General features: G+C 39.3%; 5 protein-coding genes across 7 annotated transcripts; 1 reads left to right on the top strand and 4 right to left on the bottom strand.

Moving 5' to 3' along the window:
* Positions 1-666: 666 nt before the first annotated feature.
* On the bottom strand, positions 667-12,891 carry gmppaa (GDP-mannose pyrophosphorylase Aa). 2 transcript variants are annotated; one of them, XM_063499850.1, is made up of 13 exons: positions 12,757-12,891; positions 9,102-9,199; positions 8,779-8,882; positions 8,302-8,494; positions 8,070-8,129; positions 7,853-7,983; positions 7,692-7,706; positions 4,397-4,531; positions 3,975-4,072; positions 3,837-3,883; positions 3,533-3,625; positions 1,600-1,768; positions 667-1,242 (listed from the first exon to the last, which is right to left on the bottom strand). In XM_063499850.1, exons 1-13 carry the CDS (start codon positions 12,794-12,796, stop codon positions 1,142-1,144), a joined length of 1,284 nt encoding a protein of 427 aa, XP_063355920.1. In that variant the 5' UTR covers positions 12,797-12,891; the 3' UTR covers positions 667-1,141. The 2 variants fall into 2 exon arrangements, with proteins under 2 accessions (XP_063355920.1, XP_063355921.1); XM_063499851.1 differs by lacking the exon at positions 7,692-7,706.
* A 2,097-nt stretch (positions 12,892-14,988) lies between these two features.
* On the bottom strand, positions 14,989-24,540 carry pnkd (PNKD metallo-beta-lactamase domain containing). Its single transcript, XM_063499960.1, has 9 exons — positions 24,383-24,540; positions 23,883-23,998; positions 23,565-23,677; positions 22,715-22,773; positions 21,656-21,748; positions 21,091-21,254; positions 19,718-19,804; positions 19,372-19,487; positions 14,989-17,923 (listed from the first exon to the last, which is right to left on the bottom strand). Exons 1-9 carry the CDS (start codon positions 24,535-24,537, stop codon positions 17,750-17,752), a joined length of 1,077 nt encoding a protein of 358 aa, XP_063356030.1. The 5' UTR covers positions 24,538-24,540; the 3' UTR covers positions 14,989-17,749.
* A 2,602-nt stretch (positions 24,541-27,142) lies between these two features.
* LOC134645155 (protein lifeguard 3-like) lies at positions 27,143-31,321 on the top strand. 2 transcript variants are annotated; one of them, XM_063498486.1, is made up of 11 exons: positions 27,143-27,395; positions 27,499-27,566; positions 27,659-27,723; positions 27,830-27,883; positions 28,010-28,060; positions 28,171-28,210; positions 28,406-28,443; positions 28,558-28,645; positions 29,005-29,100; positions 29,235-29,288; positions 30,985-31,321. In XM_063498486.1, the coding sequence occupies exons 1-11, from the start codon at positions 27,143-27,145 to the stop codon at positions 31,132-31,134; spliced, it is 957 nt and encodes a 318-aa protein (XP_063354556.1). In that variant the 3' UTR covers positions 31,135-31,321. The 2 variants fall into 2 exon arrangements, with proteins under 2 accessions (XP_063354556.1, XP_063354555.1); XM_063498485.1 differs by having other exon boundaries at positions 27,184-27,566.
* Positions 31,322-31,446: 125 nt separating this feature from the next.
* On the bottom strand, positions 31,447-62,823 carry dars1 (aspartyl-tRNA synthetase 1). Its single transcript, XM_063498484.1, has 18 exons — positions 62,680-62,823; positions 56,436-56,538; positions 53,204-53,233; positions 52,789-52,846; positions 50,940-51,032; positions 49,622-49,724; positions 45,012-45,114; positions 44,243-44,323; positions 42,517-42,576; positions 39,733-39,844; positions 37,759-37,893; positions 36,029-36,176; positions 33,703-33,849; positions 33,345-33,387; positions 32,862-32,942; positions 32,322-32,433; positions 32,118-32,189; positions 31,447-32,018 (listed from the first exon to the last, which is right to left on the bottom strand). The coding sequence occupies exons 1-18, from the start codon at positions 62,700-62,702 to the stop codon at positions 31,927-31,929; spliced, it is 1,596 nt and encodes a 531-aa protein (XP_063354554.1). The 5' UTR covers positions 62,703-62,823; the 3' UTR covers positions 31,447-31,926.
* A 2,835-nt stretch (positions 62,824-65,658) lies between these two features.
* On the bottom strand, positions 65,659-67,766 carry LOC134644869 (C-X-C chemokine receptor type 4-like). The gene is made up of 2 exons (XM_063497995.1): positions 67,692-67,766; positions 65,659-67,317 (listed from the first exon to the last, which is right to left on the bottom strand). The coding sequence occupies exons 1-2, from the start codon at positions 67,707-67,709 to the stop codon at positions 66,187-66,189; spliced, it is 1,149 nt and encodes a 382-aa protein (XP_063354065.1). The 5' UTR covers positions 67,710-67,766; the 3' UTR covers positions 65,659-66,186.
* Between the last annotated feature and the right edge of the window lie 3,509 nt (positions 67,767-71,275).

Genomic DNA, 71,275 nt, shown 5'->3' with positions numbered 1-71,275 from the left:
TATAACTGCGAGTACTTCTCTGCATAAATAAATTGTAAATTTTTACTGTTATGGGAGTGGAAAACCTATTTGATCTAATGAATTTTAGGACTGCCTTTCATCTGTGGAACGTGGAGATTTGCCTCATCCCAGGCTACAGGGCCTCATTATAGTGTTTTTATCATCAACTGGGCTCAGTCTTTTGAAGCTCTAAGGCACCTGAATTAACAGTGAAAAGCATGTAAAACCTGACACCAACCCACCATGAATAAAAAATGTATGCTCAAATGTGCAAAACAGATTTGATTAAAATATATTATAAAGAACTTCCAGTAGCAGAGTTTACACTTTCTCAATAGACACTCTCATTGTAATAATTAAAGCAAAAGTACCGAAGTGATCATGGGTGCCTAATAAGTAAACATTAATGTGCTGTATACATAAACTGGAAGAGTTTCTTCAGTGATTGCACAATTTAAGTATCTCGTGTTGCTGGGAGAAGCACCCCACTCCCACAAAATTCACATTTCCAAAGGCAACATTGCTTGATTGCAATGTAAATCTCAAGTCTGCTGATTTATTTTGATGGCAGTCAATTCTTTAGACTAACAATGAAGCTGCTAAAAGGTTTTAATCAGCGCTCCAGAAAAATAATCACTTCTTAAAATTAACCACAGTTGGTAGCCAGTGATTTTTATTTTCCAATAATTTCCCATCTCATGTTGAAGTAACAGTTCACGTTTGTCAAGGATGCCCTTGAGAAACAGAATATGTGATATCTATAAACTCTTTTTTTTATTATTTAATTTTTTACATCATATTAAATCCAACTACATACATTACATTAGTGTCTGTGGTAATTTTACAGTTCGGTAAATTTGATAAGTAAAAACAATATAAAACCTCTGGCATGACGGAACCTTTCAAGGTGAATCAACATGCATGATTAGCCTCTCTCTAATGTTGCTGACACTCAATGTTGCATAAAGACTTGAGGACAAATATGTTAAAAAAACAATCTATCTTTCAAAACTATGAAATGAATGTTCCATATATTCATTTCTGACATCTTATATACAGTAACTCAGAGACAGAGCCAGCAGTTGGGCAGCAGCATCCTTCATCAGTGACAGTAAGTGGACAGAAGCGTGAGGAAGATTAACTAGAGAATAATTTGGTTTTTGAAGCCGCGGTTGAGGTCTTTATGTGGGAGGACAATTGAGTTCAGTATAATCACCTCAGAGGGGATCGTCACGTTACAACCTGAGGAGACAAAGCAAGGCAGTATTAAGTCTCTGCAAAGGACAAAGACAGTTTATTGCTGTTCTGACTCTCACATCACTCCCCAACATTATTTGTGCAGCTCTTTTTAGCCACAGTTTACTGAAATGTAAAAACAACTGTGACAATTAGAGAATTTTAATTTGCATACCACCTCATTCAAAGTGCCTTACCTGTGATTTACAAGCTGATTCACAAATATCTTAAATAATTATTCAAATACATGCAGGAACTGGGCCTTAGGTATTGGTTTCTTTCCAATAACCTTTCATTTCTCAGAACAATATACCGAACACAATACTTGAACAGATATATAATTTCAAGTCAGAGCAGGCTTACCTAGAATTGTAATTGAGGGGGTGAGTTTTCCTTCTCTGAAGAGTGTCTCGCTGTCAATCTTTGCATAGGGATCATTTGGATTTGGGTCACTTGGGGTTCCCTCTACTCTTGCCCACTTGCCAATGGTACTATCCCATCCCACAATGCTGTTCAAAACACAGCAGTGATCCTTGTGGAAGGGGGAAAAAGGAAGTTAGTGAAAAATCGGGAAGCCTTCAGCAGATAATTGTTGTGTTTCAAGTCTCCACATCTGCTTTAATACAGGTGTTCCAAATTCTGGGGGAGACGGGGGATACGATGTCACGTATTCCAAGGATACGTGACATAGTGTGTAACAATCAATTCAGTGATTCTATTGGCTCTCAGAGATAATGTAGATAAGAATAGAGGGTGGAATATGCTCATTTTCTTGTCCTATGTGGTCCCCATCTTTAGACTTGATTATTTTGCAGAACCCTTGGCTATAGGTCATTAGTTCCTGGAGGCCCTGAAACTCCACTTTAAGCATCACTCCTCCATTAGAGATTGTTCAAACATGAAGAGGGGGAAAAAGCAGTGAGTATTACAACAGGTAGTGATGATTTGTAAGTATTGCTCAAATTGCAAGTTGTTCTTCTAGGCAATGCGCAATGAAAACCAATAAGTCACCAGCAGTATAAATTCATTTTAAAAGGCTGCCAGTCATCGCTGGAGGTGTGGGATTCAATTATTCCGGCCTCAAAATCGTTAAAAATGACATCTTTGTGTGAGGTGCATGCGACGATATTTCTAGTGTGACAGATGAGTAAAGATAAATTTCAGAGAGGTCACAGCTGAAGTGTGGATAAAATTTACTAATAAAATGTAAAGATGATCACTTCAGATAAATTCACTTCCATGTCAATTAGTTTGATGTTTAGTATAATGCCAAGCAAGACATGATGTCTGATGAAGTGAAGCAAGTTGAGCAGGGAATTGGAAATTACACTGCTCAACTTTAAAGGAACGCTTTTAAATCAGAGTATCAAGTCAGTTAAACTTCCGGAATATTGATCTGGTCAGTTAAGTAGCAGAGAGGGTTGTTAATCAGTTTCAGCTGCTTTCGTCTTAATTAAATTAACAACAGGTGCACTAGAAGAGAAGCAGCAATGAAACAACATCCTTACTTCCTATTTTTTCACTGTAGTTTTGTATTCAGGTAGGGTCAGTGCCACTACTGGTAGCATGAAGCGATACCTGGACCCTACAGGGGTTGCATAGGTAGTCCAACTCCCCCAGGAATCAAGACATGCTATTACTAAAAGGTTTGCTTTGTCTATGAGCAGTGCCTCAAAAGCGTGGAGGAGATAGACAGTTATTCTAGGAGAGCTGAACAGGGTCGTAGAAGCTTCCTAATCCATCAGCAGCACCGGCATCTGCTCCTCTGTGCAAAGAGGAGAAGGTGCACAACAATGCATGGCCTCATGTGGCAGTTTGTATGCAGGCAGTTCCTAAAGAATGAAGGAGGTCATACCACCGACTGGCCCCCATGATCGCCCAACCTAAATCCAATCATGTTTCGGTCCATTCGATGCCGCATTGCACCTCAGACTGTCCAGGAGCTCAGTAACGCTGAGGTCCAGATGTGGGAGGATATCCCCCTGGACACCATCTGCCTCATCATCAGGAACATGCGCCCATATTGCCAGACATGCATACAAGCACGCGGGGGCCACATAAACTACTGAGTACCATTTTGAGTTGCTGCAATGAAATTTCAGCAAAATAGACTGTCACGTCATTTTTTCCACTTCTGACTTTCAGGTGTCTTTGAATACAACCCTCTGTAAGTTGATCACTTTCATTTCCAACCTGTCATCCTTTCATTCCTAACACATTACCCAGTCCATATCAGTATCGATATCAAGCATGTTTTTTTTTTCTAACAGTGTACTTTATATTCAGAGGCAGTCACCTGTAAATTTGCACCATGGAGGATGATAGATTCTCGAACTCTGACACCAGCGCCAATAGTCACTCCAGTGCCGATGGAAACGTTGGGACCCAGCTGCAAAGAGAAAATAAATTACTGTGTGAGATAATATCAGTACCATTTCAACTAGTAACCCCAAATTAACTTATCAAACCATCTAAAAACACATCCTGATCTTTTTTAGAGTTGAATACAGTATGAAATTTTTAATATGAGGCTCTGCTGTTAACAGGACATGACATTTCTATTTAAAGCATATTGCAATACAACAAAGGAAAACCCTTACCACAGCTGTGGGATCAATATTAGCTGTAGGATGAATATAGACATTACCTGGAGAAAGGAAAAGGAAGCAAGTCTAAATAGATTTGTTTGTTTTATTATGAGGAAGAAAAAAAAGATACAGGAAGTTAATAAATTGTACCAGTTATTTTGGGGCCTCCCTCCTTATTTGACGCCAGTCTTTCAGGATGAGTTGTGTGATACTGGTTGAGGTACAATCGACTGGCATAAATTGCAGACCTGAGGGGGAAAAAAAGTCAAAGAAATAAAATAAAGAAACAAGTATAAATCAAGAGTCTCTTCATTTAAGGTGGTAATTTACATTTTTGTACAGCTTATAGCATAATCACACTGCACAAAGACTTCCTTGGTGAGTCTACATGGACTGTATAAACAACTATAAAAACTTACTCTCTGTGTCAAAAGAAATAAGTTGTACTTCAACAAGGTTTGGAGCCTATATGTATGCAAGTCCAGTGTCTCCCATATTCTTTGACATTCAGGGTTGCAGTATCAAATTTATGCCCTCTTGAATGCGACACCATTTATGACACATTCACTCACCCTGCAGATTTAATCTGGCTCCAGAAGCTGAGGGTTTTATATATGTAGAGTTTTCCCTGTCCTGCCAGGGCAGTGAAAATGTCCTGCTCCAGCCTGATGGCCTCAGCTCGGTGCCAGCCGTTGGTTGGCTCCTCTCTGCCAGAAATAGATCATCAGTCGCACAGAGTTACAAATCCCATTTTTTAAAATATTGTGCACAAAGCTTGAGGCTGAAATTAAATTCAAGACAGAATCGGCATAAACTACCCTAAACTGAACGAAACGTTATTTTTCGAGTGTCAGCTGAAACCGTATATTTTCTGAATTTTGAAAAAAATGAGGTGACAAGTTTTCCAGAATTCATAACCTAAAGCTGTGGCCAAGCCTTGTCTGCTCACCAAGAAAACTGAAGACTTGCATGCCAATGTTGCAGCGTAGACCAAGCATACCTATTTATAACCAGGGTTGGTCGTTAATGATCAGGTTCAGCTTTCTCTCCAAACATCAAATAAACAATTCACATATACAAAATGTGAAGTTTTATCACGTTCCTTTTTCTTGCCAAAGGTGAATAAAGAAATGAGAATTACATCCTGTTTTCCCCTTTCACTCCTCCCGTTCTTGAGTAGCTATTGAGATTCTTCAAATATTTAGTTGTGTACAAAAAAAAAAAGAAAAAACCAAAAAACAACCCAGCGGTTCCCATTACCTCTAAAGTCTCTTAAGAAAACATGAATTTATTGCCCTACTATCCAGCCTGCAGAGTCAAATGAGAACACCGAGTTAAAATGCATCACTGTTATCTTTGATGGTGTCAGTGCTGGGCTGAAACCAAAGCTGATTACCTAGTTGTGATCCAAAACTTAAGTAGAAGAGACTATGTGTTCCATACTAATCAGGGTCTCTGGCATAGTGTATTGTGAGAGCCCTGAGATGAAACAGAGTGTTAAATATTGATGAAAAGAATATTTTAAAGGATTGCACCCATAATCGAAGTTTTACCAAAAAGGAGGGGGTGTGGTTAGAGGCAAAGCGGTCCCCGAGAGACTGCAGTAAAAGCCTTCTTATTTCTATCAAGTATCTCTGATGTGTTCAACAATTTTGCTGATTCAGTGCCCAGCTTGATTTAAGTGCTATTGATGTTAGCAGGTGAATTATGCAAAGCGTGGTTTGACCTGTTGTAATATATGTAAAAGTGTCCTTGGTGTGGTATTTGTTAGGTCAGCTACTGTACAGTGAAAACAAACTGAAAAAGTATCAAAGATTAAATGTATGCATTTTAAAAATACATATTGATCCCGTGTTTTATTATAGCTTCTGTGAAATAGCAGGGTACACTCAGTCCACATGCATATTATTATATTTTTTTAAAAAAAAGCAAGTCCTCTAGTGAAGCGATGAGCAAAGAGAGACATCTGTATCAGTTTGACATGAAGCTTCACTATCTCGATTATAGTTTTTTTCTAGCTTATTCAGCAGAAACTATAGAGACAACTAAATGTGTTGAGCCTCTTTTAAAAAAAAAAATAGACCATTTCAAAATGCAGTTCCTCAGAAGAGCAGGTTACAAAAGCGTAGATGTTTCTTTAAACCTACGCATATGGATGTGAATTGCATTTTGTCTATACTCTATAAATTTGCAACTACTCCTGGAAAAGGTTAGAGGACTGAATAACCATTCTTATTAAATATGAACATTATTCTCCATTACAGATGCTTTATGTAGTGCTCTACACTAGAGGGGTTAGCAATGTTTCATAAAAGCAGGCAATGGTACCTCCTGATCTGAAGCTAGTTGAACTTCTTTCATCTCTAGGACATACTGAAGTCAGCAGCAGCAAAATCTTGGCTCCTGTTAATCTTGCTCTTGCCAAGAGCTTCAGTTTACTGTGTTTACTGGTTCATTCACTGCCTGCTAGTCCTTCAACACGACTGACTAGAGGTCAAAGACTGTAGGGAAAAATATGGGCAGAACAGAAGCTAGATGAATTTACTATCCTATCTAGAGGCGAAATGTGGTATTACACAGGCCAGACTAAAAGCCTATTTATACCTGCCCTTGTCACCATCCTGAAAAGCGACATCACAACTGCCAGCCTGAGCCAGCCTCTGTTGTCATTTCAGTTTGTTGTGCCCCTTTTGACTTTTTGTAACTCGGCATGGGTGGCACAGTTGGATTGAAGACACGAGTGTTCGATCAGTGATATATCAGTATATATCAGGTGCTCAGGGATTCCCAGATTATACAAGGGGAGATGCTGCAAAAGGCTGAAGAGATAAGACTTTATGAAGAAAACTTTGTGTTGCTTTTTTTTCTGGTTTCAATTTCTTCTACTCTTATAGCAGTGCTGATGCAGAGGTTTTATCTGAGTGGTGACACGCATATTTCAGCAGAAGAATGCAGCAAGTCTGGCATGCGCTCAGTGTCAGTATAAAGCCTCGTTTATACTCCGCTGCAGACACCGACATGGACAGCAGGAGATCTGACAGCTGAGTAGTCATTCCTGTTATACCTCTTTGAAGCCTGCAGCGCATGAGTAGTTGGCGTACTATAATGTAAAATCTCCATGGATGACTTGGCATGGTCGTGAACAACAGGCAGACACACAGAAGGCCACACAGACCCATCGCGCTCACTGTCTAATGACAAAATCTGCACTACTTTGACCTGAGCATGCCCTAGCAGACTTGCAGAAGTGGAAAGTATAATCAAGTATACTCAAGGTGGGGATGGCGCTGTGGTGATGTTACAGTTGTCATGTGACAAAACGACTGCAACAACGATAAGCAAACAATAAGCTGGTTGGCATTCTAACATTACTAGATATCTTTTAAATACAATGCAGAGACATCTTTGACATAACATCACAGCTGTTGATACTTTTAGTTAATTTTCAACATCTTGAGCTGTTTCACAAAGCATAATCTTATTTATTTCTTAAAATAGTCCAGCTAGGACGTCATTAGTAAAACCTGGGTACACCAACTGAACAATGGTAAACTGAGTTTAAATTAAGGCTTGTGTACAGACTGAAAAGTCCTACTGGGGAAACGTTTCCTACTAGGTGACATTTTTTCACCTAGAAATCCAAAGAGCTGTTTTACCAGTTTCCAGTCTTTGTGTTAAGCTAAACAAAACTGAACTGAATGTAAACAGTGCTCAAAATGTCAGACCATGAAATCTAAGAAACAAAAAAATATTGTTTCCATGTCACTGTGCACAGAAAAGTGATACAAGTAGCATTCACAAGGAATTCTCACCCCATACACTAAGTGCTCTAAAACCACACCATGCAACCTAATCATACCCACTTACCCATCATAGGGATATCTGATGATTGTATGAAGAGACAGAAAACATGGCAGGGAGGAGAAAGGAAGGAAAAAAGACAAATGAAGAGAAACAAAGAAATGGAGTAAATGGTATTCACACACATTCCCACGCACATACCAACAAGTGGGAGAGCTACAACTCACAGTAACATGTCCTGCTGGTTCTTCTGGAAGACTGCGCCAATATGTTGGAAGATGTCTGGGTTAAAGAGGTATATACCACAGTTGATGATGTCACTCACAAATGTGCTTGGCTTTTCCACATAATGCAAGACCTGCATATCAAAAAAGAAAGATTAATCATAATTTTAAGTTTCAGCAGTACAGAGTAACTGTCTAGAAAGACCAAATGGTTAACTACCTCATTCGTTTCTTCGTTTTCCACAATACAGCCATAATTCATGGATTGCTTTCTGTTTGCCTGATTAGAGAAAATGTCAATATAATTTAGCATAATCTCAAATTCTATAAAGAGAAAAGATCTAATATAACCATTTTAATTGTAGTCAAAAAGTCAAAGAAAAACCAACCAAGTAAATCTAGTTTTACTTTCACTACAGTTCACGTTCCAGAAACTAATTATAACGTTTTACCGTTGTCCCAAGGATAACAAAGCTGTTTGGTTCTCCGTGTTCTTTCTGAAAGCTGAGCATCTCTGTAAGAGGAAATGCTGAACAAACATCAGCATTCAGTACAAAGAAAGCCTCTGGACTGCCAGAGACAATCTGATCTCTGAAGTGATAGATGCCCCCTCCAGTGCCCAGGGCTGCATACTCCTGCAAGTACCTGTGGTGAAGAGTTAGGAAGAGTGAAATATCTACAGGTATTCAGCAATGGGCGTGGACAGTAGCAAGTAAAGCATTACATTTGCCACAAAAAAGAATAACTAAAGACAAACAGAATCAAAATGGTGTTCTGGTTTGTGTCGTATACAAAATGTATTTATAAATCTTGACACTGAACTATCACATCCTCCTAATTCTCACAAGCTCATGTCGCTGCTATCGATATACCTAGGAAATGAAAACATTTTTCTATAAAAAAGCAAAGCCAACAGCTCCACTGTTTACCTGATTGAAATTTTGAACTCCTGCTGTGCATTTAACAGAAATCTATTCAGTTCTTCATTTGGTTGATAAAAACCAATGAGCAAAATCTCCTTCATGTTTGGAACCTATATAAAAAAAAGAAAACAAAAAGGATCAACATTAGAGTAATTGTGGGTGCTGTCTGTCACAAAACACAGGCCAAGAAATTCCCAACACCAACTACTAATGAGGCGACAGTTGCTTTAGTATTTTAAGAATTACTAAGCTCTTACAAAAAAGAAAAAACAAACAAGAGCCAACATTTCAAAACTAGTGACAATCCAATACTTCAAAATGAAACTTACCTTGGCACATGCTTCAATGTGGTGCTGAAGCATGGGAACACCAGCTACTGGAAAAAGAGGTTTGGGCACTTCAAATGACAGTGGCCTGAATCTTGTGCCTGAAAAACAGTGTTTGAATATTTTAAGAAAAATAATAATAACAACTTTATTTGTATAGCACTTTTCAAAACAAAGGATTACATGTGCTTAACAGTTCAAATTAAACTCACACATAGCAGATAGGTATACAAGTTAACATTAAGACAAACAGACACAATCAACCACATGATCAGACATTCATTCAAACATACACACAACTTTACTATAGTTGAAAATAAAGAGGAAAAGATTAAGGGAAAGGTAACCTTTAAAAATTAGTTTTTAGCTAATTTTAGAGTCACAGAGTCAGCAAACCTGATTGACTGAGGAAGGCAGTTCTACAGTTTAGGCAAAACAACCTCAAAAGCACAGTCACCTCTAGTTTTAAAGTCAGAGTGGCGGACAGGTTTTCTAACTCCTAAGGTGTAACTAGACGTTCTAGATGACTGAATATCAAGTTTCTTTTTTGTACCAGTTCTGAGGTGAATGAAAAAGACAAACAAGTGTCTTTTGAGATGTAAGCATTCACTGAGGTAGGAGAGGCTCTTGAGGTTGTTGGGCTTGACAGAAAAGTACAATTATGTGTCATCTGCATAAAAAATGATAGGAGAATCCATTTAAACTATTAAGCAGATGGCCCACATGTAACATATATAAAGAAAACAGAAATTGTCCAAGAACTGAGCCCTGAGGGGTTCAGAGGTGGACATGCATTGACTAATATGAATTCTGAGGTATCTGTTCAATAAGTATGAAGAAAACCATTTGAAAGCAGTACCAGTGATGCCAGCCTGTTTTGTAGTCTATTAATAAGAGTAGCATGAACAAACGCTGCAGATAAGTCAAGCAAGACTAAAATAGAATGTTCACCCTTCTCTTAGTGCAAAAGAATATCATTGGTAATCTCCAATAAAGCTGTTTCAGTGCTGTGGTTTTGTTGGTAACCCGACTGGAATTTATTTTACTTATTTTAAGATGTTCTTCCTTCAACAATCTGAAGACACTAACGAGCAAGAACTTCCTCAAGGCTTTTAGAAATAAACAGGAGTTTGGAAATTGGCTTGTAATTATCTAAAACAGTGGGATCTAAGGATATTTTTTCAGCAGAGGAAAGATACTCGCTGTTTTAATGCCACTGTTATAATATAGGTCTCTGTTCTCTCAGGGTCTCACTTCTGTCATCACTATATAACAAGGAGGTTATGCATAAGAAGATCTTCATTTACTAATCTGCCTGCAGTTCTGAGTGCTTGGGTTGCTAGTCTATTCTTTACATCACTTCCACCTTCCCCATGTTCTCATCACTCTGTTCTTGCCTGCCTTCTGTGAGCTTCTGTTCTGTGTGCTTTACATGTCAGTCCTCTTCTATAATTTTGTCTTTCAATCTTTCTTGATTTATTTTTTTTATGTATCGTATGTATTATTTTATTTATTTATTGTATTATTTGTTTTGGGCTGTTCCTCCATAGCATGCCATCAATGTTCCCTCTAAGCTGCGCACGTGCGCAATTGCGCACTGCTGGCACGGGCTCTGCGCACAGAAAATCTGTGTTGCGCACAAAAAAAATCTAACCTGAATTGAAATTAAAATTAAAACTTTAACAATTCTGTTTTGCAGTGTTAGTCAGTAAGTGACTGGCTGCTCCCGTATGGGATTAGAACGATTCCACCTTATCCCATAGTCCAGCCAATGATGCGATTCACATTCGTATATACGCAGCCAATCAACGTCGTTGACAGGCTATGACGGCGTTCTTATGTGCCGACACTGGTGTTTTAGCTGGCAAAGCGACGTGGCTGATGTGGAGTGAAGCCACGTTAATGACAACGTGTACAACCATTGGAGAGGTGAGCAGGACAGATGGAACAATTGAAAAAGGGAAAAGTGTGGACTTTATTCCAGTTTTTAAATTGTGTTGATAGGCCACGTAAAACCAGAGTTATGATAAAATATCTGCAATGTTTGGTTTTCTTCCTGAATACTGTCGTTGTTTATATTTACTGCGGGAAGAAACGGTAAAAACGGTGTTTTATAAGGAAAACCAACACCGCCTGTGAGCAAAAACAAAACCAACCCCCACCCTTTCCGATTGGTCGAAAAAAGTACCATGTCGACCAATCAAAAAATGATATGGCAACATGGCATTTAGGTGTTTAGGAAAGGGGGAAGTTTTAGGAGTGACGGCGGTGTTTTGAGATGTGAGAGATTTGCGACGTTTAGCGCAAATCTTGTGTAGTTAGTGTGAAGTGTAGTCAATAGTTTTGTTGTGTGTGTCAGAACAATGAGGCGACTGCTGAATGTTACAGGTGTTACAGGCGTGATACATCTCCTGTTGTCAGGCCTGCAGGTATCAGGCTGTTGTTCTCCTTTATCTCATAGTGGACAGAAATTATTTTTTGGAGTGGCACAAATAATTTGTGTGGCATCAAATTTGATGCAGAACAGCTGATTGTTCTGTAAATAGTTTGAAATGTTTATTTAAAAACGCCTTGGCTGCATTTAAAAAAATAGCTGCAAAAAACTTTGTTTGCCAAACTAAGTTACTTTTTTGAAGAAGTAACTATATAATTAATTGCCCAACATTGGTCATTATATACTGTATTTGGCAGACAGAGAGTTACAGGACTCTCTCCCAGACCACAGACTCATACTCATAATACAAGTCAGAGCTTTATGAAAAAAAGAAAAAAAGTGTGTTTTCAAAATTGGAGTTCAAGTTATTTTTACTTCCAATAGTGTTAACATACTACACAGGTCATGAACAAGATTTTTTAAATTTTCATTGTAAGTGGGCTAAAGCAGTTAATTAAAAGTAGTCTAACATAAATGTAAATGCTGTAATTTGATTATTTTAATAAACCATGTAACTTGGATGGATTCGATGCTGGCGTGACCACAGTGCACACGTCTAATGTCGCTCACAGTGGTCCAAGGGACCGCTCAGAGAGTTTGTGTGTTCGCTCAGACACATGAAAAATTAGAGGGAACATTGCATGCCATCTTCTGTTTCGAAAATGGAAAAATCTGAGCAAATCATATCATGAGGGCTCAAGTCGTTAAAAAGATAAGAGTACAAAGCAGATACAGTAAAGGGTACTGTATGTAAGTATGTAGCTGGTTTCTGCAGTTTTCTCCTAAGAATAAAATAAAAGACAGCCGATCTTGCCGAGCTATAAAGCCTTTCATTACACATCCGTTAACTTTATTATTTTATCTTTACTTATTCTATTTTTTTTTAATAATTAGTAATCTAAAATACTCTTCTATAAATAACTGTCACGCTTGCTGAGAAGGAATGACATTTCTGCATCAGTAGTGAAGGCAAGCTAAAGTTTTTTTGGGGGGGGGGGTTTCCAAAAAAAATCTGTGCTCAGGTTGGACTATAGTTTACAAGACGTGGTCATAAAATATTAGACTATAAAAGCTATATGGGTAATATTTTACCTCTTGTTCGTGGGACACGTTGTGACACGTCAGTGATAAAAACAAGTTCAGCCAGCCTGTTAGCATTAGCAGCCTAGCCTTGCTTTAAACACACGTTAATGACTTTGAAAACACGCCAAGGAAAAGAGTTACCTTTCTGGGGGCCTCCGATTAAAATGACCGCTTTCAACATCTTGACAGAAATGCTGTTTGGTGACACGCAAGACCTGGCTGGAAACTATCTGCAGCAGTAAGCAACAGCTGTGAGAGCATTTCCGCACTCACTTCCTGATTGTGACGTTAACGAGATTATCGTGAAATCACGGACCAGAGTGTTCGGAGTGAAACGGAGTCAAGCGTCTGAAAGCTTTGGACTACAAATGATCTTTTTGAAATCACCAGCAAATGCCTTTGTGTACGTGCGACAATATTTCAAGATTATTTTTAACTGCATCAATTATTATGTTATTAATTTATAATATGCTAAATATTATAAATACTAAAAATATATAATTTATAATACCACTGCAAACTCTTATATAAATTATATCCAGGCTCAGTAAACCTTGCGTACCTTATGTGTCTCCTATACATCAAACTAAACATCTGAACTTTTTTTTCTTAAAACTCCTTCTTTGTGCTTTAATATTGTAGCATTGTTTATTTATTTTTTTGTTTGTATATTTATTTTATGTAGCATACTTCTTCTAGGTGCTTCCTTTAGAGGTCGTCACAGTGGATCTTCCTCCATCTCACTTTAACTCGAGCATCCAGTTTTATCACACCAAATCTCTGCATGTCCTTCAGTACATCCATGAACCTTTTCTATGGTCTTCCTTTTTTCCTCCTGCCTGGCAGCACAATTTAAAACACTCTTTGTCCAATATATATCCCCTGTCCCTCCTCTACCCATGTCCAAACCACTTCAGTCTTGTGTCTCTTAACTTTGTCTCCAGACCACTCAGCCCGAGCTGTCTCTCTGATGTGTTCATTTCTAATGTATTTCATTGTGGTCACTCCCAGTGAAAACATTGCATCTGTAAGTGTTCCACCTTCAGTTCCACCTCTTGTCAAACCAAACATGATAACATTTTTTTTTTTTTTTTATATACACCTAAGTGCTTTCGATCTAACCTTCACATTCCAACTTGGTATTCAGTATCTTGCCCATGGATACTTTGGCATGCAGACTGGATCAGCCACCCTTCAAGCAGCCACCCTTTGATCAAGTCATTGAACTACCAACCTCCTGATTAGTAGATAACATGTTCTACGTCCTGAGCTAAACCCCATACCACATTATACAAAATGTAGTCTTGAAGGACTTTGCAACCGTGTTGTGAAAACATTCTAAATTACCTTTTTTTAGTGAGAAAATAAGAGTATGAAGACCTGGGTCTGACATATCTTTGATTACTGCAGTAGATAGCCCAAGTATATCTAGAGCAGTCATTAGGTGATACTTGTTCTATTTGTAACTAATTGTCAATAAAACTAACATCAAAGAGAGACGAGAAGAGAAGAGAATCAGAAATTTCAGGCCTGAAACATAAAAACCTTCGATAATAATTATACAGGCTTTATGCATGGGTCACTGACACCACTGCAACCTTAAGCAAACCAACAAAACATGCCTGTTATGGTCCTTTTGTAAACATCAGTCAAACCACGTAATGCACATTTACAACTGGGTCACAAAGGAAAAACCCATAAAACCATATAAAGTGTCTTAGTATGGTGTCAGCAGGATCAACGCAAAGCCGTCCTTAAAAAAGATATTCTGTGGTGAGAGACATTTGCTGATCTAAAATCTACAGGGGTTAAACTGGGCTGAGATGTGTTGACTACAAAGGACGCGTCATTGGCTCATTGAAGTAATTTTCATACACCACAAACCTTATGAATGGAGGAACTGTAATCCATCAGGATAGATGGGATCAAAGTGATCTGTCAGAATAACTCTATTCACAGTGAACCCAACATAAAAGGAGACTGGTTGGCAGGCAGGTTTTTCTTTTGATTGTGTGATAAACTACCACAATATTAACTGATTATACTTAATCCTAAACCTGTAATGTGCCACAGTTTACCACTTCTCACTTGCACTGTATTATAGCTCTTGTTTTAGTTCTAATAAATCCAGTTCTACCTTTGTAAAAAAAACAAACAGGGTATAAAATCTGGTTATTACAAAAACCACTGGATTGTAATCCTACAGCTTGCTGTAATATTTTCTTACTGTTCATCTATTCCTTTTTTAGAACATCTCTTGCATCCACACAAAGTAGGTTATTCCCTTATTTCAGCTGAGGGAAGTTCTAGCAGTGGGGAAAATATCTCAGCTGTCAGTTTTGAATGCTTGCAAAGACAACACTTACACAGCTCTAATAGAAGAGTTTACTTTCATGCTTACTCATTAAAACATAACCTGAAGTAAAACAGTCTCCCATGTGGTAGTATTCATAACTCAAACATATGCAAATAAGGTGCGAGTCTGCATCAAACAAACAGAATAACATTTTAGTCAACAATCACCAAGGGACAAGGTGCTCTGGTACAGGCTTTTCTGGAGGAGCAACACAGAAATCTGAAGCGCTTTCAAACCCCCTCAAAAGTTTAAAGATTTATTTCTTTTTCATTTTGGCCCTCTGCATATAGACAGAAACTGCGTTATACTTCCTTTGTATAAAAAAAAAAGACACAAAGAAGGAAAACAAAATGTGCAAAAGAGGACCGTTTTCTCCACTGTATTGTCACACATTTTATGCTATCAAATGTTCTTATAAAATCCTAATCTATTTAAATCCCTTATGAAATTTCATGTTTAAATTCCAGCAAGATTAGATCATAAAAACTGTACGTCAAAGTTTCTTTTTAGCTCAGCTGCTATAACACGTCTGTTTTTGTAGACGTTTTTAAAATAAGTCCAAATTAACATCAGTTTTAGGCTAATTTGTTTTTACAAACAACCAACATGAGCATGCATTGCAAAGATGCTTTGCAATCCTTGCAATGATTAATGTCTTAGACCCGATTCACTATTTAAATGTGAACTTCAGTGGCATGAAAATACTGAATCTATGGAGAAGAGCTGGCAGAACTGGAAAAAACTCACTTTATCGATGGGTACAGTCACGTGACTTTCCACTCACAGTCGTTGGCAGACTTTAAATGCCAAAGACTGTGGGGAGTGAGCATGTGACCAGACTGTGGGTGTAGCTGCTAAAGTATTAACATGAAATATCTATGAATATGGGAGTAAAACAATGGGACGATTCCTGCCATGACCATGACCAATAAGGATCATTGCAGTCTAATGGGATACAAGTGGTATGCAACATATAAAGGCAAAGCAATACTTTCAGACTTTCACATCATTTGGCACTTCGTGAAGTGTTAAAGACTGATAAATATGATTTAAATTGATTACTGTTCAAGACATCAGAAGCAAACATATTATGAGACTGGAAGAAGTATGCATGAAGGTTATACTGTGAACATGGACAAGTGCCTATAAAAATGACAAAAGTGTCCTTGAGCACAATTTTGGTAAAGACCCATTAGATGATTATTGTGGGTAAGTTTGATTAAATTCTGATCAATACTATAGAAGCAGTAATTATTGTGACTTGTGGAAGGACAGTCCTTTGGCAAGATGAGCTAATAGCAGAGCGATGACAGTTTGAATACGAGAGAGACGCGATAAAGTGGAAGCTTAATAAGTTTGGGTCTGTTTTCTGAACAGGAAGCAATCCAAAAAAGCAACAATTTAGCAGAAGCTGAGAGTAGTCACATCATAAAAAATCATCCGATACAGTTAAAATGAATGAACGAACGAACAAACAAACCAAAACAAGAAAAGAAAAGAAAAAAAAAAGATAAATTTTGCATTCCAAAGGTTTTAATTGGTCAAATACACCAAAACAAAAAACAATATTTCTTTTGCCACAGTCACATTATAAATGCAGTCTTAATTCAATCGTCCCTTCAACATGAATTCAGTCATGTCTCACTACAGTTAAGTACCAGTTAGATCCTTCACATATTTTGTAGTTCACATTCAGGGAGTGAACAAATTTAAAATGGTAACAAGAAGTTCACAAAAAATTATTTGCTCACAGGCACAAAAAAGAGATCTGTTCAAGAAAATATACATTTTTGTCTTTGGCCCACTTGTTTACGTTCTTCACATCAACTATAACATGAACTATAATGTACGAATTCTTAAGGAAAAACAAACCAAAAAAAATTAAAAATAAAAAACTAACAGTACAAGTAGCCCAAACACAACCATTGCAAAGAATGAATGTTTGTGTTACTTTTTTAAGTCAAACTAAAAAAAAAAAAAATCTGCATTAACAAACTGACTTATTATTAAAATAAAATTTATGTACAGACCTTTTTTGTCACATTGTGCTCACTTTCACACAAGGTACCAACAGCAAAGTGCCTTTGCAATTTATTAAATGAATCCTAGCATTAATTTGGTGAATATGTTGATATCACAATATCAAATATTCCCAATCAAATACTCAAATCCCAAACTGTCAGTCTTTGGGGAGAAGATAATTACCCTTCAGCATCACTGTAAGTCTGAAACCAGGGTAACAAATACAGCGTGTGTACCAAAGATTGTCTCAGAAACCTTTTAAATACAATTTATTACTTGTTCTAAAAACTACTATTGAGTAAACAAATCAGTACCTAACATGTTAACGGTTCAGTGTAGTGCATTGTTATCACCCTGTGTTTCAAAAAAAACCTCAATAAGAAAAAAATGTCTATGCTCTAGTAATGCAAAACAATAATATTTACATCCTATGTTAAAAGTAAAAACAAAATCAGCACTGCTCTTCCCATGAACAAAAAAATGACTGTAGTTTACAGCATTTGGAGAGGTAATAGAGCTATTAATGAGTATTATGTAATAACGAAGTTGTGGTTACCATCCTAGCTACAGGCCTACAGGTCAGAAACTACTTAATGCCCCTTAACATTGAGAGAATAGATCAAACTGTTTCTACAGTACCTTTAGAGATCAGTTTATTATTAGCTTTCACCTGCAAATAGCTACTTTTGTAACAGAACCTGGTGCAGCTGAGCTCAGTCTGCTGTTCCCTAAACTTTAGTGGACGTCTTGGTAGTACTATCTCCTGTTGTAGAGGTCTTTGCGTTTTCGCAGTTCCTCCAGCACCCTTGCCCTAAACTGGGTCCAGTCTTCTTCCTGGAATTGCTGGACACCCAGAGCCAGGTGGAGCTCTGCAGAGTGGCTGCGCAGGAAAGGATTGTACTGCTTCTCTTCTCCAATCGTGGAGGGACACTGGAAATAAAGAGCACGTCAAAACGCAGCCCACCTCAAGGGCTCTTGATTGAACAGTGTCAATCATTTGCAGAAAGATTAAAAATAAATAAATCTATCACAGAAGATAAAACAAGTGAATTCTGTTACTCCCTTCCCCATCACAAAACAGATAATGCATTTCTGCAGATGGCATCACCGTGAGTATTAAGAAAACACAGCAGCTAATTTGTTACCAGGATACACTGACATTAATTTGGCAATAAACCTAAACAAAGCAGACACGTATCACAACAGGAAAAGCTCAACCTGGATTCCTAGACATCTGCTTCCTCTTTCCAGCATCACAGCACAAAGGGATGCTTGAATAAAACTCGGTTAATTGTTAATAATGCTTGGTCTGTTCCTACTGTGACAAGCCGAAAACAATCTGTTAAGTCAGACTTTCTATCCCTTACCAATAACAGTTTAAAATCCGCCAATGAGATCTGGAATTAGCAAATGCATCAACCTTAATTTGAAAATCCTAGATGCTTTTCAGGAAAGGTCACCTTTGACTTTGAGGTCAAGGTCTCCAGGATTTAAACCTGTCCAAGATTTTTACTAGCTGCGTGGCATGAAGTTGAGAATCCTAGGTGACTTCCTTCTTGAGTTATTGCGCTCACAAGATTTTTAGAAAACTTGACCTCTGACCTTGACCTTGAGGTCGAGGTAAATGATATTCAAACTTGTTAGAGACTTTGAGTAGATGCACCTGTGGTATCAATTTTAAAATCCTACTTTACTCGTTGTTAAGTTCTCGCATTCGCAATCTTCGGCGTCCACGCCGCATGGCATTTAGTTTTTATTCAAAGGACCTGCTTAACCGAGTGAGTCACAGCAGTGCTACAGTTGCTGATACATTTGGTCAAATACAGATGCAGTGTTTCAGAAGTTTAAGTCATCACCTTCAGGCAGCTCTGCTATAAGTAAAACTTTACATTTTTCATGCATGTTTTTTTGGTGTACTATATATCTGATCTTTTTAATAAATAATACTCAAAGATCAAACTCAGGAGACATAAATAAGCAAAAGACTACGTGTGAAATGTGAAATTAGCCAAAACATGCAGACTGCAGAGGAAACGTTATAGTCATTCAATAAGTTTTGGAGGTGGAAATCATCAACTGGAAGCTCCAATCTTGTGAAACTGCCTTTAGAGGCATGTATTGATAACAGATAAAAAACTAATCTAAATTCAGGATGGGCACTTCACTGAACAGCAAACCTTTGCTCTGCTGCAGACTATATCACAGATGGACTCGACTGAGCCTGGAAGAGGGGAAAGCGAGAGGGCGGCGTGCACTCAAGAGTGCTGTCAGCACGAACGCTGTACGCAACTGATAAGCCCTTATTTCAGGTGTTGGACAACATGAATCCTGGGATGGCTCGCTTGAGAGGCATAACAATGGTGATACATCATTCTCACCGTGCACAGCTTCTGGCCTCGCTGCTGCAGCACCCACTGATATTTGTTTTCCCTGGCTGTGTTGTGCGGCTCAACCTCAGCAGCAAACAGCAGGTTGTCCTCTGCATACTCATGACCTGCGGGACAGCCAGTGGACACACAAGAAAAATATCACAGCCACATGTATAACCATATTTAAAAGCCTACAAACCAAAGAATTCCCTATGCAACCTGTTCTTCTGGTTTGGCTGTATATAGATAAAACACTCTTTTTTAAAAGCAAAGACATTAAAACCACAACTTCATCCGCAGCACACAAACGTAATTTTTTTGACACTGAATCAGACAACTGAAAAGATTCTCCTACCAGGCCATAAAAGAGTATCATCAGTCAAGGAGCCAACTGTGTCCAGAGATGACAGCATTGTTGTTGCACTGCCTTCAAACATTCTCCCTAGAAACAATAAAGACAGGTTAACAAAGAGATTCCAATTTCCAAACAGGGTTCCTGAAGCATTCATATAGTCTAATCTTTAATATTACCAGGATATTTTCATTACTGCTATAGTTAGATTGTCAAATTGGTTAGTTGGAAGATAAAAATGTCCAATTTCTCAAAGGTCATGAGGATGACCACTGGCTATTAAGACACAAACTCCTGTACAAACTATGTATAATACTTTCAGCTTCTCTCTTATTTCCCAAAGGGGTCATCACATCAGATAGATCCACACGTAGATTTTACCCAAGGCTGGGTTTGTGTCTCCTCCTGATCTCAATATTTTGTGCATAATGAAAATGTATTAATTGCTAAACCAGGCAACCACTAAATTGCTATACAAAATCTATTGTATATTAAAGAACACGTTAAAAAAAGCCATTGGCATTACAAGGTAACCAAAACAGGCCACTAAATATACAATACTATAATTAAGTATATATTTTAAGTACTTTTTGACGCAACTGATTAAATTATTTCAAGTCTTATAAAAAAAAAACTATGTTACATTAAGGTATGCAAAGGAAATCTAATCAGCATTTCCGATGAAATATGAAAAGGTGTAATTTGCATGCAACAGTATTCAGTTAAGATGGTGCTGACTTGCATTAGCAATGTTAAACTTGCATTTGAATGAGGTAATCTGCATGTGAACCAAAAATGACAGATTTGAATGCAGAAAAGGCATCAGGTCAAAGGTCCTTTTTAAAATTGCACCGATTGAAACACTGATGACAGATAGATTTTTTCATATATATCACATAGTACAATTAAGTCAAAATCACTCTTCCTTTGTATCACACACTTAAGCATTTTAGCTGATCTTGAGCTATTATTACGTGTTTAGACTGTGCGATCATCAGGTTCTCAGACTTCAGCATTTTTACAGTATAGAAAAAAAAAAGCCCACAAAAACTCTAAAAACGCCACACCAGTTTTTTTTAAGTTGCTTTTACTCAAGCATAACATATATTTTGATCAAATTGCCAGGAATAAGAGGGCAATGCATAGACTTCTGTTAAGGTAACACAACTATAACTACGTGTAGACAAATTGTGCTTGCATGCATAGTCACTCCCTGTAGAGAACAATTTTGAGCCAGTAAAACCCAGAGAACCCGTGTAGAATGACTCCACAGCAAACAAACTATTTCATCCTGCATTTTCAGTAACTCTGAAAAAACCAAAAAGAAGCAAACAGCTAGAATAATTCCTCTTGATCTGGTTTTCTGCATAACTTACCACATCCTGAGAGAAACACCAGGTCACCAGAGAAGAGGCTGGAGGGGGCACCGACCGTTTGACCATCCAAGAGGTAGATCATGTGGCCTACTGTGTGTCCAGGGGTAAAGAGGGCCTTAAAGCGCATACGCCCGACTGTTACCGAGTCATTGTGTGAGAGAGGGCTGGAAAGAAAAACAAGTAATGAAAAAACCTAAACCAAGAAGTGTGGAGTTACTGATTTTTAGTGAAAATTAAAAGATTAAAAACAACTGAAATAGGCTTCCATTTCTGAAATGTACCAGTTGAGCAAAGGTATCAAAAACTACTACTTTCCCATATTATTTTTACATTATTAGAAAAAAAATGTAAAAAAAAAAATAAAAAAAATCTTTAGTTTGGTGGTTTGGAAGTCCTAAAATAACCCTCTATCCCCTCAGACATAACAGAATAGTCACTCATGCCACGATAATTTAGTGTGAAGTCAGCTGCCACCACTACTGACAGTGGGAACAAAACAGGACTTAGTACAGTAAGAATGATTCAAAGTGAGCCAGTGTGCTATACTGTGCAAGCTGGGACTTACTGCGTGAGGCCAGGAATGTTATCAGCCGCATTTCCATAAACTCGGCATGAGCTGTGCAGCCTTTTCAACCCTTTGTTTCCCCCACTGTGGTCCCTGTGCACGGATCACAAAGAAGGTTCACGCAGCAATTTAGACAATATCCACACATTACAGATACAAAGTACCTATTTTAAAAATCACTGTGCTTATTTTAATCAAACTGAAGGCAGGACTTTCAAAATGTGGGGAAAACATCTATACATACAAATGCATGGCATTCTTTTAATCAGCAGTACTGTAATAATAAGTCTAACTTCTTGTGTTAGAGATGTGAATCACATTATTATTTTACTATACCTATTATTGTATGATTTTTTAACCTTTTGTGACATGCTGAGTCTTGTATGATTATCACATTAACATATATTTTGATTTTTTTGCCTTCAACTGCAAATTATGTCCTCGAAGTTAAACATTTTCAATATCTGTCTTATCCAATAAGATAAAGTTACCTCAGGAATTTTTTTAGCTACAAAAGGATATGGTAAAGTACACCAAAACTGTCACTAAGACCTACTATAAATGTTACCAGTGTCATATTGAATGGGGTCAAGTTGGCAATGACATCCAATCTGTTTCTGATATTGCAGCAATTTACTGTTATAAATATTCAATAGCCACATTAAACTATTATATTTGCACTGATCAACCTTCCTGTTCTATAGGAATATAACCAGAATACAATGAGCTGGCAGCCCATTGAGTTTAAGTCCCTTCAAGTTGTAATCATTAATAAAGACTTGTTCAGACTGATGGCAAGATGTTGGCAATCTCTCTGCATTTATACATTTGCAATCGGTCTCATAGTAATTCTAGTCAGTCCAAGCCAGACTGCATCTGTTTGCAGAAAGGTTGCCTCTTATCAGGTGAGATAAGCCCTCTTGTTCATAGTATTTCCAAAATAAAATATCGATAACTGGTGTCCCTGTATCAATATAACATTGCTATGCTAAATATCACAATACTATGCTGTCTTCCCCCCCCCACTCCTTTTATACATACAAATTACATGAAACTCACCAGTGCTTGTGTGTACACAGTATTGCTTCTAACATTACTCCTTCTGCCTCGAGGACTGCCTGAAATAAAAAAAAAAAAAAAAAAATCAGGTGTTGGTAAAACCTTCAGTCAACACTTCAGATTCATGACATATCACAGCGTTATTATACTTGTGTATTTAATAAGAAGAGATACCATGGATACAAAACACACTCATTCACAACAGCTGGCTACTGACAGTCAACAGCTGCAGCTGAAGTAAAACACATGGTTGAAAGGTAGCAGAAAAATGACAGTGCAGAGATACCAGCTGTAAGACAGAGAGGCTCCAATGTCAATGAGCCCTACAATTACAATCAAGCTTTCAATAAAACTCATATTTTTTGTTTACACGCCTCATACTTTTATAAATACAACAATAATTCTATACAGGCTTTCATATATTGTTTGTAACTCACACTATTTATACATTTTAACCCCATCTATGTCATGTACGTGTTACTAAACTGACTTTGAACTGAATGACAATCATCACACTTTAATAGTATTATTCCAACTCCCCTAAAAAAATTTTCATTTTCTTAAAGATCTTAATACTGGATATTATACATTTCATATAATACCTTTAAGGATCTTCAGAGTTGTGGTACATATACAAAATAATGCTGAACTAGAAGCAAAGCAATCATGTTTCAGTAATATCAGGCGACATCTGGCATGTCCTGACTTCTCTGCAGCAACATGTTCTGAAGAAAAAACAACAACTTTTCCCTTGGAACTAACCACACAGTTACTGATTGCTGTTTTCAGCGCAATAGCCTAAATCTATTAACCCATTCAAAGACACATAAGTGACATCAGAGGCACTCACCTGAACTGTCTGAGGGTCTGCAGGGTCTACAACGACTGCGATGCTCGAGGCTCTGTCAATGATAAGGTAGCTGTAGTTGTCAGAGAGCACAGAGATAGGAATTATTTTAACACCTGTGGGCAGAGAAAGAAATGACATAATAATTATTCGGGACAACATTAAACATGCACTAATAAAAATATCCATCTTTAATGAAACAAACGCTAGAATTTTGTACTGATAGTAATAAGAATTGCTTCTATGGTATGTACAGCGTGTGACAGCAAGGCATTGTTTGGCCCAGTGTCACCCAGTTAAACCAGTAATTGTTGCATATACCACTGAACTCCACGGGATCTGTAGTTGAATGCCCTCCAGGGTAATTTTCACGAGCTTTCCGCATTTGCCGTTTGTAGTACATGTAGCCAAGTCTGGTCTTAGTGTAGAGTGTGTACCTGGGAGACAATTGGAAATGTTATGTCCCAATAGTAAAAGCTGTTAACATTATTAACCTCGCCATGCAGTTACTGTCATTTCTTTGGTTTGTTGAATGAGCACAATTGACGTAACTTAAATGGTTGGTATGCAAACGTCTCTTAAAATAAAGTTGAAGCCACTGCAGCATATGCTGATGAAAAAAAAATGCCATTATCGCGAGAAGAAGAGCCTCACAGCAGAATACCAACAGCTGTACTTTTCAAATGGTCTTGTCTAAATTAAATTACGTGGGATAAATCTATAGCACATAAAAATGGCTAGATGTTGCTAAGCTACGCCAAGAGAATCGCCAAGGAAACGACAGAAATCTCTGTCGCCAAGGAAAGTGGCGCCATACTCACGCTATTCGGAACAAGGGCTTCTCCGTTCGGGCCATTATCTTGCTGAACAATTTTCTCCAAAACACCTGTCCTGTCCGTCTGTAGCGAAGGCACAAACAAAAACAGATGAAGGATGAAGTGGCTACCAGTGTTATTATCCAGTCAGGAAGCGCCATAGCCTCTGAGCGGAACGTAATGACGTATCTAGCGACACGTCACAACAGTCCCCTGGCTACCGGTGTTGTGCTAGCACCTGATTTCTCGTGTTTTCGTTTTCTTTTATGCATTAAAACCGAGTATATTATAATTTTTTCTGTATATTTTCATTATACAATTTTCCCATTACATTTCGCTTAGGTTTAGGCAGCAGAACCATTTGGGAAGTAGAAATTAAATGAAATTAAATATAAAAATTGGGTTTTGACAGTCTGTCAGGCAAACTTTAACATGCATATGAACTAGCAAAAATACTCTGTGGTTTTACCTGTTTTACATCCAAATCCACTTTGCTTCAAGAAAAACATAAAATGGGGATTTCTGTTTTTAGAATCACATTTTTTTCTGATGTAAATGATGAATAATTATCTGTCTGTTGTTATAACCGTATTGTAGGTTAATTCCAATACTTTTGGTAGTCCAAGAAAAATACATTCACATATAATTATCCCTTATAATTACCCTTAGACAAAATGTCAACGCTGACTAGGTATCAAGGAAGCATTGGCATTTAACTAATTGTAGAGGGAGGTACAACCAGTAGTTTGTGTTTTGGTAATATTGGTATTTTCTAACAGGAGGCGACATGAGTAACCAGTCTCCTCTTTCTGAGAGCAGCAGTAACAGTGTGAGTTTTAGCCAGCATATCCAGTTACAAAGGATGACATCCTCCTGTTGTGCACGGCTGCAAATCTCCAAGGCAGGACTGAAGGACACAGTGAACCCAACTCAGGCGCAAGCCACAAGGTAAGTAACCTTTTCTGCTTTGTTTTCGTTTGTTTTCTGGGTGACCAGATCATAGCAAACCAAAAGTGGGTCAAAGAGATTGCTTGAGTGCAGTGTTGTAGTGTTATAAAATTTGTATATAATGTATGGCTGGGTTTTAAAAATAACACAGGCTTAATTTCCTGTTCACAATCGGCAGTATACTTTTTTCTCTTTTTCCATCATAAGTACTTATTTTCATAAGCAATCTGACTAGACTACATACAAAAAGAAAAATGTATTCAGTCTGGCCTTTTCAGACCAGTGAGGTGCTGCAGAGTGCTTCGACTGCTCTTACAGGTGTTTTAATAGAATAAATGAAACTGAAGGTGAGCTCAGGATTGCATATTGAAAGAAGAAAAATCATAACTTTAGATGGGGGAACTTTCCTTGGCCTCCAAGTGTCCACATATACTTCATTCTTAAATTAAACAGAATTACAGTCATTGGTTTCTACTCTCATACTTTGCGTGACCCTTCTTATATTTTATCAAGCAATAAATGTGAACACATGGCATGACTGTGCCTTCCAGACACAATAATGTTTAAGCTGTTTGAATGTGTCTTGTGAAACTATATGTTGAATTACAACCAAGAGCTGAGTGAAACTATAATTCAAGCTGGGACATTATCTCATCTTTGTTATTGCAACAGCACCAGACTGCTAACTTTCCCAGCTAACCACACCTCCTTTTTTCAGCCCTTCAAAATATTGCAGTTTCATTACATGTGGCCCAATTATCACGAACAAACGTGCTCACTTTAATTTAAAATATTTATAGTAGTCAAATTAATTTTTAATTAGCAAGTGACTCACACTTAAAGTACAAGTGTAAGGAGACCAAGGGTGTCTGCGGTGTTACAGTACATACAGATATACAGCATTATAACAAAATTACATTTTTAATGTTAAATTTAAATGTAATTTATTATTGTGAGTTCCAAGTTTTCAAAAATCTGACATGGCTGTTGCTGTAACAGGGAAAATCTTCCACACATACACCACATACACATGTACAAAGCCAGAAATATGGAATAATACCTTTATCTAAAACAGTTTTTAAACCAAAGAGGGAGACACAGTGAGCTTTATGCACAGTGAGAGGTTTTTGTACTCAAGAACTGTGCAAAAGTATCAAAATAACACATATGCACACGTTCCTGCTCCTGACTGCCACTTATTTTTCAGCATTTACCTGCCTTCTCTTTTTTATTCCCTCCCTCTTTCCTCCATCGTTCCTTTTCATCTGTTCAACGTGTCTAACGTTACCTGGTTCATGTCGCCTGCCTTGCTGAGAGAGACAGACAGAGCGACATGCGCACAGTTTTGCATGTCTTTGATGTGGTAGATTTGCGTGGTTCCTGCATGGTGCTTGAACCAGCTGAAAGTTCACAGCAAGCCAAAACGTCCCCGAGGCCACCAGGAGGTCCTGTAGAGACAGCCTTCCCTATTTTCTTTACAGCCACTGGAAATGAGCCAGACTTTAGAATTCTGTTATTCGGTGCTGATTTCTGAGAATCACATGTGAAACACAGAAAAACAGATAATAATGCTGTGCACAAGGAGGGACTTGTGTGATCACCCTTTCTGAAACTAGGGTGACCACATACTTTCCAGGAAATAATACCACAGAATTAAGCAACACAACATACTGTGATTTACGATGTAATATAGTAAGAAGATTTTATTTTGTAATTGTGAAAATGGAAAGTCAGCAATAACTAGTGGATAGTGAAAAGATATAAGTCTGATATAGCTTTGTACCACTCATCCTGTCTTTAGGGTAGTCCAGAAAAATGATGACATCTAAAATTGACAGTCCTCCCCCCTACGAGGAAGCACTGCATCATCCTAAGTGTGATAACTTCCCCTACCAGCCACAGCATGGCTCTCCTCTTCCCCCACCTCCATCTTACAGTCCCAGTCCTGGCTACTGGGGCCAAGGGGGTGTCTACCCGCCGATCAGCATGTGTCAAGGCCCTGGCTTTCCTCCATCTGGGATGCCCACCACAATACCAACTCTGTCTGCTGGACTGCCTGCCTCCAACCCAGGTTCTTAGCGAGTGGCACAGTCTTGAAGTAATCACACCCTGCAATATATTTAGATTAGGTGTAACAAGGATAAATTACCACTTGGCTCTTCCAAATTCTGCAGGAGAGATGGAGGATTTTCTCAGCACCCAGTGGGAAAGCACATCTGTTCGGCATGCCTTCATCAGAAAAGTAAGGGTTTGTGACTGTGTGTCTTAACTTGCTCTTTGTGCCAGTGACAATCCTGCTGCTCTGATCTTTCTTTTTTTCTTTTTTTTGGACAGGTTTACTTAATTTTATCAGCACAGCTTGCTGTCACCTTCTCAGTTGTTGCTGTCTTTACGTTTGTGTAAGTTTCCCCATTTGTACATCCATCTAGCCACTGGTGAATGTATCTGGTGAAGGGTAAGAAACACAGTCTGCCCTTTGGTGATGCCATGTATCTGCTTTCACAGTGACCCAGTGAGGATGTTTGTCATCAGTTACCCTGGCATCTACTGGGCATCTTTGTGAGTTACTTTTAAGAAACAACCGCACAGTTTTAGTGCAATTAAATCAATTGACAAAAAAACAAAACAAAAACATGAAGAATATGATGTATGTAATAATAATCACAGTGGTGAATCTCTCTGTAGTGTGGTTTACTTTGTGGTTTACTGCATTCTCATCTGCTGCAAAGAGCCGAGGTAAGCAAGGCCAAATAAGTTGGAAAAATTAAGTTGTTTTATTATTGCTATTATTATGGCTTATTAAAATATTCATAAACAGTGATGTTTGTGGTTTTTGTACTTTTTAGGAGGCGTTTTCCATGGAATCTTGTACTGCTTGGAGTATTTGTAAGTGTTGTTTATTAGACTGAGGGTCAGACATTGACACTGGTAATGCCGCAGCAGATACATATGTGCAGAACTAACATAGTGTGAGGTGCTGAAGACTGAAAAAGTAAAGTCAGTAGAAAAAAGACATCTCTAAACAGTGCTAAAACTCACTCTGACATTTAAGACACGTTGTATTCATGTTTGATCTTGCAGACTATTGCCTTGTCTTACATGGCTGGAGCAATTTCAAGGTTTGTTTATTGGCTTTATTCAGGCAACAGCTCAAAACAGCACATTTTGATCCTGATGGTATATATGTGCCTTTTTTTTTCTTTTGTTTTAATCGCTACATGTATCTTTTACAGCTATTATGGAACCAAAGCAGTGTTTATCGCCATGGGAGTAACAGCATTAGTCTGTATAGCTGTGACAGTCTTCTGCTTCCAAACTAAGGTACACGGAGATGTAAACTGTCTCGCTGTAGCTCAGTAGCCTGTGGCTTGTCAGAGGATGTCTTTGTTGTCAGTGTAAAAGAACTCCTTTGTCTTGCATTACAATGGGGGCACTGAAATCCTTTAAATATTTATAAAATTTTGGGATAAGATGCGAATCCAGCTTCTCTGTCTGATGCAACTCGAGATACACAAGTTACATTTTTGGCTTCTACAAGACACGTTTCACACACGCACACACATATATTTCTCTTTCACCTTATTCTGATCCTCTTTCACAATAGTCTCACTGCTCTTTCATGTAGCTTGAAGCATATCAGCTTCACTTTCATCCCCTTAATGACTTGTTTCTCATCACAGGTGGACTTCACCTCCTGCGGGGGACTCCTCTGCATTGCGGCCGTTCTGCTCATGATCATTGGGATTGTTACAGCCATCGTCCTCTCCTTCCAATATGTGAGCCTGCTCTGGTCAAGTCATTTAATTTATTCTGTCTACTCGTGTTTCTCTGCGTGAGGAACAGCAGCTCCCAAGGGTGTATCTGTGTGACTGATTTCACATTCAGGAGCCTTTCTTATGTCACTCAACAGGTCCCCTGGCTGCATATGCTCTACGCTGCAATTGGAGCCATCGTTTACACTCTGGTGAGTCCACACTGACACAAATTTAGACCGAGTATTTCTTCTTGGTATTATGAGTCTGTTGTTGAAAAGCAAGCGAGACATTAGTAGTCCTTACACCCCCAATACATAGCTATTTAGGAGCCCTAAATAATGTGGTGATAATCTACTATTCATCATCGTATTTGTCTTGATTTTGATTGGTCTATCAAATAAAAGCTTTTTTCACCTTAGAACTATGGAAGTGTCGTGCCAGCTGACATGTTTTTTGTGATTTGCCTTTCGTTAAATCAAGTTTTAGTCTAGGAGTGATGCCAAAGGAAGAAGCTCCAGCATGTCCAAAATTCCAAAATGGACATGATCAGTACATATCATGGAAATTTTTCCACTGTGTTTTGATATTTTTAACGATGCCGCAGGCATTGTAGCAGAGATATTAGTCATTCTGTCTGCAACTTTAGTCCAGACAGGATAACTGCAAAAACTGCACTGCTTAAACGAAAAAAAAGAAGGGAACACTCAATCTTCAGTTTAACACAAAGTCTGTTAACTTCAGAGATATCAGGATGTCCAGGTAGAAAGCATAAACTATTGTGAATCCAATAAAAAGGTGATAACAGTTGCACTGGAAAGGCAACAACAAGACAACCTCCAGAAAGGGAAGGTTTTTTGATGGATTTTTCTCTAGTTTTGCTTTTTGCTGGGTCCTTTTCGCTACTTGGTAGAATGGGACAGCACCTGCAGCCTCCACAGGTTGCTCAGCTCCATCAGTAAGGCACAGGTTTGCGACGTCAACAGGCCCGTTACACAAGCAGCACTGCCCCACAAAGTGACCTCAACCAAGTTATTTGTGCATGTTTACAACCATAATGTCATCAAGAGACTCCTTGAGGATGACATGAAGGCTCGGTGTTCCTAGGTGGGTTCTGTGGTCAGAAACCAGCATTGTGTAACTCAGCTGGCAGGTTCACCACTAGCACAGTGTTCTTTTCACAGGTGATGTTGCAAGAAGCTAACATTTATTACGGTGTATCCTCTCCCTTTCACCTCTGTCACATGCTTTCTTTAGTAAAAGAGGTAAAATCACAGTTTTCCCTAATCGAACAGACGGATATTCCTGAAGTTCCAACTATGATGTTCAAGTGTTCCTTTAATTTTTTGCGCAGTGTATAAAGTGAATTGGGCTTTTTTTGGGGACATTTTTATCATTTCCTGTTACAAACATGATTTCCACATTCATTGTCCCAATAGGTTTTTTTAAACAGGTAATCTCACTGTATACATGTTATAGCACCTCTTAATGTGGTTTTCCCATAATGCTGGGGATTGTCTGACCTTTGCTTTTATACCATTATATTCAAAATAATTTACCCAAACTTTTTATCTTAGCCTTTGTTTACCATTCCTGTCAGTCTCAGCTATATTTGGAATTTTGTGTTAATGAGTAAATATTAACACAGCAACACACGAAAAGGGTTAAACTAAACACACCACCACATGGTAAGTACAGAATCACAAAGCCATTAGTATAGTTGTAGCCTCACATGATACAGGATGTAAATTTTCTTGTTGGTCATAGTGAGTGACACATAACAGCCCAAAAACCAAAAGTTTTAATTAATGGTCACAAACATGACAAAAGGCTAGAAATGTTGCAGCATTTTTCCTTGTATTCATGTTTTTATGTCAATTTCCTCTTTCCTTTTCTTCCTTATATTAGTTTTTAGTGTACAACACCCAACTTCTTATCGGAAATCGGGAGTTGGCCATCAGCCCAGAGGAGTACATCTATGGAGCGCTTTCTCTTTATGTTGATATTGTTCACATCTTCCTCTTCATCCTTCAAGTCAGCGGAGCTGCGACTGAATGAGCCAGCGGTTGGAGTTTGTATATTGTATTTGCTGGCAGACACACAGCAAACTGTCAGAAAGATTATTACTTATTTTTTCTACATCAGTAACACTCGAGCACTTTCTTTGTTGCGCTGTATGTAGCAGGACTGCAGCCGCAAAGCTCCCACTTACCCCGTGTAAAGGAAGAGAGCTGCTTAAGCTTTGCACATTTGTATAGCTGCATTTTAATATTTATGTGCACGTTAAGGAGTGTAGTACTCTCAACTATTACTTCGATCAAACCTCCTCATTAACAAAGTGTTTCTGCCTCCAAAAAAGGAACAAAGCCATTTACAGATCAACACATTTGTTTTTATTATTGTCAGTGCTTAGACTTACAAAACATGTGTAGTTGGAGGCATACTGCTGGACACCACAATCATTAGTCAAACATCTGTGCTGGTAGTAAGAAGGTCTAAGATCTGTTTGCTATGTACTTTTCATTTTTCCAAAGAGAAAACCCAGAGAACACTGACTCACCGATTTAAAAAAAAAAGAAAAAAAAAAAAGAGTTGTCTTCTTGAATCACTGGCCATTTCCTTTGTTCTCTTTAATGTTTCTGTTATTTGTTGTTGTTAGAAAACGATGCACACCGATCAATAAATCATACCTTACTGTTATAACTGCTTTCTTCATGTCGGTGGTTAATTACAGTAACACGTTAAGAGTTCTAGGGTGGCATTAGCTCCTATATATGTTCTCCCTTCCTTGATTGTGGATTAGTATTGTTTCCCGTCACCAGTATTTATGTGTCGTCCACACCGGAAGGTTTAAGGTGTCAGGCGCTTGGGGTCACGTGGGAACATGGAGGTCTGCCGAACATTGTGGAGACCCAGGTACAGCATGCAGACTCTCTCCAGGCCTGTGAAGGATGACATCTTTATCAGTTTTTTTATTCTTACAAAAAACAAAAAAAACAAAAAACATTCCTGTAGTTCCCCCGACAAAACATATTTCTTACCAATGCCTCCGCCGCCATGTGGGGGAGCTCCATACCGGAAGGAGTCAATGTATGCCTTGATCTTCTCCAGATCTGTACAACAAACAAAGGAGAGGCACAAATATTTTCTAGTGTTGTTCCACTGGTTGCCAACAGAGGGAGACAAATCATTTGAATTTCACTCAATGCTCCTCAAAAAGAAACGGAAACATCTCTTTTTCTTACCAATCTGATGGTGGATGGCTCTTTCTGTCAGCAGCTGAGCATCGTGGACTCTCTGAGCTCCGGAGAGAATCTCTTCTCCTCTCATGAACATGTCATAAGAATTGGAGTATTTCTAGACAAAAATAAAACAAACTCAGAAATCAGGTTTTTCTCACATCTGATGATGACAGGAGGGGTTAAAAAAAAGAAAAAAGAAAAGAAAAGAAAATTAAAGTCAACCAGACAAGATAACACTGGCACAAAACTTGGGTAACAACAGTGTTTATGACAGGAAGATAATGAAATGAAACCGTATTCATTTTTTAAAGCCAAATATTAACAGAAATATCAGTCTGGCAATTGAAATTTACACAGGTAACATAAAAAATGTAGTAAATTGGCACTTTTGTGGCATTGCTTATGGATGCTGATGTTTTTTCTTGACTTGTCGGGACAATATCAAGAAAAAAAGAAAAAGCATTACGTTTTCCACAGGAGCCACAGTGCAAATTTAAGAGGCTGGTGTGTTTGGCATGTTTGATGTGTGAGTGAAAGACTTACAGGGTTGCTTGGATCAGGCATTGTGTAAAACGGTCTAACAGCCAGCGGGTACTTATCAAGCACATAGAAGTCAGTATCATACTGTGGGGAGGGGGAAAAAAAAAAAAGATGAGTGAGAGTCAATAACTGCATACAAAAGGATTAATAGAGACACACACGTATCTTCTTCTTTATTTATGTGATGCAACTGTGAGCTTGAATAATAAAATACTTCTCCAGGATACTGTAGAGTCTTTATCTTACAGCATAAAGCAGCTTGAGGTGATTGGCTTTTACTGAAGGAGGTCGTCTGAAGAAGACTAACAGCTCATATATACAAATTCTGGAGTTCTAATATCCAAATTGGCTTTTTACTACTTTTAAAAATCACTCGTGTTTTTATCTGACCTTCATACATAACGGCTACATGATCCATTGTTGGATCATGTCACATTCATATTTTTACATTCTGACATTCAATGAGTGAATCGCATGAGAACAAACCTTTTCCTTGACGAGGCGGCCAAGCAGCTTCTCATTGGGTGTACTACAAAACAGCAAAAAATACATTGAGTTTAATAAAGACAGACGCATCTCACATTGTTAAAATATTACTTAAACTGATTGTAATCAGTGAATCATCTACAGTTATTATTTCTCAGACTTTTTTTAACGTCACTGCTCCAACTGTACTGCAGATCACAGCTTTGATCACAAGGATTACTTAAATGCTGAGTTACTGATGTGATCTTTCACATCCTCTCTTTAAGCACATGTTACAATTTACTTCTGCTTTTATCAAAAGAAATCATCTGACAAGATGAGTTGGTTGTGGGGCAATGGCTGTGTGATGTATTCTAACCTGAGGTCATCCTCGTCACCCATTTCGACCCCGGCCTCACGTAGCATGGCCACAGCCTCGGTGTACTCCAGTCTAAGAGTCGGCTCCAGGAATTTGAAAGGCTCACTTGGGAACTGCTTATTCACCGTCTGGATCTCTGTCTGGAAGCTGACGCAGAGGCACATGCATGGTTGAGTTTCCAGAGTGTTGAGAGGACATAATGCTGACTTTAATTCATTTTCCTGGGAAATTTCCCCAAACCACTAATTTTTTTTAACCCAAACATAAAACTTCACATACACCAATAGTTTTCCAATCATGATTGGAGTATGTAATGGTGATTTATATCTATGTAAAAATACTTGTCACACGTGTTACCGGGAAAAAGGGTCGGATCGCCCCTGATTTCTTCATATTTTGCTTCCAAGGAGACATGCAGTCTTAAAAAGCTTTAAAGTGGTATTGGGTAATAGTTCTCCAGGTTTTCTGAACCACTTTCAAAGTTTTTCTGTGGACATTGATGGTTTGTTCTCTCATTTTATGTCCAGTGGTTGTACCTGGACTTAAAATGACTGACCCGTGAATAAAACACTGACCCATAAATAATTAATGCACAAAAATCCTCCCAACTCAAAGGGCAAACCAGTGTTGTGTCTAAACATAACAGACAACTTAGCAAAGAACCAATCTAAATTGTATCTTTGTGCATTTGATCCAGCCTGATGCAACCCCCCCCTCCATTTTTTCCACTGTCTTTAGTTTAATCTACAAAAAATGACAATGATAACACAGTCTGATGGGCATAAAAGGGTAACTTTGCACTAAAAAGGTGAAAACTTGGCATAACTTGGCACGGTGTGGAGTATGCACCTAAAGAAAATGTAGTAAACTAGACAAGTGGAGGACAAATGAAGAAGTAGCAGGCCTAAAATTCTACATGAAAAGCATCTGAAAGTCATACCCTTAATAAACAATTCAGCTAAGAAGTGAAACAGGGCCTGAGAAGTGCATTTTTCTGGAGCCTCATCAGAAAAAAATCTCAAGAAGCCATTTTAAAGGAGGGGAATTTGTGATAAAAGGCCAAACTACACAAAAAATGAACTGAAAATCATCGGCTACAGGTCCGATGGACTGATGAATACATAAATTTGAAATTCGTGGCTCAAATTATTGTCAGTACACATGGTGGATGTCACAAGAGATGCCCAATTTCCTAGAAAAAAAAATAGAAATGAGGGGTGATGCAAGACTTCTGCACAGTACTGTACGTACACAAACACAAACTACAATCTACCATCGAAGGACTCACAATTCTGTCCAGATAGAGACAAATACCAGACTAATTGTTCACATAATGGTCACAACCCACATTTGACTCTATTTTCTTGGCCAAGCTGTCCTAATGCCTTTCACTAATTTCTGATTCTTTTATTTTTTTTTATATCACAATTAGAAACATTATGACACCAAAAAGAGATTTTAAACAACTAAATTATATTTTTTAAAGACACCTAACAAATTTCACTTGTATTTACTGCGAAATTAAAAGGAGATGACAAACAGAGCATGGAAAGGACAAAGTCATCCGTGGTTCATGTGTTAAAACAGAAGTACATAACGCATGCAAAACACTTTCACACGTCAAGGGAAACAGTCTGGAAAGTCATGAGAACAAAGGGCAAAAAGTCAAATGGGCCTGAGAAAGAGGAACAGTGGTCACAACCTGAAACTAACCAATGTCACAGACATTAAAAAGGGAATTTAAATTAAGCTAGCTGACACCTTACTCAGTGTTCCACTGAATTAACGTGGTTCCTCTGGGGATTTACTTTATAATAAAAGACTTATTATAAAGCATGAATAAAGCATGAGTGGTAACATTTCACTGCAAACCCCGTTCTGAGTTTTCACTATAATAAATACGTCCAAAAACCACTGACATTCACAGACGTATGTCGTCAGAAACGTTACAGTTTCCACACAGAAAGAGTTTCGCCCAGTATTCCTCTTTTACTTTAACCTTTGATGTTGAAGCTCTTAATGCCTGCTGTACCGAGTTCCACCACATGGAGGCAATAAAACCACATCCTATCGTCATCTTGCTGGCAGTTCACTAAACAGTTGGAGTGGAAATTGCTGACATTCATCTAAGCAGACAGCCATATGTGATGACATTTAATTAATCTAGATTTAGCAGTTACACAGTTTTACTTAGACGTACACACTTTGACATTTTGCTGGCTGTAAAACTAAATAATTCAGCTCAGTGTGTTGCAGAAGTTGGTCTGCAACACACCAACAGTTTTAGGTTCATCTTTTACCTTAACTCAATAAATGTGTATCTTACTTGTCTCTCAAGCCCTTGAAGATCTGCACCATGGTGTCAGTGATAGAGTCGATCACTTCGTGGTAATGGTAGTTGAAGGCCATCTCAATATCCAGGCCCACAAACTCGGTCAGGTGACGGTGCGTGTTGGAGTCTTCCGCCCTGAAAACTGAAATGACGCTGATTTAATATGAGTGCCTAAACAAAGCAAACTGCGGTGGTGTGGAAGCAACAAAAGGTTTCTGCACATCTCCGGGAATAAAGTGTCATTTCCATTGTACTCTAAATTCCTAAATTTGGACGCCTCACAAAACAGATGCCCATATAAAGGATCATCAAGCTTACAACCTGGCTTCTGAATCACCGCCACGTAAAGGTTTGTGAAACAAGGACGATGTGTAGATGAGCGGCATTGAAAGTTGACGGTAATCAAAACGCTTATATCACTGTGAAATGTAGGTGCTTGCACTATGGCTGATTGAGAGGTACTTTAGAAACTCTGTATGAATGCTGCTGCCAATAAATAATTCCTGACTACTGTACTATTCTAAAGCAGAGTACTTTACAAGTACTTGTATGGTGAATTAATAACATCATGGCTTCTACTTTCATTTAGTTGGAGTTAACGGTCATACTCGAGGACGGCTGCTCGATTGCTGTTTTTACAGGTTTACAGACTGCCAAAAGTGTTCTTAAAAAGGCACGGACACATCTGATTAAATGTGTTTCTGTATCTACATACTGTGGATGGATTACCTGGAAACCACGCATGTGTACATGCACACAGTTTCACAATGACTGAGATTCAGAAAATACAACCATGCATACAAAGTTTTATTCAATTGTGTCTGAAACAAAGTGTAAATGTTCATTCCTGCTTTTGTATTCACACAGTGTTTGTCTAGAACATGGAAAGTATTATGCGTCTGACCCCTGCATATATTTCAACAAACTGGAAAACTAAAATGATTCCAAGCATAAATATGGAGATGTATGCTTCTCCGCAAGAAGATATGCTTCACGTTTACCTCCGCTTCTTCCCTGGTGAACCTTTTTTAGTTGATTTCAGACAGTGGCGACATAGTTGTAGAACCTAAATTTAAACATGTTGTACTTTGAACTGGGATTTAGAGGAGTGTTGATCCCACTTCTCCTTACATGCTGAATCAGTGAGTCTGTAACTAAGGCAACCGTGGTGAGGACATTGTTGCCTCAGAAGCAGTAATGACCTTAAGCCCTTTGATTTCTCTGTGGTGTTACACACAACAAAACAAAAACCTCAGTCCAGTCAGTGGAATACCGAATGTGGATCCTTCTCCCAGATGTTTTATTTGATCTTGGGCGAGAATCCTGTATCGAATGAAAATCAGATACGAGTAGCAATCTAAAAAAAATTAAAAAAAATTAAAAAAAATCACGACTATGTATAGAATCAATACTTTATCCACACAGATGAAGGCAGAGTTTGCCTAGATAATCAGATGGTGGCAGTGTTTGCTTGGATTTCCCCTAAACTCGGCTCTATAAAGTCTTTTACAAGCCCCACTGTGTCACTATCACACAGCTCTACAGCAGCTTTGACACAGTAAAAGCATCAGAGGGGGGTCTGTTAAACTTTAACAGTCTAAATGCATTTAGTGACATTTTAAAACCGTTTTCACTTAATAGGGTCTAAATTTTTCATTATCCTCTTGCGTCTCTTTTTCCTGTTTGCCAGTGTATAAGGTGACATACTGGGGGGAGGGGCTTACCTGGACCTACACAGAAGACCTTGTCAAAGTCAGCACAGATGCACATCTGCTTGTAGAGCTGAGGCGACTGGGCCAGGAAGGCGCTGGTTTTAAAGTACGACACTGTGAAAACATTTGCGCCACCTTCACTGGCAGCTAAAAATGGACAAAGAAAATTTAATGACAAAGAGTGAGAATTTGAGAAAAACAGCTATTACAGTCAAAACCTCACCCATCCCACCTAATGATATATACTGTGAATTTATTAGATGTTTCAGTAGGGACTATAATTGGCTAGCATACACACAAATAAATACCATCATTTTTTAAAGGACAGGCCTCTGATAAAGGTTGGAGAGAGTCCAGAGTAAAAAAACTGGGGTGAAAAAACTTTTCAGTATTTTCAGTATTCAACGTTTCAAAGTAAAAGTCTTATGACATAACTGTTGTCCACTGAAACACTCAGGCTTTTAATTTGAAACATCTACAGGAATTGTAGATTAGTGTAGATTACTGTTAGATTAGTGATGCTGTGACATGACGAGTGCATTTTATGACCATCGCTAGCAAAGAAAGGTGCGTTCGGGGAGATGCTGACAGATTGTCTGCTCGTTCCAGACAAAGACTTGTACTTAGAAACTCAAGTGATTCCTGTGATCTCCATCAGGAACTTTAGTAGGACAACCAGGAAAGGCTCAGAAAAGACAGTCATTATGTACTACTTCAAAAACTATACTTTCCTGCCTCAGATACAGAGCTGAGGTCAATAAAGGAATGATGGCCCAACTTTTTGACTTATTCACCAGAACAACCCATTCCTTTTTTACATGAATATGTAACCGCTGGGCAAATTTTTCAAAACAAATACAGTTCTCAGGACATCATGTCCCAGACTCTAATAACACGTGTCGCCTTCTATGTGACAAAAACGTCAGAGGGCATCAACTGATATTTTCACACTCTCAAAAGGTGGGTGGGGATGTACATATAGGACAAACTGTTCACACTTGCACCATGGGTGGTGCCACGCAGGAAGATGTGGTTTTGTGTGTATTTTTTCACAGGTGCCGCCAAAATAAAAGAGCGCCACTTTTGAATTTAGTGTTCGAGTCACAGCCACCATCATTGGCTCTTTAAGAAAAGAGGAAGTGAGAGTGTGGAGGTTTCACCACAGTTAATTCAAAATATGGGAGGAATGTGGGGGGCTGAGAACTATTGACATAAGACTACCGTGCTTCTGCTTCTTTTAAGAATTTATCTTTTTTATCATAAAGACTCCAAACGGATTATTTTAGATTATTAAAGCTTCAAACAGTACATTGCATGTTTTAAGTAAAGGTTTGAATGGTTCAAAAAGCATGTGGAGCCTCCAAATTGAGTTAATACTGAAAAAATAAAGCCAGCATAAGAGATATGCCATTAAATGGTGAAAGTTTCAATAACTCTTTCTCCTGAATATTGGTGAGAAGATTTTTGTCTGAGTTCTAAGTTTCTCCCTTTCAGTCCTCCTTTTCTTCAATAAAGTGAGATGAGATCCTTTGGGATTGATCTTAAGGAAAGCCTCTCCTGTCAAATTAGAAGGGCGCTGTGTGGAAATGTGAAAGCAGAGAGGCTGACGTGAGAGCTGGTCGATGCATCGAAATTCCCAGCGGTCTGGATTAAAACCCTCATAGGTCTGAAACGATGAAATTCTCTCTAATACCTTACTGTCTGTTGTCTCCTTTAGCATAGATGTGCATGACTGCGCATGTGTGTGTTTCAAAAGCTTTAGCTGAACTTTTTATTTTGTTCCTGATTTGAATTGTAGTCTAGATCAGCCTGATGAGGAAGTCAACTTACAACTGTCACACAATGACTCACGAAACACCTGTGGGCAGTGACGTGAAAACAAGTGTGCCTCTACTGGAACATCTAATCAAAAATGATTCAATGCATGCTAGCTTTCCCACGTGTCATTGTGATAGAGGGTGTTTTTTTTTTTTTTTCTGTTTTTACCCGATATAATTTTCGGCGTCTGGATCTCCACAAAGCCCTTTTTGGTGAGGGTGTCCCTGAAGAGCTGGCACACACCTGACTGCAGGCGGAAGACGGCCTGGCTGGTGGTCGTCTTTTCAGGAGGATACACAAAAATAAACACCATCAAGACAGTTGCAGTGATTCATCTACGTTATTACACAACCACGACAAATGTGTGAAAACAAGACTGCCAGTTTCTTCAAGGACCTCCTGTCTATGTGAAGGGTGTGACAATTATTTGTTGGCAACAGCAAGACACGTGTTCTCTCCTGGAAGAGCCGCAGAAACTTAGAAATACCTTTATTTTTTACTGTGTTTCAGTATTTAGATTATCAATATAAATACCGAAACCAAGGTGAGGCATAAAACTGCTGTGAAGAGGTTACTGTAAAAACCTCATGCACAAAAGCCCCCAAGAGTCAACAGTTGGGTGACAGAGCATGTCAAAATGCTAGTGAACACTCCCAGAAATCGACTGACTCATCTGAAATGACCACAAGATTTCTACAACTGATCTTGTCTGGTTTTCAAGTCTAGTTACCGTACATCATCATGAAGTCAGACCTGGGTCTTTTCAATACATAAATGCACAGTTCTGCGTTAATTAAAGTGCTTCACATTCCACTCTTTCCCATCTCTAGTGCCTGTCCAGTCCTGAATAGTCTTCGTCTGACTAACAGCTGGCAGACTCGAAATATGATCGTGTCTAAATACTGGAAAGCTCATTAATCTGCAGACAATGCTTCAGGGTTGTCTGGCTAAAACTTTTCCATCATTTACAATCTGGATGCTTGACAGAAAGAAGAAGTGCAGAAAAATATAAAACGTCCCTGCTTAAAACACTTTTACAAACCTCTTTAAAATGCACTGAAGCAAATCATTCACTCTACCATCACACCACCTATGACTCATTTGTGTCACACATCACACATGGGGCTGTGCCCGGCGTTAAACGTGGGGAAACCGACCTAAAAACCAGACTGTGTAAGACCTAATTTGAAAATTCGAAAGCGCTTCCTGTTTACAGCAAGTCTGCAGCGAGTAGGCGTAATAGTGAGTGGGTTGGTGGGTGGCAGTTACTATCCTGAAACTGGCAGTTCTTCTGATGGTGAGGGGCCTCATGAAATATACCTTACTCTGGTATACCTCTCAATAGTTCATACCTCCTTGAAACCCAGCTGCGGTGAATACATACCACAGAAAGGTTTCAAAGCTCAAAAAATTTAAACATTTGCCAGCATCCAATTATGGGCTCATCATCGTACTCAAGAGGCTGTCGATACGTGTACTTGGAGGTTGACCACAGTCTAGTGCTGGCATCATCGCACACCCTAACCCTTCCTAAAGGAACCTGAAATACACAAATCTGCATTAGGAATTTTTGCTTTTGCACTATCGAAATCACAGCTCTCTTCTCTTCAAAACTTTTGGACCTGTTCTGATAAAACGCAACTGGCTTTACTTTCCATCTCTGACGCTCACATGTGAAACTTCACGAAGAGCTGGAGCATGAAGCAAAGGGAGAATGGTGTGTTTGATGTGGATCTGAATCTTTCTTTAAAAATGACAGGACGGGGAATTGGTCTTTGTAGAAAATGAGTTCTCAGAGTTTTCTTCTTTCCTTTTGGTTTATGATAAAATTTGTTGTTGGGTGTCGAGCTTCTCTGCATTTGTAAAGCCAGTGACATAGGTAACGCAGATTTATCACCTTTTTTATTTCATCTAAGGAAGCTGGATGCAGTTTTTACAGACCAAATATTATGATTAATCACAAAATAGCATGATGTAGGGCTCATAATCAATCACATTTCTTACATCTTGAAGGCTGAGGTAATGGGAGCACTAGTGTTAGAGGATTTGTTTGGACTCTACTCTACATCAGCCAGCACGTCCGGATGACAGTCCAGAAACTGTCTGCAAGTCCAGCCGTCTTTTAAAACTAAAAGTAAACTTTTAAACTTTAAAAATGTTCAAGTTAGAAGTTTCATGTGAACTACATAATTATCAGAGGCGTTTTATGGTTCCCTTCTGAAGAGTTTGCCAGTGTGGGAAGCACTTTATAGCTTCAGCGGGCTCTTAAGAGCAAAACTGATGACAGACCCAAGTCCATGAGCTCAAAGTGCACAGTGCTGCAGAAGCAGGTGTTGTTGTGAAGCTTGTGAACAAAGTGGCTCTGTGCTGTGGTGTTGCTGCCTTCCTGCCCGTCGTATCTTCCATGTGGGAGGAACATATCAAAACAATGAGACACTTTGCGGCTTAGTGTCTTCTGCTGCTCGCATAAGTTTAGCACATCTCCCAGCACTGCATAAGATTCATATCACCAGCCCACTAAATCACAGCCTTTTCTCTTTCACTTTTAGAGGTGCGCTGGTTTGTTGTTTGCATTCCTTCACAAATATTTTACATTCACTCTCCAACAGCCTACATTTGCGGTAGAAGTTTTCTGTACTCGGAGACAGAATGTAAGCTGTAAAATTATTGTTGTTATAATGGCGATAATTTTTTTTTTTTTTTAAATCCATGTATTTCAGCCAACTATTCCAGGGAGACACTGAGGCAACCCCAAGCCTTCAGGTAGGACATCCTCACAAAGGAAGCACCCATAAAGCATCATAGTGAGAAGGCCTCTCAAATTTATAATCTTTATGAACACCTTAGCTTAAAACAGCTAAAACTTCATCATTAATCAACTGCAATATTACATGTATCAAACCAAATGCAAATTTTCACAGACTCACATGGTCACAGATGATAGAAACTTACCCTGAGATCAATCACTCTGTTGTCCAGCCGGGTGTCCTGGTTAACTGTGGCTCTCCCTTCCTGAAAACAAACACACAAAAAAAAAAACACATTCATCTTACCAAAACCTCCTCAGCCTATGAAATATTAAAAATCATTACTATTCATTTCCTCCTATTCACACAGGAGTGTTTGCCGTCAGTGTTATGGAAGCATTTTAGAGGCTTTCCACAACTCACAGGGAAAAACTATAACAAAAAAAAAATATGAAATACAAATCATTTTTAGCTTTAAAGCTATTGGCAGCTTGCAAACTTAAAACAATGCAATCAGCCTGCAAAAACCTTCCTGGGAACAATGCAAAACTACCATTCTCCTGCAGCTTTACCAGATCTAGCTACTTAGCTCAGTGAGTATAACAGAGTCAAGTGCAATAAAAGACACCTGCAATGTGGGACAACAGGACAAAAAGAATATAAAGAAAAGGAAAAAGGTAACAACTGAAAAGTAAATGTTTCATCACAGGAAGAGCCGCTCCTTCCAGGGTCGTGGATGTCAGGCTTCCTGAGAAGACCCACAGGGGTTTGAGCTAATAGCCTGTGTAGCCACATCCTGCTCCAAACAGCCACACGCAGAGGGACAAAGTGTTAGATGGGCAGACAGTTAGACAGACAGGGCTGTTGAGGCTAGTGTCTCTGGGGAAAGCAGGTGTTGCTACAAGTCTGTGACTGACATGCTGAATCCCAACAGAAAACACCTGAGACGCTGCTACAGCTGCAGATATTAGCTTACTGGATAAACAATGATGGGCCCTCAGCTGTTTTTGGTATTGATGAGACTCATATTAATGTGCATGCATCTACAGTGTGATGTATAATTCCACAGCAGATACGATGGATCTAAAGCTACGAAAAAAATGACATCCTGCCGTTTTATGCGTTAAGCCGATTCAACGGCTACATCAGGAATGTTATTATTGAAAAATTCAACATTTCCACTTTGCAAATCTGGGAGCTGTAGCTGATCCTCTATACTAGAATAATCTTTTTTTTTTGGTTTGAATCAGGAAACAGAGCCAACTGCTTTGAGCTGGAATTCCGTTTAGCCATCGTTTTTTGGTGCTGCTAAACCAGCAGCCTCAAAGGTTTACATGTATTTCTAACCACCTAAACTACAGCTAGGAAAAAGAATGGCTTTTTAAATGCTTCATGACTTTCTTGAATGATTCTGCATCACTGCACAATTCCTTAATTGCAATTCAGAGAACTCCCTCAACACTGGCAGCCGGCTCTTATAAACACTGTGCGATGAAATCACCATTTGCATGAGGAGGGTGATTCAAACAAGGTGATTAGGTTTAATCAGCCAATCCTTGACTCTGGCAAAAACACAAATCTCCATTCTCCTCACTGAAAACAGTCTCACCGAAAGAGCGCCGTTAGAGCTCAGCATGCACAGAATGTGTTTCCATTTTGCTTTTGATATAAAGTATTCAGATAAAAACGGACTTAATTGTTAATTATTTTATATTCATTGTGTAGTCAGACCAAACCCATCTGTGCACTCCATGACAGTGAATGGACTCTCACACACACAGTAACTATCAGGCCTTGTTCTTTTTACACTGAGAGTCTGCTTTTAGAAGTTTTTAAGATACTTAAAATGCTACCAATGATGTCCAAATGAATAATAATTACTCGGCTAATACTCTAACTGCACTTTGACTTTGGGCGAAGTACATCCTCACCTCTTCACCCTCTCCATCAGGCCTGACAGCGTCCTCCAGCTGCAGCGGAAGACGAGGCTCAGCCTGGCTGATGACAAAAATCTGAGAAGGGAAACCGATAAAAATCACAAAAAATTAAAAGTGTGACAAACCACCGATGTTTTTATTCGATGCTGAGACAATGGAAAGTCCCTGGACTCCAGAAACAGGCGAAGAAGGTGAAAATGAAAGGGGCTAAAAGCTGCATCTGTTAAAACCTCATCAATGTGTGAGAAAATCACCTACGTGCTGCTGGTAACCATAGCTGTCAACTGTTTTGTGTTTTTATGTTTTTCATTTACATTGGGCATCATAGCAGAGAAAATCTCGTCCCATTCACCAAAATTTGATGCATTCACTACATCAAATTCTTTTGCAGTACAGTACATAAGAGCAAAAAGGAGCCTTGAGGTGACTTTTGTTACATTTTCTTGGCATATAAATAAAATGGATGTTACTTAAAGCTCAGATACTGCGTTAAATCAAGAGTTTAAAAGGAAGAGTTAAATGGTCAATGCGCTACAGTGAGAACCTCTTTGGTACCTGCTTGAATAACATGAATTATGGATGCTTCATTGTCTGGGTGCGTACGCACTGCATGTGCTGGGAGGCAAAATATACACCCTCTGATATTTTTATTTATATGTGTAGGAGACACCTGCGGCTTTAAAAGCAACTGTATTATCTTCTCTATGTTTACATGTCTGTCTGCTAAGAAGTGCCCATTAAGGACTGCAGTGAAAGTGCCAACCCTTTCAACGTGGAGCTCGACGTCCTGCTGGGAACAGCTCTCGATCTTCTGCTCCACTTTCCTCACCGTCGCCTCCACATCGACGATGCTCTCCTTGGTGATGCTGGTGGAAACATTCAGGGGGAGGAAAGTGTAAGCGATGCACGCTAGTTACAAAACAGATTTATCTGTTTGGAAAGACGAGCAACTGTGAAAACCACATATCCGTTAAAGTATGTGCAATGCTTGTAGACAAGTTTTTACATTTTTCATGCTTTTATGCACCGAGGATAGTGCGGGGTATATGGGTGAGTGATTTTTGACTGGGCGGTAGGTTTTTTTAAGGGTTTTTTTCCCCCTCATGTGTTTAAAAATAAAAACAGCACTGATATTTGCATATGAGCTAATTGACATACCGCAAGAGCTTGTGGCGTAAGAAACCACATTGCCCTGTTCATAACAATCGTGAACGTGAGACTACATTAGACTCAAATTAACAGGCTGCAACAAGGCAGAATATGCTATTATTTTCATCTTTTTTTTAACAAATGGGTGTCTGTTGGTGATTGTTTATCTTACAAGGGAAGAAAACAAAACAAAAAACACCTGCAAAACCATTTTATCCACTAAAATTAATTTTAGGCCCCATGTGGTGAAATTTCTATCACCATATTATTTGTCAAAAAGTGTTTATTTAAAGACCTGGGTGAGACTCGGTCCATATCAAACAGCTAAGCAATTCAACAACAGTTTTTAACTCAGCTGGAACGATAAATTATAGCAATGTGCACAATCTTAACTTTCTTATTGAAACAATAATTTCAGTCACAAAGGAAAAATAAACAAACACGAATGCTGGGGCTCGAGGGGGGATTTGTTAGCTTTGCTAAAACTTGCCTCATACTACAGCTCCTGGAAAGTACCCAGCTCTACTAGAAAAACTCTTTGACTTTGAGAGCTGGGGTAAGAATTTCCCTCTTGTAAGCCACAGCATACCAGGGGAACCCTTTCTAATTTCCTTATAATCAGTTTTAAAAAACAGTGCAGCATCCCCCTGCACAGGCTCCTCACTGAAACCCAAAGTAACATCTGAGGTACAACGCCCACTGTCTCACAGCAAACGGCCAGATGGGAAACCCGCTGTAATCCACCACTCGTTCTCATTACAAAGCAGTAATGAGGGACCGAACGCTGGGGTACCGCCGTCCCTTCGGCCCCACAACAGCTGCCACCAGACCCAATCCCCTCCAGTCGGAGATCAGCTAGATAAATAAATCCCCACATTAATAACCTCCGCTGCAGGACAAAAGTCTAATGACAACACACTGAGCGCACACCAACAGAAACAGATTCATTCAACACAAGAAGGAAGGAGAAAAGGGAGCGAGCGCTCGAATCAGTGATCCAGGAAGGACAAGCTGGCTGGTTCGGCAAGCCTGCCTCCAAACTGACTCTAACTTTAACTGACTGAACAAGTGTTACAACATTAAATTCCTGGCTATAGTCGCTTTCAGATTTCTTCAGCTTCGAAGTTATAACATGTACCATCTTATAATAGCACTTTGAGCCCCAAGAACCAACAGTAAAATCAGCATATCACTCTAAATGTTCTCATAACAGCATTAAAAAGTAGGATTCTCGCCTCCTGTCAATGACCTCAGAGGACAGTGAATCTCATTTACAGGTAAATGAGATTTTAAATCTCAATGGGTTTTTCCTTGTTAAATAAAGTAATAAATAAATAACCCCCATCAGGTGATGACACGTACTCTTCCCCGGCCACACAACAATTATGAAAAATAACTAGTTTTTAACCATAATTGTTCCTTACTCTGCCTCAAAAGTGATTTAAGAACCCTGCGAGTCAGTTTTAAAATCCAAATCTGTGTACATCCAGGTACAGTACATCATCACAAAGTAGTGCTATTCACAAAAAAAAAAAAAAAACAACCGACAGTTTTAAAAAGCGCTCTGAATTATACCGACCAACTCCATAGCAAACAACTGACATGTTATTCCATTTCAGAGCTCAGCCACAATTTCTTCGCTGCTCTACATTCAGCACTTGAGAGGTACTTGAGAGTAAAGGTTGAGCACAGGCAGAAGATCACTTAATTAAACTGTGAGAATGGACGGATGATCACTTGGACATGCAATACAAGTAAGGGGATTCTCAGCAATGCAATCTCTGCCCTTAGAGCAGTTATGAGGGGATTTACTTGTAATCCAGGGTCTCAATCAGCTTGTCAATCATCAGACCACATTGTCTGAAACTAAATGTGCGCCACAAAGCTACAGGAGTGATAGTGCCACCTGTTCTTAGAGATACATCAGAAGCACAGCAGAAGCACAGCAACAATGTTGTTTTGGAAACCTGCTTGGTAAGCGACTGCAAAGTGGTATGACTTTGCTGTTGTTTAGTTCTGATGTAAGATGGTGTTGTCTTGACAACCATGTCATCACTTTCACTTGCTGTGGTGTTAGGCTGTCAGGTGGCATAAGATTGCAAAACAATCCAACTGTCCGACCACAACATTGCAGAACAAGACTGAGGAAGTGCTGCACATAAAAGAAATCATTGGTTACAAAAATATGTCAAAGTGCAAGGGGAACACTATTTATATATAATTTTATATATAGAAAAAGGCACCATCTTTTGACGTACCCTCATTTTCAAAACATAAAAAAAAAACACCCAAAAATTGCCAAGTATCGTGCAGGGCCTCCATAAGCTCAGTCCTACTGAGGAACATGTACACTCTACAGGAGCTCTGTGGTTTTTGGGACCTGGATGTTCGGTTCTGTGGCAACTCTGTGGCTCAAGCATTTTTCAGAGCATCCTGTTGAGCTTTTTTCATGGTCAGGCTGTTCTGGGGCAGCTTCAGTACACAGACAGCGCACACCGTCCTAATGAAGGAGGCTGCTGCTCTCAGGGAGTGTCGGTGAGGATGTTAAACATTTCAGTGTAGTACACCGGGGATTACCACAGCAATTGAATTTTAAATACATGGTTGGTGTTATTCATTTCATCTGCCAGGGGTTTAAATGTTGAAGGCTTAAAGGAAATTACAGTTTGGAGCTGCAGACCCCTTTCTGCCTGTCTTTGGAGCTGTTTTGAAAGCCCCAGTGCCATATTACAACAGCGGCAAGAAAAAGGCCAGCTCAGTGACTATAAAGAGGAACTGTGGCTGTGTCAGGAGTTGGTGATACTTGTTACAAAGTTAAGGTCAAAACTCTGGTCTGAGCAGCAGTGCCCTTGACCTCATCAGAAAAATTTGCCTGTGTCTGGGTTAAATTTCCCATGAACCTCATGATACCGCAACAAACTTACACCGAGATCTCAGGGCCTCATTTCTGAAAACATGAACATAATGCGTGCGTGTCAAATGGTAATTTAGGCACATGCTGCCTGTCATCAAACATTTAGCAGCTCCGACTTGTTTACATACGGCTCAGACAGCTGTGTACATTAAAACCAACGTTCATTACTTACATCTTTCATCAAGTCTCGTGTTTTCAACAAACCGTAGCAAAAGAAAGCCAATGTTATCACAAGTATTACATGAAATGAATATTTGTTCAGCGGTTAGTTGTGTAGTCTTGTGTAGTCTAATACAACAGACTGTTTTGAATGTATTCAAGGGTGGATCAAGGATCAAGGTAGGAAAAACTCTGGGGAAATGCAGCGTGAGCAGCACCTGCTGCCAATGAGGTCACCGTCTCGAACAGTTACGGAGGTTGACGACACTCCAAAGATGTTTGGCAGTTTTCAATCAAATTGCCAACTTATAAGCCTCACATGTTTAAAAATGTTTTAAGCCTATCAGACCATCACACTTGTGCAACTGAATAGTAGCTACAAAAAAAAAAACCCCCAAAAAAAACAAAAAACAAAAAAAAAACCACACACATTCATTACTGCAATCCCTGCATTGCTTAACATCAGTGTTATCCCATGTCTTAACTGTCATTTCAGTCTTGCAGATTACAGTCGGGGTGTTACCTTTTGCTTAATTTAGCAATGTCTAAGAAGATGTATTATGTGATAATTAAGTTCTTCCCTGTTAAATTCACTAAATACTGGGCGTACTTCGAAATAACTGTTTGTTTTTTTTAATGAATAAACTGCATATTTCAGTAAATTACATCAGGTGCATCATAAAGATTTTTTGTGTCAATTTAAAATCCCAATAGGGTTTCTTTTTAAACAAATAAGCCCTGCTGCAAACCTCTAATGTGAGCCTAATCTAACATCATTATCAGCAACACCTCTTTTGTTTCTTTAATAAAGTGCACATTCGTGGATGGTTATGTCCATTCATCGACTACCAGTAATGGGCTACAGTTTGGCTGCTAACATGACTAATGATTCTTGGCTCTTAAGTATTTCTCCCTCCTCTGATCCAAGGAGCTGTATCTGCCATCTTGACAGGAACTGCCCCATTAGGCCACTGCTGTATTCCGCCCTGTTGAAAGCCAGCTTTTACTGCCAAGTGAAAAAATGATTGATTTCCCCGCCCTCCACCTCAGTCAGACGTGTGAAAATGGATCAGTGGACCATTATGGCCGAGGTTTTTTTTCCCACCATTGTTTCTGCCCTCTCCGACAGGAAGAACAGTCTCGGTACTTACTTTGCGGCAAACTTGACCATCTGCTTGCTGGCACGATCCCCCACTGCGACCAGTGCCTGCACGTTAAACTGCTGCTGACGCAAGACCAAGAAGCATTGCTTCCCTGAAAGCAAAACAACAATAGATAGAGCTCGCTTTTTACAATACAAGCATAACAGCCTTGTCAGAATAATACCTTGGGCACTCTGTCTGAAGCTAAGTAGGTTTGTTCAGTCAAAAGGGCTGTGTGTGTGACTTGAGATCAGTGTCTCACAGCTGTAGGGATCAGGTGAAGTGTCAAACATTTGCAAACAGAGCCTTGTCTTTGAAGAGCACTGTGTGGAGAAAGGCTGATTGCTACCTTCCTATCAAACATATACAGGGACCTAGGAAGAGTGTAAACACGTTAGCCACAAAGACTGAGGGCAGGAGATAATCAGACCACCCAGCTACTTTGATGTTTGTTGCCTGTGAGAACAGGGCGGGTGGTGGAAATAATAGTGATGCCAAAATCCCACCAACAGATGTACCTCATCTCGCACAATTCAGGATGTTATTCTGCTCACACGGACATCCTACAGCGAGCAGAGAATGAAGACACAAGTGGAGAGGAAGTGGCTCTTGATTCTGGAAGTTATCTTTAAAGGAAATGGTTAAAAAAAACCAAAAAAACATCACAGAGACTATAGTTTATTTGCAAAAGGCTCGTTGTTTATGGAGAGGAGCAATAACCAGGCAAAGCTCAGAGGGTTATTGTATTCAAATAGAGAAGCTTTGTGACTGCCAGCATCTGGAACTGAGGGGGGACAGGTTATCTGATCTTCCAGTTGGCAGTGACAAGCTAGCCTGACGGTGATATCAAAAACACCTTCAGGTTGTCAATCTGCTTAACAAGGAAAGAGTGGAAAAACAAATCGGCTTTGTAACGCCTCAATCTTAAAAAAAATTATTTCACAAACAGGAGCAAAGTCTTTTAAAATTCTGATTTTACTCTGGGAGTGTTTGGTGCATAATGTTGCAATAAAAGCTTTATGCTTCTCTTCTAGCACAGGGCCTCCAGTGTTGAACCTAAAGACAGCGATGTCTGTCATTTACATCATTTGAAATGGAACACCAAGTGAAAGCCAAATGGCACTGCTGTTTGATCTTGAAGAGAAAGTGCTGCTGTGAATAAAAATGACCCCAGGGCAGATGTTATAAACTTTTCAGTACAGTTCACGGCGGATTAGCTGAGGGAGCATCTAATCATGGCCGTTTGTGTCTTTTACACAAAAGAAAGCTGCAGAACAAAAAAAACAAAAGAAAAACAAAAGGTGAACAAAGGGGGAGGTGATCTCACCTTTGGCTCGGCTGGTGTGGATTCGGGCGCGCAGCCAGATCAGCTGGTCAGCTTTCTCAGGAGTAAGGTTTTGGACCCGGACCAACTCCCTGTCTGGCTCGCACACGCACGCACACACACAAACACACAAAATATTTTATTACTTCAAAGGACTTTGCTTCCTCCATTTCCCCACCTGCGTGCAAAGAATCCCTCCCCTCTCGTCCCTACATACTCCCAAAGGCAGAAAGAAAAGCCAATGAGCATGCTTGTGCACGTGTAAAAGTGCAGACAATAAAATGCTCAAATTACAGGCATGCCTAATAAATAAGAAACACTAGGAGACTTGCCGAAAGCTGTCTAACTCGTCTGCTCTCTTTGGGCTCTATGACAAATTGACTCTAGTTTCACCTGTATTACTCAGAGGCATGCTTACTCTTCATTATCAGTGAGCAGAGAAGGCAGACACCGAGGCTACACCAGAGAAAACAGAGCCGCCCTGTTGGCTGAGAACTCTGTCAACCCACATGAAAGCCCTCAGGTTTCAGCCCCCACCTCTGCTCCAGCTCCAGCTCCATCCTCGTGGCTGAGCTTGCTATGCAGGTGAGGGAGGCACCACTTTGTTTGCTGCCAGTGGAGCTGAAAGTGCATCCAGACAGATGGACGACATCAACAGGTCCGCCTGCTGCCTCGTTTATCGTATATCAAACATTATACGTTACCGCTATTATCACTAGTATCGCTTAAATGGCGACCAGAGATGACACCAAAAGCATTTTTCATGATGTTATCGTGTTAAATCAGTATGACTGACAGCCAGACAAAAGCTCAACTGTAAAATTCTGGATTGGGAAGCCATCGTGTACACAAACATGCTGGAGAGTTTACACTTTGTACCACTGCACCAATGCTCAACCTGTTTTCCCCCAAAAAGTGTCCGACCTACGTCACTGTTGTATAACCGACTTGGAATCTTTTGTCTTTGATGGCAGCTTAGTAGCCAGGCCACCGGCGATGATCTTGATTAGCCTTTTTTCATTTTTTTTTTGCACTCGAACCTGTTTTTCTGTCACCCTTTAACTGTAGTCTTACACTAGTTCCTGTTTCCAGCACTGAGTTGACTCATTTCTTAGTCTGTCCTTGTTTTTAATTTCATTATCAGAAATATATTATGTTACATTATGATGGAGACCTAAAATGTTATACCCGCACCATGTTATTAATAATGCTACTGAAGTTTCCCAAGCTACTGGATCAGAGATAGAAACAAAGTCTGTGTGTTTAATGCATCTATGGTATCGTCTTACTGTTAGTTCATTCACTCATAAAGAATAAAATTATCAAAAATTCTGATCTTTCTTTCACCGTTTCAAATTTACGCAGACTCTGCTATCAAAATCATAAAGTTGTTCTGTAAGATTATAAAATAAAGACACACAGACGATGACATTTACAATAATAAAACCGCCCTCCTATATTATCATTGGGTCAACAGAAACTCTGATACTCTTTTGAACCATCACGTCAGCCTGTCATTACATCATTTACATCACTTAGGATACAACCAAACATTCCTGCTAATGTTAGTTATCCATCAAGTTGGCAAGCACAGAAACATATTTGAGTAGTTCCACACTGCAACATGTGGAGCTACTCAAATAAAGGAGCAAAATGTCAGTTTTACTAGACATTTTCACAGGTTGTTGAAGCATCGAATTGTCATTACACGTGAGAGAAATGGGACTATATGGCAATGTAAATCTAATAAAAATCTAATAAAGAGATGTTTTGTCTTCTTTTTCGATACAAATCAATTTCTGCTTTCAGATATGAAATGCCGATGAGTGAAGAAAGTAGCTGCCATACTAACCCAGCTTTTGTTGGGACTGGACCATAGCTGACACACCATATCGGTCCTTGGCAAAGTCCTTAAAAAACAAAAGGGTGAAATCTTTAGCAGTTGAAATAATTTCATTTAACCATTAAATGAAAACAGTACTGACGCATGCACATGAACTTTTTTGTTCTCCGAGACAGTTCTGCTACTTTGACTTCATAAGCTTCTGACGTCTGTCTGTCTACTACATCTTAGACAGACACAACAGATAATGGGGCTTATCATAAAAAAACTGAACAGAAAACAGGCAGGGAGAGGTATGCGTGCAGGTATCTGCATACATGTTGTTGCCAAGGTGTGAATGCACAGGAGCCAAAATCAAAGTCAGTCATAGAAGCAGAGAACTTGTTTCAGAGGACGAGTGCTGTGATCTCTACGAGGCACTTACATCTTCCTCTGCGCTTTGTTGTTCAGAAGCCTGAAACACAAAGAGGAGAAAGGGATTTAAAGGACAAATAGCTAAAAAATCACAACAAGAGGACTATCAATTAATTAAAAGTTTAAAACATCCAACTTAAAATGGTTTTTTTTGTTTTGTTTTGTTTTTTTTTACACCAGGCATGTAAATCGATTTTTCATCTCATGCTACCAGGGATTTAAATACAAATAATAGACTGCAGTTCAATCCCAGAGCCAAGACTTAGATGCCTAGAACGCACAGCTTGTCCACACATTGCTCCAGCCCATCAAAGACAATGACTAATGGCAGCAGGAGATATTGCTTTGTAATAGAAACAGTGTAAGTGAACAGATATTCTTTATCTCCGCGCTGACTTCTGGGCAAATAACTCTCAGAGCGCGATGAGATCGCGTCTTGGAAAAGTTACAGTTCCATTTTCTATGCAAATTGATATTGGTGTACGGAAATATCTAGTGGCAGTTGAGTGAATTGGAATCGCCCATTCTTGCTGTGAAAATCCCGTCACATGATGGATGATATTACAGCTTGTGATCATGTGCATGCAAACAGGCTACGGCCATGAAGCAGGCCGAGCCCCATCGGTCCCACAAAAACGACAAGTGCTGGCAGAAAACCCCCGCAAAAAAAAGCGCAAAGCAGAAAATAACACAGCTAAGGCCCAATAAACATTCGGTTCAGCTTTGAGCTCTTCCCCTAGGCAATGCTTGCTATTCCAGAGCGATAGAGGCAGCAATATCCAGTGGATTAAACAGTGACAGCACCTGCTTCTTTCATGAAACATGCTGACTGGATGAATTCAGCTGGAAGAAAGGATTCTTTGCCGTTTTCACTATCACAGGCACTTCAGTCATGACACAGCTATGCAAAGGGTGTCAAACTAGATGGCACATTTTCTAAAGATTCCCTTATTTATATCCTGCAGATTCTGCTCTAAAGGTACGCCTAAGGGAAAGAAAAATATGTAAGAACACATCAGTATCAGTATCTGTGCATTTCATTATTGGAGAAATGTTACCAATTCACAATTTTCAAACTTTCTGCTACTTTTGTTCCGTTTCTACATGGCCTTCATAGCAAATACAATTTAAAGGGGAAAGAAGCGTATTAATGTGAAACTACGATTAGCAAATGTGACCTGAACATTGTCAGGACCTTGTCTGGAAGTCAAAATTGCATCAAAAGTCTAAGTGGTTAGCAGGCTTGCTGAATCACGTATTTAAACAAGCAAACAGCTTCTCTCTCAGTTCTCTGATAACACAGGATAGGATGTGCAGCATCATATCTGCACACCATTTAGTAGGTTGAGCTCCTGTTCACACACACACATGTGAGACACCCAAAAAACCACCACTATTATCAGATCATCAGCCTAAGTTTGGGCAACGGCAGAAGTTCAGCAAAATGTCGAAGTTTGTGTAATATGAAAATATATATGTGACTTCAGTAGTTACTGTGACATTACAGAAGCCCGCTAACAACTGATCCATCTGCGTCACTGGACATCAAGAAACATATTACTCAATCTGCACGTTGGTGGAAAATGTGTTCATTTCACTTGGTATGATGGGGAGATAAGTCTTTGCAGCTGAAAGATCTAGTATCCCATCTATCCATTGTTCATTTTGTGTAGGGCTGGGTGATATCTCAGTTTAGGTTATATCAATCGATACCCATACATGTTTCACAATATAGATGAAATAATAACTTCTGCCAAGCTTAAACGCTCCTTTTTACTCCTAAACAAAGATATGCGTTTAATTTTGCAAGGATGGAACTGCTAACTTTTGCAGAAACATGCTTTCGACACAGTTTGCAGTGCATGAGGCTCCATGTAGGAATGTCTCCATGGAGCCAAATTCCTTGGACCCTTCTGTTATATAATGTCCTGGTGTTTTAAGCCTCAGGCTGCGTCTGCTGGGTTGTCTTGTTTTGTAATGCTGTTGCTCAAGTTGACATTAACATGTTCTATTGTTGTTGTTACCACTTATCTTGCTCAAACTCCTGAAATACTAGTGTGTACGGCTGCAGCAGCTCAGAGATTAGCACATGTGCCGCTGCCAGCTGCTCCTCCTACACTCTGTGCGTCAGCCCAACATGATGTGGCTTCAACTCTGTTTCAACATGATTGGTATGATGCGGCACTATCTTAATACATAAAATACAGACAGAATCAGTTATCGCCTTTATATTGACCCGTGTCTCGTTATTTTGCAATGAATATCTTTATCTTTCTATCATCCAGCCCTAATTTTCTGTCTCTTATTCATGTCTGGGTCGTTGGGTCAGCAGTGTAGACGGAGAAGTCTTGACCTCCCTCTCTCCAACCACTTTCTCTAGCTCATCCAGTCTGCACCAGGATCTCCTCCTGGCCATAAATCTCTACATTATTGTAGTGGAGGGGTTTGCATATCCCAGTAATGCCCAGTACCCTAGTTTAGCGTGAGGGGGCCAGACAAAAGTGATTCAGAAAACCAAAGAAAAGAATGCAAGGCACTAGTTCACCCTGTCTGGGACCAAAGTTACTGAGGCCTCACCCTAGAGCCAAGCCTGAGAAGGGTGCTTAAAGAAGAGTCTGTGGTGGCGGGGCTTTAGCCCAAGGGCACGGTTAGGCCCAGCCTGAAGAAACCCACCTTCCTGTGGGGTTGCCACTAGTAGTAATAACAACAACAGCTAGTACTAGTAACATTTAAGACAGAATAAAATGTTAGCAAATAATGGACTAAATTATTGTTAATATGAAACATGGAGTGTGTTGTACAAGTGATCAGAACAGGAGTCAGGGGGTGAAGAGAAAACATAACAGAGTTGCTGGAATTGGATGAAGACTGGCCAAATTCAAATCAGGTGTGATTTATTTGTCCATTTTTTTAATGAAACATGGTGAAGGGGACAGAAGGTTGGCAACCCAACACAACACACCTGTACGCTTCATTTATGGTGGGTAAAAGCACAGTATTACAATAAATGGCAAAATGGCTAAAATGGCATACTAGGAAGGAACTTTTCACTTGGTGTAGAAAAAAATAGCACTTTGTTTGGGTGGACATAAACACAGCCAAAATGACAGGAATACTTAAACAATGGAGTCTCCAACCCAGCTGAACCCCAAATGCCCACACAACAGCACGTCACACCCTTACCAGCTGTACAAGGGTGGCGGATGCAAAACAACAAAACAGAAGAAAACAAAACATCTGACCATTTTGGCCTGTTTCTCAGCCTTCTTTGCAGCTTTCTCCGCTTCCTTCTGCTGTTTCTTCAGGGCTTTCTTTGACTGAGCCTGCTGCTCCTCCTCTGTTGCCCTGAAACAGGAAGAAACGCACAACATAAACATTTCCTTCGACTTCCACCTCCTATTTCTTGTGCATCCCACGAGGAAGTTATTGACCGCCTGGGAAAATTAATTCTGAACCATCACCACCTCCAGCCTTTAAGTATGCACTACTTTTATTCCCATTGTTGTTCTAAACAAAAACTGCTGGAGCCTGTGTGAACAGAGGCACAGCAGAGAAAAGTCTGAACTAAGATCGCCTGGATAAACAGTGCAGCTTTAAGAAGACGCTAGCCTGAAAATCTAACATAGAAAAATGGAGCTCATTCAATTATGATAACACTGTGATAACACCGCGCCTTATCTGAAAGTAAAAGATGTCTGTATTTGCACAACAACCGCCATACTACACAGCACAACATAACGCAGGAGCTGATAAGTATTCAACTTTTGCCTCTAGAAAAATTTGATTTATGCAAGCAACAGGTCAACAGACACTCTCATATGTAGGTGAACATGTAAGTCACAAAAGAACATAACGGTAAAAAAGATAAGCAGAGATAAAACGATCATATAAAATATTGGGACTTTTTACTTTTCCGTCAGCTGTTGTAAACGTGTGCTAAGATGACAGGTGTATGAATGAGACCAGGTGTCTAGTCCTGAAGGAAGGGCGCAAGCTATAAAGGACCCGCTCCTATTTAGTCACAGGAAATAACACGGATCAAAGGCCGACTATGAATAGCAATAAAACCTAAACAAGACACAGAAATCACAACATATTTTGACTTCAGACCAAACTTGTACTTCCCCCAAGGATCCAAATTTAATATTGACACCACTGTCCCAACAACAACCACTGAGATCTTTTATGATTTAGCACCGCACCATATATTTTCCCATTGAAATGACAAAAAATACACCATGACTCATGTGGTGAGGCTCATTCTAATTCAGCACACATGAAATTCAAATGTTTCTCACCTACACCTAGAACTCTTTGTCACATTATACTGTTTTAAAAGACAGTTTTGAGACAGCCTATTGGTTGGTCTGTTGCTACCTTGTGCTATAAGCGTGTTTGGAACCTGGATGAAAACGGCACGAAGCACATCAATTAAAATGCACTCAGGTTGGATTATTTATGTGTTCTGCCAACCGGCTGAATTCGTTAAACTGGATCAACAGCCTTTTTTTTCCCCCTCAGGCGAGTGAGATCAGCCTGTGGTGCAGATGTCCACACGCATTCATAATCAACAAACTCTAAGCCTTTGTATTTGTTAAAAAACACGTCATTTAATGACAGACATACTGCTATATGTTGCACAGTCAGCTTTTTTTTTGCAGTTGTCAGTTAACACATGCATAGTATAGATCACATGGGCGTGTGCCCAACAGTTACCAAGTCCTAACACAACATAATATTGTAACAACATTTCCAATATTACCATATCATAAAAGACAAACAAACAGTTAATGTAGTAATAGTTCAATATGAAACAAAGTGGTACCAGTCATTGGCTGAGACTCAGCAGTCTAAAGGATGTCACCAGAGCAGCAGAAAGCTCTTTATACTCACATAATAGCCCTGTGTACTAGGGATGGACCGATCCGATATACAGTATCAGTATCGGCCCGATTCAGATCTAAATTACTGGAATGGATATCAGGGAGAAATAAAAATTTAACTCGATCTATTACATATCACAAAAGCACCTCACAAAACTTGCGACATGGCGTAACCCAGGTAGTAACCTTAGCACGTTGGAGCAGTATGCATCACGTGACAGAGCGGCTGTTGCGTGCGAGACCCATCAGTGGTCTGGAGTTACTTCACACTGAAAGCATCTGGAGCCTCGCTACGTGCTGCCAAACCGGCATTTCATCTCCAAGCAAGCATTCCCAGAGAAGTAAAGCAAGTGTGTAAGTTCATCTCTGAATGTTTGTAAAGCATTCCTATGTTAAGCTTAACAACCGATACATGGAGCTCGGATGTTTGTGCGTTGTCATAGCTAAGTCTGACCGTACAATGGATGGACTCAAGTTTTACTTTGGAAAAACAAAACAAAAAAAAGCAGTGTTGCAGCCTAAACAGTTCTGTGGTTCAAAAAAACCCTATGAAAAACACTTTTATTCATACTTGTGTTAAGTTTTGCACAGAAATTACACAAAATTCACTCTCAGGTTAAATGTGATAGAAACAGCTTACACTTACATCCATCTTGGCAAAAGATGCGTGTCATGAAGCCCCCTCTGGATGTCTATTTATGTTAAGCTTTAAGTATAAAAGGGTCCATTCTACAATCTGTTGTTTTTTGTTGTTGAATATAAACATTATTTTGTGCTGATGTGCTTCTTTTTTCAGAACCAAAGAGTTTTTGAAATCTGCATCAACTTGCATTTTAAATTACTTTTTGAAATATTACTTTAAATACTTAGATTTAAAGTTCGGCTAGAAGTTTAAATGAAAAGATCAGTATTACTGAACTGCAAAATATTTTGGGTGCAGTGTAATTTTGCATACAGGTATAACAGAATAGCTTTAGTGTTTTGTCTTTTTAAATTTGAGTATGAACTTATACAAAATGCAGCAAGATATATATATATATATTAAAAAACAGTTTTATTGATTAAAAAATAGACTATATCGGATTCATATCGGTATCGGCAGATATCTAAATTTATGATATCGGATATAAAAAAGTGGTATTGTGCCATTTCTACTGTCTACATGGGATGTGTCTAGCTACGTCACACCAACCAGAGACTACTGAACATCAGCGATATTGAGCAACTTCAAGACACTGCAGGCTAAAAAAAATACTAGCAACAAAAAGTGGTTGGGATAGCGTTGACTGACTTTACATGGCAACAAATACATTAGGCTACCTAGGGACCTTCTCACTTGGTGTCTTCAGCAGTTTCTTCCCCTGTAGTTGCCTAAAGTTGCTAAAAGTCATTGACTTCACTGGCTCTCCCTGCTTCTCCCAGTTTTCCTGTGTTTCTCCCTCCTCTTCACCACTCCCCCCCATTCATTCGTAAAAAGCCCCCACAAGGAGTCATAAACTACTGACTCTTACCAGAATAGCCAATAAAATGCATGCCACTTCAAACACGTTTTGCGTTTGCACCTGTCAACTTTCACAAGTCATTTAATGGCAATAATAGACTCATGGAGCTGTAGGGATTAAGGATTATGGCTATGATGTCAGTGGCTGATATCAAATAACATGAAATGAGAGAAAACATTACGCAAAATGACAGCACACACAAGGGAACTGATGTGTTATTAAGCTTCTATTTCATGTTACCAAGCTGGTGACTCTACTCATTCCAAGTGGCTGGTGAGATATTAATCTAAAGCGCCTTGCTTTACAGCAGCTTGTCTGCAAATAACTAAGCCGGCAGTCTCAACACAAACATTGTAAGTACCGTGATATTTACTTTAGACTTTTTTTCTGCTTTACACGTGCTGATTGTTTATTTTTATGGTGACTCACTGATGTTCTATTGTAGTTTTAAATGACTTAACCATCCACTTTAAAGTTTTGATGGGGCCCACAAATGGAAATGGCACGAGTAAAGCAGACTCTAGAATGAGCATGAACAAAAACCATCAAGTCTGACATCTGCAAACGTGACTTTTAAACTACCTTTGTCCTGTAAAGTTATTCTTTAAAATCATCTGGGCTGTTAGCCTTCTTAAGTTATTAATCATGCATGAAAAGGACAAACATTCTGCTCACCAGATTATTTTCTTTAAAATGAATACAGACCTCCAAAAACCTAAGATAAACACAGCTATCATTTAAAGGAGAACAGATGATAGTAAAAGCTATCTTCAACTTTGGAAGTAATAGAATCGGTTTATGATATTTTAAAGTGAAAGGATAATTGCTGACCTCTCGCAATTACACTTGTGGTCAAAAGTATACACTAGTATTTGGTTTAATGTCTCTCAGTAAGTCACACCTCGACCAGACATTTTTCATAGCCATCAACAAGTTTCTGGGATTCTGGCTGGATATTTGACCACTGATGGCAGATTTGGTAGAGTTCATTTAAACTGGTTGGTTTCTTCACACAGAGCTGGCCACTCCAGTAGTTTAATGTTAGCCTGTTTTATCCATTCCAAAACCAGTTTTGATTTGTGTTTGATATCTTTTTCCTGTTTGAACACCCAATTAAATCAAAGTTTCAACTGTCTATTGATTTTAGGTGCGGTGAAGAATTTAAAGGCAGTCCTCCTTACTTATTCAGTTCACTCTGTGCACTATACCTGATTCACTGGCAGCAACTAAGCCCCAGAACATGATGCTACCACCACCATGCTTGACAGATGCCCCAGTGGTCTTAAGTCTAAAAGCCTTACTTTTACTCCTCCTAACAGCAATCTCTGCCTCATTTGACCTTAAAACCTTTCTCTAGAAGGCATCTGGCTTGTCCATGTGGGCAACTGCAAATTACAGTCAAAGTTGGAAGTATTGACTTTGGAGCATGGGTTTCTTTCTTGGTAAGCAGCCTCTTAGTCCATGGCAATTCGGTCTTTAAGTCTGATGTCATTAGCCATGCCTGGGCCCAAACTCTGCTGCAGGTCCGTAAGTCAAATGATCACTGCGGCATCACTCAGAGTTGAAAAACTGTCTAAATTCTTTCATCTGTAATAAAATGATCAGTGTGGCTGCTGGACCAGGTGTAATAATTAAGTTTAACATCCAGGCATCCATGAAAACAGAATTTATGAAATTTAACGGAGTTAGAAGTTAGCAGGGAGTTAGCTCGCTAGTTTCCAGCTAAATATAACATACCATGTTCAGAATGAAGGAGTTCTGAAACAAATTAAGACGTACAGCTCTGCTATCATTTCCGACATAAATGAAGACAGGAAAATAAACAGCAGTGATGTTTTGTAGGGTTACTCAGGTTTGGCTCGCTGGTACATAATGATGTGCTACATGATCGCTAGCAACACAGCTATGTTAGCATAATATAAACACAGTGAAGCTGGAGGATGAATGCTAACTTTTTTTAGGGGCTTGTTGAGAATAAACAGAACAAGATACAAAGCATTAAAACACATTAAAAACACAGCAGCCTTAATAAACGCAGAGTGGTTTGGGCCTGGAAGCAGGGTTCATCACGTCATCACTTAAAGACCGGATATAAAACTCTACAGTGGACAGTGACGATGGTGATACAGTAGTTTCCAGTTCATGACAGGCTCAAGCCCTGGTGGTTCCTGTTTTGTTTATGAACATCTTCCAAACTTTGGCGAAGTGGTGACACATCTGAACACTATTTGTGTACAATTGTTAGAGCTGACAATCTTGGAATTCTGATCAGCTACATGCTCGAAAGAGAAACTACCAGTTGTTGCCAATCGTGATCACTAATGAGGACTTAACAATAGGGCTTTCAAGAAAAAAAGACCTAGAACATTTAGCACTATTAAAATTAGTGAGTGTATGTATACATTTAAACCTGTATGTATACTTTTGACTTAGACATTAGACTAGAGAAAAGCACAGCTATTTTTTCCCTTTGTCCCGTTTTCTTTGTTAGTTCATTAAAGATTTATACTGTCCAATCATTCCACACTGGAATTAAAAAAACAGTTCAAAGAAATCATTCCAATTAAAAATCACCATAACATTCATGCCTGTAATGAGACTATGCAAACTTCTAATCACAGCTGTACATGACGCATTGAGAGTATATATAGTGTAGCTAATGTGTGAAAGATTTGCTTAAATGTGACATTATTTAATTCAGATTCCAGGTTTGACTCAGCTGTAAAGACACACAAGTATAATGTCTTAAAACAATTTTAACCCACTTATGAAACCATCAGAACACCTGTACCACTTCTAAGAAATCGTATTATCTTCTTAAAACTTCTCACCAGAAAATCCAGTGAAGCCAGTATGAAGTCAACTTTTACAGTAATGTGAGCAGGTTAAGCTAGTCATGGCTTCGTTTTGTTTTTCGTCTCACACTTCTTACACTTTTAAGCTTTTAATTTTGCAGCAGCAGAACTTTAAAGTGTCTGATGCAATCATCTGTCATATTAAGGCAATGCTAGCCGCCTGCTCTCCGAGTTAGCATACCGCAGCAAGATCATTTTGCGCTCCGAGATCTGAGGCACAGCTTAACACCTTCTTCATATTCTTACCCCTGCAATTCTTCTTTCGTCATGTCGACTTATTCGCTTGTAAAAACTTGGGAGAAAATGTTTCACGACTGTGTGACAGTGAGGAGCACGACATCAGCTGTTCGCAGCATGCACGGGCACGGGAACAAGGGACCTGTTTTGACGGCGCACAGAATACCGGATGTTCGAGATCCCGGCTAGAAACTAAATTACACTACGCAGTTCCGACTGACTGAGGTTTATCCGGCAGGTTGACAGAGCAGACAAAACAGCCCTATTGCAAACAAATGAAGGAAATTTATATAAATCAAGAGTAATCTGTTGAAAAGGTGAAAAACAATCAAGGAAGCACATTCAAGCCCTTTGTTTTTCTCCTGTTTTTTTTAATCAATGTTCAGACTGAGACATAAAAGAGTATTTTCTAAAAACAGGTTGAGATAACAGATGTAAGTCCTAGATCCAAAACGACATCATGTCTAAGCCCAAAGTCTGTTATAATATTATACAATAGAAATTAAAGAAAATGTCTTTTCCCCAATATAAAACTTAATATTGGCAGCTGATTTAAAATACCAAGTTCAAAGAATTTTCCAGTAAGCAGTTACAGTGCACATACTTTTCTTTGTTATCATGAATTAAAGTGGGACTCTGCAGATTAAACAGAACACATAAATCTTTTTTTCTTTGCTGTTGTTTTTTTTTTTTTTTTTTTTAAAGAGTTACTATTATTAATAACAGAAATTATTTTTGGTGCCAAAAAACTGACTAATTGCAGGCTGTGGTCTTAAGTGACTTCCACTGATGGCACTTTATTTCCAGAAAAAAAAAAGTATTGTATGCTCATCACTCTTATTTCACTGATGGGTTACAAAACAATTACATTTAAGAAAATAACATCTGAACTAATGAACTCAGCCCACCAATGGCAACATGCACACAAGGAAAACAACAAAAGTGACCACATGTGTGGGCTGTTTTACACATCCACATGAACACTAAAAGTGACACTCCATGAAATTACTTTCACGCCTTTGGTTGAGTGCACTAAGTGCATCCAGGTATCCAGTGACCTTTGGAGGAATGACCGTGCACAGCGAGTGATGGTGGTTTGAATACAGTGGGGGTGTCATCAAAGCTTTTCTCAGGCTGCTACCCACAGGAGCTCCCGATAGAGGAAGCAGCCTTCCTGCTGCTCACTTTTCAACCAAAACAACATAACCTTTAGTGGAGCATGTAACCGCCCTGTGGCATTTGTGTTTCTTTCCTGCTTAGCTCGCATTAGTCCTTTAAAATCATCTCTGCGCTTACCGGACATGTCACTCATAATTTTAATATACATCTCTCGACAGGAACAGTTAAATGAGCCCCTGCGCACACTGAACAATAGGCTGAAGTCCCAGTCTGAAACTTTGCACCAGAATCCATAGAGATAATGAATGACCAATTGAAACAATTTCCTCCCTACTTCAACAGCTTTGGCCTTTAACCCAGAAAGCCAAACAAGAAACACTTCGCTACATGGGTTTGTTTTGCCTGCTCACATCACATGTCAGAAAGTTTGCATTTTTGCAAGAGAGGATATTGATGTTTTGCAAGAGATGACTCTGCTTTTGTAAAAGTAAAAAAAACCAAAAAAACACAACACTGACAGTGCAGAAGGGCAGCAGTGTAGACTTGAGTTGTTCAACAGTATATTTTGACCAAACAGAGAGAATAATGGCTTTAATAATGGATGAAAGGGCACCTTCTTGCAGCCAAGGATGGATTCCCTCGGGGGGCTGACCACTTAAAATTTATGCACTTAAATGGGCACTTTAGTCAGTCTCGAGGAAAACGGCATCTGCGTATCCATTTTATTATACCGATGCTCTGTGTTTCTGAAAAGGAAAAAATCAAAACATATAATCAGTCAAGTCCATTAACAGATGATACAGATATTTCTGTGTTCAATACCTGATATCAATTCACTCGAGTAGTGCATAACCCTGATATGTGTAATCTGAGTACAATCTTGCACACGATAGTTGTGATGATCACCATCCAGCAAAAAGGAATGCGGATCAAGAACAGTTATGTGAGTTATGTAAGTACAGTAAAGGGTATTTTCCTGCACTTTATGAAGAAAGCAAACTCTTATGCTAATTCTGGATCATTTGGGTCCATTTCCAAATCAAAAAAGTGCCTCATGTTTAATTCTGCTTTACTGTGAGAGGAAAATACCCACTAACTTTGTGGGTGGATGGAAGCACTTCTCACCTTTTCTATATGTAAAGACATGGAAATGTATCTCAGTTGAAGCTTTGAATGAATGAATGACTGCACTGCATGGCACAGCAGCTTGATGCAAGGACTTCTCACCTCTTCTACATGTAGACATGGAAATCTACTGGATAAATGCCAGGGCTGCATTGTACTGCAGCCATTTGATGGCTTTATTCTACTTGAAAGCTATTGTTGTCCTTCCTAGCCCGAGCATTTCTCTGTCTTTGTTCCTTGCAGATTAAATGTTTAGTGTGATGAAAGAAGATAAAAGATTCAGAACAGAAAGACTGGTGCGTCTGTTCAAAGCAATATGTTTTATGTTATCACTGTATAATATCAGATTTAATCCTTCTTATTTTGCATCCTCAGACTTCAGTTCTGAATGATTATTTCCATTCTGTGAGTCAAAGAATGACCAAGTTGAGTCACTGAACTTCTGAGTGACAGAGAATGATAAAAGTCAAGATGTCAAAGGGGACTTTAATCTTTCTTAAGACCCATATGGTTACTAATTAAAACTGAAGACTTTAGCTTTTGTGTCACAGCTGCTTAAGATGTAAAAGTGCACAGATGTTCTTGCAATTACGGGGCCTGTCTGTTCATTCCTCCTGCTTTTCAGCCAGTTCAGGTGGTGACATTTGTGTGACACTCCCCCAACCCCCTTGATAATACACATGCACACACGGGAGTAGAAGCCAGTGAAAAGGCGCACCACAAAATATGTTTGAGTTTCTTTTATTTTCAATACAAACACATAAAAAACAGTACAAAAAAATCATTTTGAAGGACTTTTACAAAAGTTATTTTACAAAACTCCAGTGTGGATGACAGCAATAAATTATAGCTTTCAGATAATCGCACGGCTTAGGTGCGAACATAGATATGCTACAAACTATGTACATGTTTCCAAAAGCAGCTACCAGTCCTAAAAACCCCCCAGAAAGGACATTGTGTGTCTGAGCTTTGATGCAGCATCAAAGACTATAGGATAAAAACTAGGACAATGGGTATTGATTGTAAAACTGAATGAATGGAAATGAGGCACTGCCTGAGGACACGATCTGCTTTGAGGAGCAGAAAATAAAATACAGAAAATAAGAACCACAAAAGCCACACGATTGAAGTACAAAGGCACACACACACAAAAAAATCTTCACGTATATAAAAACTCTTTCATTTACATTTGTACAGATTGTAGTTCTTTGAAATTACAGCTTAGCTTTTTCACTCCTGAGAGTATCAAGTCACAGACTCCGAGGCTGACAGTTAACTTGACAAAACACTCGAAGACTCCGACTCGGTTGACACGGATGAAATTGGCCCTCGCTTTTTTGTCATGAGAGTCACTTTCTGACTTGATCTGCTGCTCGCTGTCAGTGCACTCTTAGCTGATTTCTTAAACTTAACTCCCAAGAAAGCATAGAGGATGGGGTTTAGGCAGCAGTGAAAATAGGCTAGCGCCTCAGTGACAGAAATCCACTTGTCCAGCGCTTGCTGCAGTTCACACGAGGGGGAGAGCACATTCAGCATCACGAGGTTGTCCAAAAAGATGCCAACACAGTAGGGGAGCCAGCAACAAAAAAAACAAAAAATTAGAATGATTGTGGTCTTCAGCGCCTTTTTCTTCAGTGTCTGGCCCTTTGCACCTTGTGCCAGCTTTGTTATGATAATGCAGTAGCAGATGAGGATAACCAAGCCTGGCAGAACGAAGCCCACCAGGATGTGCTGGAAGCGGAAAACAACTGTCCATATGACGTTACTTTCCACTGGATACATGCGCTGGCAGATAGTCCTGGAGTCTGCCGTGTCCTCGCTTTCTTCTTTGAAGTTGATATTTGAAGAGCTCACGCTCTGCACTCTTGCAAAGACCATGTCAGGTATGGTCAGAATGGTTGCCGGCAGCCACACACCCACGTAGATCACTCTATTTGCAAGAAGCTTCCTCGTGGCTTGGCTGTTGGTAGCCCGTACAACTGCCAAGTATCTGTCCAGACTGATGAAGGCCAGAATCAGCACGCTACTGTACAGGTTGATGGTGTAGATCATGTGCACAGACACGCAGAGGAAACCTCCAAAGTACCAGTTTTTGGCTACATCCACAGCCCAAAAGGGCAGAGTGAGGACAAACAGGAGGTCAGCGACAGACAGATGAAGCCGGTACTTGTCCGTCATTGTTTTGACCTTTTTCTGGTAACCCATGACTAGTACAACTAATCCATTACCAACTATCCCAAGAATGGATATTATTCCGTACACTGTAGGCAGGAAGATTTTGTTGAAGTCATTGCTGAATGTCTGGCCACAGATCTCCGGTAAATTCAGGTCTTCAAATCCAAATCCAGACCCTTCTGATATGTTGTCAGAAGTGTTGCTGGTAATATCATAGTCATAGGTGAGCTGGAAAAGAGAAAAAAAGATTCAAAAGTTAGAAAACAGAAGAGATCTAAGAGGATCATTTAATTACTTAACAGCGGCAGATTACCTAAAAATGTATTATACATCTCCTATAAATACATTATAATATTTTATGATAACTTTTGTCTTAAGTTGGAACTGACAATGAGAAAATCCTCTTCTTCGAATTACTTTCTATCTTCGAATTACTTTGTATGGAAGGAGACACTAAGTTTAAGACCAGTGAATTACTCGACTGCAAACACGTGGAAAACATAAACTTTATTCACGCAAAAAAAAGAAAAGAAAAAAGTCACACATACAACATGAAAAACCATCCCACACACAAGTTGGGGGAACAACAGAAAAACACTCACCTCCACGCTTTCCTCCATGGTGATAACAATCCAACTTTGGGACTAGTGAGTAAAGGTTGGCATGAGACGCACGACGATAAGTTGTTTGTTTCAGCGCCTGCCAATAAATACTATTCCGTGCCATTAACTCCTCCCCCGAAAGGGAGGGAGGGGCAGCAGCAGGATACACGCAAAGTCTCCAAAAAGGTTCGCTATAAATCAAACTTCTGTACTTGTGGTAAGGGCGTTTGTGAAAGTATGTGTTTGAAAAACGTTTGGTTTTACCTGCTACATTTAAAAAAACAAAACAAAAAAAACGCGCGGAGCTGAAGTACGCGTCTGGAAACGGTGTATAAAACCAATTTGGCAACTGTGAAAAATGTGTAATAAAAGAAATCTCGGATTAGGTTCAAGAATAAACATTTTTGTTGATGTTCTGTCTCCTTTTCATTAAATCTGGATAGATTTGTGTTTTTAAATGCAAAAAGTTAAGAGCGCCGCAGTGAAAAGTTGTGCTTACTCAATGACGTTTTGGAGAACATATAAATACCATCACACGCGATTACAGAGACACTAAAAGAGGAAAAAGGGTCCCTACAAAAGTCCCAACAGTTGAGTTATATGGAAATTAGGGCAATTTTAGGATTACACGGGCTTTTTCACGTTACACGTAATCTGGCTCACATTTTGCGCTTCACTCCTCAGGCTGCGTAAAGTGAGGTCTGACATTTAAGCTGGTCATTAAGCCCCCACACCCTCGCTGTCTTATATTTCTCCTAACAAATCACTTAATAACCGTGTCCGATGACAGATTTCATCAGCAGAGGACTGAGTTTCTCCTCACCTTTATACACAACCTGTCACTTTTCAAGTGCTGTTATGTCTGCGCTCTAAAGTGCTAAATGACCCCCAGCGGATCTAAAAAAGAACCACACACCCTATAACGTGTTTTTTTTTTCAAACGGCTTTCAAGCCTCAGTGTGCAAAGCATTCATTCTCCCACGGCTCCACCAAACCACTCTGATTTCAGTTGGGTAATGACAGCGCGACCGGGCCACACAAAACTCCCCGCCCTCCTCTGAGACGGAACTGACGGTAGTTTGAAACTGAATATGCTCCATGTGGCACGCAAATACCACTTCTTGTCTTTGATATATGAGAGCAGTGATAGATTTTGTGAGTCCCATCCCCATCACTGATCTTCTCCTTATGATAAGGGCTGATCTTGGCTTTCTAAACGCATTCGTTTTGAATTATGGGAGACACGTAGTGTTTTCCCCCTTGTCTATATCAACTCTGAGCTCATTTATAAAGCGGTATCAAAAGTAGGCATGATTAAAGTTTAAAAGCTGAAAGCACTCTGTTAGAGACACATACCCTTTAAAAACATTAACAGCCTTGAAAAAGTCTCCACAGTTCACAATTTAATTAAATAAAATCAGCACTGAGATCTAATAAAGGTTTAAGAGAACATGGTGCTCAAATGAGGAAGTGTTTTTTTGGAAAATATCATAGTCATGCCTTACTCATAAAATTCCTGCTAATATAAGAAGATGGACCGAAACTGCCATTTATTTGTTTTGTGGCTGTGTGGCTTTAGAAACACTGCACTTTATTGATGACATTATGTTTCCTCTACAATAAAATGTCCAATGTAAAAAACGAATATAGGTGACCTGAGGAGAGTCAGTCCTGCTTGTCACTCAAACTGATGTAACGAATTGATAGTAGCCCTTCAGTCAAGGCGTGTGCATCTTTCTGTCCTTGATGTATTTGTAAAATCCCCGGCAGTGCGGCAGAGACAGAGATGTGCATTTTACGTTTTCACTTTCTGTAGTTGTGGCGTGTGCAGCTTGCGGTACGTGTAAAAGTAAAAATGAAACAACTGTAGTAAATAGCACAGATCAATATTCTCAGAGATATTAATCACACATCACTGGATATGAATTAAACCGACTGAAACGGTTACGCGTTGAAACTCTGCTGTAGATTAATCCTGTTTGTTGTTCTCAGATCCCCATGCAGCTGGACTCCTGAGGGGAGGAAACAAGGGGAACCTGCAGCTCAGAGAAAGGCCACTGTATTGGTATGATGCTGTTATCAATGCCGTTCAGACGGAGACAGTTGTTCTGTTATCAGTCCACTAGCAGAACTGCTGGATTTCATCTAAGTGCTGAATAACACAGAGCATTTAATTTTCTACATTCCATAAATCACTTTGGCCACAGAGGGGAATTCTAATGACTCACTTTTTGAAGATATTTTCAGAACTATTTTTCTTTCTCAAGCTTTTGTAGGTTGAAAACCAAACATTTTGCTTATATTCCCAAGGCCTGTTTTCAATTCCAAGGTTTTGTGTTGTGGATTTAAAGGTTTTTGAAATTACACAGCTGAGAAACATACAGCTGCAGCAGTCTAAACTATGCTTTTTGAGGGACACTTTAAAAAAAGATACTTAGCAGGCTATTGGATAAAGCATCAATCTATTATAATCTATCACAGGCTATTTTCAGTCAGGTCAGTGGAGGGAGCAAGTTAGCAAATCCGGTTATTAATGAAACCAGCTGAAAGTGGAGCAAAAATTAAGAAATACTTGTGTTGTAGTAGCTCATACAGTATCTGATGTAAGTCTTGCCCATGCTGGTTTCAAATGTCACCCCACACTTGAAAGGTCTTTATAAATGGTAATCACTCTTATAGGCTTGGCCTTGTAGTCCAGAAGGTGCCTTATTATGTTCTAATAGGTGATAAGCAGAAAACAACCCAGATCATGGAGGAGACCTAGAGTGGCATTTCTTGTAAACTCTCACCACTAAGTAGTTTTTGGTGCCTAAATATAATCAAATAATGAGTCTTAATCTTCTTGTTTGGTGCTGAAAAATTAAGCCAAAGCAGAAAAACAAAGAACTGCAGTTCCTCGAATGGCCATGTGAGGCTTTCTCCAACCACCACGACTATGTTAAAATACCCAATTAGCAGCATTAAAGCCCGTGTTTACAGCCTAGTATCTTTTCAAAAACAACTATACAGTGGGTGGATTTCAAACTTGACATTGAAGTTAAAGACGTAGTTGCTTTGATTGCAAAATGTCCTTACACAAGGAGTGTAGCCGATAGCTTTCTGTTTGCCCTCACTTCTGCTAATTTGACACACTGAACTGTCCCACTTTATCATGTTTGTGGTCTTTGCATTTTTGTAGATTTATCTGGCTAGTACAAACCAAATGCGATGGAGGCCAAGATGCTAACAATGAGGTTTCAAAATGTGGAGCCTAAAAACAATGAGCAAAACCACAGTCAAAATGCCTGTGTTTTATATCTGTGGTGTCAAACTGAAGTCTCGCATGTAAGTGTCATTAATTATGTCACACCCACCCCTCCTCCACCCTCATGCAGAGTTTAGTTTTAAGCACTATACTGCTTGAAAGTGGCAATACCCAACCCGTTATTGTTGTGCAGCAAGGCAGAACAACCGCCATCAAATTAGGTGATACCTGCCTATTGAGCCTGCTAGGTGGCTCAATAGGCAGGTACTAATGACATCTACAGGAGTTCTTTCAACTGATAACAACCATTCAATGATGAAACGGGTGATGAGTGCTGACT

Source organism: Pelmatolapia mariae, linkage group LG16_19 (assembly GCF_036321145.2).
Source record: "Pelmatolapia mariae isolate MD_Pm_ZW linkage group LG16_19, Pm_UMD_F_2, whole genome shotgun sequence".
Classification (NCBI taxonomy): Eukaryota; Metazoa; Chordata; class Actinopteri; order Cichliformes; family Cichlidae; genus Pelmatolapia; species Pelmatolapia mariae.
This window is presented reverse-complemented; position numbering and strand designations above follow the sequence as displayed.

Coding starts and splice junctions, on each gene's coding strand:
- LOC134645155 (XM_063498485.1), top strand. CDS start 27,228: ATGGCTCTCCTCTTCCCCCACCTCCATCTTACAGTCCCAGTCCTGGCT. Junction 27,724..27,829: donor GTTGCTGTCTTTACGTTTGT/GTAAGTTTCCCC, acceptor CTGCTTTCACAG/TGACCCAGTGAGGATGTTTG. Junction 28,211..28,405: donor TTGTACTGCTTGGAGTATTT/GTAAGTGTTGTT, acceptor TTGATCTTGCAG/ACTATTGCCTTGTCTTACAT.
- pnkd (XM_063499960.1), bottom strand. CDS start 24,537: ATGGCGCTTCCTGACTGGATAATAACACTGGTAGCCACTTCATCCTTC. Junction 21,749..22,714: donor CTGTGTACACACAAGCACTG/GTGAGTTTCATG, acceptor ATCCGTGCACAG/GGACCACAGTGGGGGAAACA. Junction 19,805..21,090: donor GGTGTTTCTCTCAGGATGTG/GTAAGTTATGCA, acceptor TATTGTTTCTAG/GGAGAATGTTTGAAGGCAGT.
- dars1 (XM_063498484.1), bottom strand. CDS start 62,702: ATGACGAAAGAAGAATTGCAGGG. Junction 53,234..56,435: donor CTGAGAAACAGGCCAAAATG/GTCAGATGTTTT, acceptor TTTGTGTTTCAG/GCTTCTGAACAACAAAGCGC. Junction 51,033..52,788: donor CCAGTCCCAACAAAAGCTGG/GTTAGTATGGCA, acceptor TGTGCGAGCCAG/ACAGGGAGTTGGTCCGGGTC.
- gmppaa (XM_063499850.1), bottom strand. CDS start 12,796: ATGTTGAAAGCGGTCATTTTAATCGGAGGCCCCCAGAAAG. Junction 4,073..4,396: donor AGCCAGATTAAATCTGCAGG/GTGAGTGAATGT, acceptor TTTCCCCCTCAG/GTCTGCAATTTATGCCAGTC. Junction 1,243..1,599: donor CCCCTCAATTACAATTCTAG/GTAAGCCTGCTC, acceptor TTGTCTCCTCAG/GTTGTAACGTGACGATCCCC.